The 70,210-nt window shown below is 36.3% G+C and overlaps 7 protein-coding genes across 9 annotated transcripts; 5 read left to right on the top strand and 2 right to left on the bottom strand.

Moving 5' to 3' along the window:
- The first annotated feature begins 890 nt into the window (after positions 1-890).
- Positions 891-2,728, top strand: LOC127174680 (glycine N-acyltransferase-like protein 3). Its single transcript, XM_051125177.1, has 5 exons — positions 891-1,231; positions 1,328-1,435; positions 1,525-1,645; positions 1,734-1,863; positions 2,038-2,728. Exons 1-5 carry the CDS (start codon positions 1,157-1,159, stop codon positions 2,432-2,434), a joined length of 831 nt encoding a protein of 276 aa, XP_050981134.1. The 5' UTR covers positions 891-1,156; the 3' UTR covers positions 2,435-2,728.
- A 2,072-nt stretch (positions 2,729-4,800) lies between these two features.
- LOC127174679 (glycine N-acyltransferase-like protein 3) lies at positions 4,801-6,839 on the top strand. Its single transcript, XM_051125176.1, has 5 exons — positions 4,801-5,002; positions 5,099-5,206; positions 5,295-5,415; positions 5,504-5,633; positions 5,740-6,839. The coding sequence occupies exons 1-5, from the start codon at positions 4,928-4,930 to the stop codon at positions 6,137-6,139; spliced, it is 834 nt and encodes a 277-aa protein (XP_050981133.1). The 5' UTR covers positions 4,801-4,927; the 3' UTR covers positions 6,140-6,839.
- Positions 6,840-7,428: 589 nt separating this feature from the next.
- Positions 7,429-9,758, top strand: si:dkey-76k16.6 (uncharacterized protein LOC566817 homolog). Its single transcript, XM_051126812.1, has 5 exons — positions 7,429-7,693; positions 7,897-8,013; positions 8,104-8,212; positions 8,307-8,433; positions 9,204-9,758. The coding sequence occupies exons 1-5, from the start codon at positions 7,619-7,621 to the stop codon at positions 9,598-9,600; spliced, it is 825 nt and encodes a 274-aa protein (XP_050982769.1). The 5' UTR covers positions 7,429-7,618; the 3' UTR covers positions 9,601-9,758.
- On the bottom strand, positions 9,749-12,738 carry mgme1 (mitochondrial genome maintenance exonuclease 1). The gene is made up of 4 exons (XM_051126811.1): positions 12,047-12,738; positions 11,752-11,974; positions 10,715-10,847; positions 9,749-9,971 (listed from the first exon to the last, which is right to left on the bottom strand). The coding sequence occupies exons 1-4, from the start codon at positions 12,558-12,560 to the stop codon at positions 9,840-9,842; spliced, it is 1,002 nt and encodes a 333-aa protein (XP_050982768.1). The 5' UTR covers positions 12,561-12,738; the 3' UTR covers positions 9,749-9,839.
- A 401-nt stretch (positions 12,739-13,139) lies between these two features.
- On the top strand, positions 13,140-23,044 carry snx5 (sorting nexin 5). The gene is made up of 13 exons (XM_051126644.1): positions 13,140-13,297; positions 13,905-14,009; positions 14,907-15,017; positions 15,191-15,312; positions 15,408-15,531; positions 15,992-16,087; positions 16,188-16,293; positions 16,385-16,460; positions 18,155-18,194; positions 18,276-18,362; positions 18,676-18,835; positions 19,134-19,219; positions 21,668-23,044. The coding sequence occupies exons 1-13, from the start codon at positions 13,262-13,264 to the stop codon at positions 21,716-21,718; spliced, it is 1,200 nt and encodes a 399-aa protein (XP_050982601.1). The 5' UTR covers positions 13,140-13,261; the 3' UTR covers positions 21,719-23,044.
- Positions 23,045-31,493: 8,449 nt separating this feature from the next.
- On the top strand, positions 31,494-54,804 carry rrbp1a (ribosome binding protein 1a). 3 transcript variants are annotated; one of them, XM_051125454.1, is made up of 29 exons: positions 31,494-31,711; positions 33,267-34,796; positions 39,200-39,354; positions 39,486-39,608; positions 40,319-40,471; positions 40,834-40,952; positions 42,614-42,767; positions 44,823-44,961; positions 45,219-45,346; positions 46,008-46,042; positions 46,179-46,233; positions 46,338-46,375; positions 46,474-46,555; positions 46,646-46,683; positions 46,766-46,841; positions 46,958-46,998; positions 47,125-47,212; positions 48,325-48,417; positions 48,847-48,939; positions 49,058-49,147; positions 49,240-49,332; positions 50,545-50,616; positions 51,135-51,230; positions 51,430-51,513; positions 51,663-51,743; positions 52,332-52,415; positions 52,495-52,578; positions 54,076-54,219; positions 54,304-54,804. In XM_051125454.1, the coding sequence occupies exons 2-29, from the start codon at positions 33,284-33,286 to the stop codon at positions 54,340-54,342; spliced, it is 3,990 nt and encodes a 1,329-aa protein (XP_050981411.1). In that variant the 5' UTR covers positions 31,494-31,711; positions 33,267-33,283; the 3' UTR covers positions 54,343-54,804. The 3 variants fall into 3 exon arrangements, with proteins under 3 accessions (XP_050981411.1, XP_050981410.1, XP_050981412.1); XM_051125453.1 differs by having other exon boundaries at positions 33,263-34,796; XM_051125455.1 differs by lacking the exon at positions 51,663-51,743 and having other exon boundaries at positions 33,263-34,796.
- Positions 54,805-61,467: 6,663 nt separating this feature from the next.
- cfl1l (cofilin 1 (non-muscle), like) lies at positions 61,468-64,397 on the bottom strand. Its single transcript, XM_051125487.1, has 4 exons — positions 64,200-64,397; positions 62,800-63,095; positions 62,034-62,110; positions 61,468-61,897 (listed from the first exon to the last, which is right to left on the bottom strand). The coding sequence occupies exons 1-4, from the start codon at positions 64,200-64,202 to the stop codon at positions 61,791-61,793; spliced, it is 483 nt and encodes a 160-aa protein (XP_050981444.1). The 5' UTR covers positions 64,203-64,397; the 3' UTR covers positions 61,468-61,790.
- Positions 64,398-70,210: the final 5,813 nt, after the last annotated feature.

Here is a 70,210-nt window from a genome sequence, read left to right as displayed (position 1 = left end):
CTTGAAATGTATACATTCTTGAAAAATGCTTCTTGTAACAAAAGTTTGAGTTTTATTTAAACTGTCATTGCTGTTCACTGTTATCATAGTATGTTGTGCTTAGGATAAATGTTAAGAATTTTTCTAGCTATAATAGTTAAAATGGTATGTGCTGTAATATAATAGTTTGTAATAGTGTTTTGTTTGAGTCTTAAATGAATCTGTGAAAATTGTCATGTTATTGCAAGGGTTATTGCAACATTTGAACAATTAAAAACATTAAAAGTTACACAGTTATTTTTTTTCTTGTATTGCAATATATAACTGGAGAAGACCATAAAATTACTGTATATTTTACAAGTAAAATACAGTAAAAATACAGCAAAACTGTACAAGTGCAGTATGATACTGTAAATACATTTACAGCAAGTTAAATGGCACTGTAAATATAAATACAGTATTGTTACTGTAAGTAAATTTACAGTAAGTTACTGTAATTTCTACAGGACTTTTTTTTTACAGTGAAAGAACACTTTCATGCTTGTGTGAGGTCTTAGATTCCTGTTCATTTTGTAAATATAAGCCAAATAGTTTAAGAACAGTCACACCAGGATAATTGAGAAATGATCCATCCAGACGTGTATTTTAATTGTTACACTCAGATGATAACTTATAAGCCAAAGCACAACGAACTGGTTTGCTGTGCTTTATCCAAACATTACACTAAGAATATCTGCAATTATTCTGTCACGACGGCTGCACAAAACGTGCAAACTAATAAAAAACATTATGAGCTGTTACAAAATGATGAACAAATGCAGTTTAGGTATATTAAACACAAGTGGGGGGGGTTCATGTCTGCTCCGCCCACTGAAACCGAAAACCTTAGAAACCGAAAGTTTCGTAACAGCTGTCTTTAGCAACATTTAGCGACATTTGATAATGTGGCAGCCGAGATATCCCGCCTATGGGATGCGGTTTTCCGTTTGAAAAGCACCCTATATTTCCAAGAACGCAGAGTCAAATGACTTTCAGCTCCTCCTCTCTGGACTTCTAACGGAGAGTTGTGGGTGTTGTTGGATATTCTAGCTGGTCTGGTCTGGTCAAAGACATAATCACCTCTTTCTGGAAAAAACCTTCATTTTACAGATTTTACAGACTGATTTTACTTTGAATCATGAAAATTTTAAATTCAGATGAGTTAAAAATAGCGGAGACTACTTTATATGCACATCTGCCTAAATCTATAAAGGTAAGTAGCCTGGCGTTTGTTTAACGTCGAAGCAAATCGTGTAGCGCTTGTTATGGTTTTGCAGTCGCACTTAATCGAACAAATGTTGGTTTTTAGGTGTATGGATTTGTTTTCGCTATGAACAGAGGGAAACCACAAGCTTTGGAAGTATTGGTGGATACGTGGCCAGCTTTTACCACTATTATTTTTCGACCAGATCCAAATGTGAGATTTCGTTCTTTATTATTAACTATTTAAAAACTTTATCCAAGTAAACCACTGTTATATCACCAATGTTCGTCTGAAATCTTTAGAATATTCGAACAAAGGACTATTTGAAGAAAGTGACTCTATACAGCACTGATGAAGAAGTCCTGAGAAAAATGCTGACTACGGAAAACGCAATTGACTGGAGCACAAACTTTCTAATAGGAGGTGTGGCTTTCTTGCCCAAAAATCTTATAGCCTATTATTAAAATTATTTCTGGTTATTTGAATAACTTCTGGTTATTTTAATTCCTAGGATGTGATGTACGTCATATCCCAATGCTGAAGGAAATTGCTGCTTCTCGGGGTGTCAGTATGAAAGAGTTTTCCTTGGTGCACCTTATGACATTAACAGACCCCAGTCATTTACCTGAGCTTGTTACCAGGTACGATGGTCACTTTTATTAAGTGTTCTAAATAAAGGCTTAATTCCTTAATGTTCCACCTGTGGAACGTTTTGCATTGAGTTAAGTTTGACAGCAACCCTAAGGAGTTAAACTATAATCTTTTCTAAATAAACATGGTTAAACTTTCCTATATGTATTTGCTTCTTTCCTCAGTGATCTCGAGTCCAGAGTGTCTGTCCTCAATGAGTCACATGTCGATGTAATTAACAAGACTTGGAAATTTGGTGGGGATGAAAAAAGTTACAGGAACATCCTGCATCTCATCAGACATTTCCCCTCATGCTGCATTACAGATGAGAACAACCAGCCTGTGTCTTGGGTGCTGTCGTATGATTACTATGCCATGGGGATGTTGTACACTCAGCCAGAGCATCGTGGGAAAGGCTATGCCAAAACCCTGATCACCACAATGGCAAAGAGGCTCCATTCTCAGGGCTATCCAGTGTACTGCTTCATTGAAGAATGCAATGAGCTTTCCTACAAACTTTTTAAAAACATGGGTTTTACAGAGGACCCCTCTTATAGAGCCACCTGGTATGAATTCAATTGATAGTGTGAATACTCATCAGTACTCCTGATTGAAAGGGGGAAAAAACTCTTAGGAAGTCATCATGAAATCAAAATGGACAATTCTGATTTGTATTAGAATACTTCCCAGCCACATCTCTTCTGATTAATAAGCCCTCAATCAATTCCAACAAAAATCTGTTTCATGCAGGTATCACAATGGAAAATAAAGATGATCACAATTTGTTTCTTACTGACTGTAACTGCATGATTTAATTTTTGTACATTCATATAAAAAGTTGTATTTTATACACAACATTTTAAATAAATCATAATGAAGACATTGTCTTGTACAACTTTCACTTATTATTGTATGAATGAAGGTCAAACCGCCAGTCTGTAAGTAATGAAGAACATCTTTACACAATTTTAATAATCCAGTATCCCATTGAGAGTTGTATTTCAGATGGATATATATCTGGATATAAATATTCATTTACAAAATGTTGCCAAATGTTGTGTAGCTACAGTATCATCTTAATACATAATTTTGTAGGGAAAATCCATAATAATTTTCTTTGTAAGGTGGGATTCTCTTCGCTAGGGATAAGTTACCATTTCCAGCTACCAATTTTAGGAGCAAACCATATATTTGTATCATTTGTATGTAGGATAGCCCTACTTTTTACACATTTATCCATGCAATCTGGTTTAATCCCTAATTTTACTTATGTATAGAGTGTTTTCATGATGCGTCATCAATTGGCCGTATTGGCGGCACTGAACCGAACGAAACTTGCATATTTTGCTGATTATTGCTGCAGAAAATGGTCAATTATTGTCATGTTTTGGGCTGTACTAATCGGTCAGACCAGGAAAATAATTTGGAGTACTATAGACAGACAAGACAGACAAAAGTTATAACAAATCAAGGAGAAGAGTGCCAAAAACGATCTGAGAAACAGAAGGCGTTTATGTTTGGCCAAACTGAACCAGGATTTCCAGTGCAAGAATCTTGACAACATTCATGTTTGTGCTTATTTCCAGTCAGGTAGGTGAAATATTAAGCTAATAATCTTAATCAATACTGCTCATATGTGTCTTTACGAACTATTAACTTTTGTTTGTCAAAATATTGCATCCCTTCCTGCTTACTAAGTCCTCCTCTATATGATTCAGCAGCTTCCAAATGTTTTTTTTTTTTTTTTTTTTTTTTGTAGGTTAGACAGCATAAATTAGCAGAACAACGTATTTAGTAGTACATTACCCGTGTAATCCATGCTGTTGTTTACATCCGTGTATCGCCAATATGGCCGCGCATCTGGGTAACTGACCAAATCGTGACATAAGTGCAAGCCAAAAAAACGGAACACTTTCATGCTTGTGTGCAGTCTTAGATTCCTGTTCATTTTGTAAATATAAGCCAAATAGCTTCAGAACAATCACACCAGGATAAATGAAAAATGATTAGTCCACAAGTTTATTTCAGTTGTTGCACTCAAATGATAAGCGACAAATTAAGTTTGCTGTGGTTTTACATTACACACAGAATGTCTGCAATCATTATGTCAGTGACTGCTGCATAAAACTTGAAAAAATAATAAAAACATTGACGTCACTTTCCCGCCAGAACATGCCCCCTCAGCTGGACTGAGTGGCAAAAGAAGTAGCTGCATAAATGGATTTAATAGCGAAGTTGGGAAGAAAACAAAACAATAATCTTTTTGCTGGACACAGTATAATGTTCCTTACACCTTACCAAATATCCAGCAGTCCAAGGATATTGATATGCAGCCAGGAATCGTTTTTAATGACATTTATATGTGCCTGATTTCAACGCTGGGGAAGTAAACAAACCAGATACCTGTGAACACATTTTGTAAATACAAAATAGGCTGGTCCAAACCCATGTGGTCATTGTTATATCAATGTTATATATATGGTCATACTGTCCAGCCCAAAATCGTATATAGTTTGTCAGTGTTTATTTTAAAACATCCAGTTTTGCAGAACTTAAGATGGTTAATGTTTAATTGACGACTTGGCAATATGATATATGACAGTACAATAGGTAGGGTGTGATTTTAGCGCAATATTAACATGAAATGATAACTGCATTTCCGTATTTCGCCACCTGGAGTCCATTTGTTTCTTTTTGCAGCTTTTCTTTTCTGTAGCTTTTGACAGCCTGTAAAAGCATACCTCAGGTTTCTTGTCAAATATCTTTGTACAGTCAATCGCAAAGCTCGTTCTGGTTTTAGAGGTGTTTTGTGTGTTCTTTCGCAGCATTCACGCTAAACCAATGCTGCCACTCAGTGGGCGGAGCCGCGCACCTGCTCCAGCTGATGGTGACGTCACATCAGAATTTGTCACATTTATGCAATACCTTCTGTATTTCCAAGTGGTACTCACCGCAGAGTCAAATGACTTCCAGTTTCTCGTCCATGGACGTCTAATGGGTGGATATTTTAGCTAAGTCTGGTCTGGCAAAATACATTCATTTCACCGATTTTACAGACTGATTTCACTTTGAAACATGAAAATTTTAAATTCAGATGAGTTGAAAATAGCGGAGACTACTTTATATGCACATCTACCTAAATCCACAAAGGTGAGTAGCCTGGCGTTTGTTTAATGTCGAAGCAAGTCGTGTAGCGCTTGTTATGCTTTTGCAGTTGCACTGAATTAAATAATTGTTGGTTTTTAGGTGTATGGATGTGTTTTCGCTATGAACAGAGGGAAACCACATGCTTTGGAAGTATTGGTGGATACGTGGCCAGCTTTTACCACTATCATTTTTAGACCAGATCTAAATGTGAGATTTCTTTCTTTATTATTAACTATTAAAAACTTTATCCAAGTAAACCACTGTTTTATCACCAATGTTTGTCTGAAATCTTTAGAATAGTCGAGCAAAGGACTATTTGAATAAGGTGACTCTATACAGCACTGATGAAGAGGTCCTGAGAAGAATGTTGACTGTGGAAAACCTAATTGACTGGAGCACAAACTTTCTAATAGGCGGTGTGGCTTTCTTCCCCAAAAATCTTATGGCCTATTATTAAAATGTTTTCTGGTTATTTGAATAACGTCTGGTTATTTTAATTCCTAGGAATTGATGTACGTCATTTACCAATGCTGAATGAAATTGCTGCTTCTCGGGGTGTCAATATTAAAGAGTTTCCCTTGGTGCACCTTATGACATTTACAGACCCCAGTCATTTACCTGAGCTCGTTATCAGGTAAGATAGTCACTTTTATTAAGCTTTCTAAATAAAGGCTCAAACTATAATCTTTTCTAAATAAATATGGTTAAGCTTTCCTATATGTATTTGCTTCTTTCCTCAGTGATCTCGAGTCCAGAGTGTCTGTCCTCAATGAGTCACATGTCGATGTAATTAACAAGACTTGGAAATATGGTGGGGATGAAAAAAGTTACAGGAACATCCTACATTACATCAGACATTTCCCCTCATGCTGCATTACAGATGAGAACAACCAGCCTGTGTCCTGGGTGTTGACGTATGATTACTGTGCCATGGGGATGTTGTACACTCAGCCAGAGCATCGTGGGAAAGGCTATGCCAAAGCCCTGGTCACCGCTATGGCAAAGAGGCTCCATTCTGAGGGCTATCCTGTGTACTGCTTCATTGAAGAATGGAATGAGCTTTCCTACAAACTTTTTCAAAGCCTGGGTTTTACAGAGGACCCCTCTTATAGATCCACCTGGTATGAATTCAATTGTTAGTGTGAATACTCATCAGTACTCCTGATTAAAAGGGGGGAAAAAGCTCTTAGGAAGTCATCATGAAATCAAAATTGACAATTTTGATTTGTATTAGAATACTTCCCAGCCACATCTCTTCTGATCAATAAACCCTCAATCAGTTCCAACAAAAATCTGTTTCACTCAGGTATCACAATGGATAATAAAGATGGTCACGTTTTGGTTTCATACTGACAACAACTACATGATTTAATTTTTGTAAATTTAATAAAAAGTTTTATTTTATACACAACATTTTAAATAAATTTAAATGAAGACAGAAGAACTTTCACTTATTGTTGTATGAATAAATGTCAAACCGCCAGTCTGTAAGTGATGAAGAACATCTTTACACAATTTTAATAATCAAGTATCGCATCGAGAGTTGCATTTAAGCTATATATATATGTGTGTGTGTGTGTGTGTGTGTGTGTTCCGGCATTTGTGGTTTATGAGGACACAAATGTGTATAATGACATGGGTACTACAACGTAAACATGGTTTATGAGGACACTTCCTGTGTCCCCGTAAAACAAAAGGCTTAAAAAACATACTAAACAGTGTTTTACGAAATTCAAAAAGTGTGCACAGTCTCCTGTGAGGGCTAGGTTTAGGTGTAGGGTAGGTGTATGGCGATAGAAAATAGGGTTTGTACAGTATAAAAACCATTACGCCTATGGAGAGTCCCCGTAAACCACAAATGCAAGAATGTGTGTGTGTGTGTATGTATGTATGCATGTATGTATAAATATTCATATTTTTAGAGGTATTAATATACCAGCCATAAGAAGGTAATATTTCAATGTTGTGAAATAAATCTCAAGACACTATAATCATGCTTACAGGGAAATACAAAACGTTGGCTGCAGTGTCATCATTATAAATAATTTTATAAAAAAAAAAAAATATATAATAATTTTCTTTCTAAGGTGGGATTCTCTTTACTAGTGATGTGTCAACCTTTTTAAAATTAGTTAACCCTCTTGCAAGGTATAATAAATAGATATAGCATATCTCTTCCAAGATATGCTATATCTATTTATCATTCATATTTATCATTATCTATTTATCTATAAGCTGTATCTATTTATCATTCATATTATATAAAAATAGTATATATATATATATATATATATACTTTGACGTACAAAATGATCTTCTGATGTGATTTCTCAAACATGTGTTTTAATCATGTGTTCTATAACTATTTTAAATAAATGTTGTAAATAAGTGAACAAAAATAAGGTTCCGGAAACGATTACGTGAGGGCGCTACATTCCAGACTGCACGCACGAGGACTTTTAAACTGTCTACTTAAACTTCTACACACCATAACCCGCAACCCCTGCCTATTTCCTCACGTGAAAAACATGCCTTTTAAAAAGCGCTGCTAGCAAAACAGTAGACCCGCTGACGCCGAGCGAAGCAAGTGAAAAAAGGCTGCTGGCGGAAGACCTCACAATGCATCAGCTGACTACAGAGGATCTGAAGACCCTGGAAGTAGATCTTCAAAACTACTTTCCACAATCGCTGCAGGTTAGAAAGCGTTTATGAAGCTGTTAAAGTAGCTCACTTTGCAGTGGTCGTGTTTGGTACTGTAAACATGCGTAGAATGCTTTACATGCTACTTAACTGTGACAGCAGTAAAATCATTATTTGTGCAGCTTTAATGTTCTGTAGGCTTTTGCAAACATCTAATTTGGTCTTATTTGTTTGTGTTTTACCCTGCATATATACAGGCATATGGATGTATTTTCCAAATCAATAGGAATGGACAGAGAGCTGACCCTGTTAGTGTGCTTGTTGATCAGTGGCCAGAGTTCAGTGTTTTACTTATTAAACCAGAATTCCAAGAGGTATCAAGAATACTGCGAAATATAAAGGCTTTAAGTAATGTATCACCATTATTTATGAGAGGTTCAACAATCTATTATGTTTTATTACAGAAGGCAGACTTTTTCAAAGACGTGACTGTGTTTTCAAAAAACGATGTCTGCCTCAAAGACCTGCTGGCACATACAGATGTCATTGATTGGAAGATGTTTATTTGTTTGGGTACTTGCATGTCTCTTTTGTAAAGTTTTTTACATTAGTATGAATCCCTGAAAATCTTTAAGGCCTCAAACACATGTTCCTTTGTAAACTCAAGCTGCTGAGCTTCATCATGAGAAGATGCTGGAAGTTGTGGCAGTACACAGAGGCGTACCTATGAAGAAAGAAGCTGTGTGCTACATGTTGGCTCTTCGGGATACATCAAAACTTTCACAAGTTGATAGGTGAATTATTTTAACTGTAATCAGTAACAGCACACTTTATGACAGGTCATAGTTTAAGCCAAGCTTCATTGCAATATGTCACTGACTACAGGCACTGTAACTTGTAACCTAGTAATGAGTGCTCAGTCATCATCATTGTATTTACCTAAGTTTGCTGTATGAACAAATAATAGTGGACATGATCAGAAAATGATAAACAATCTTATAAATAACCACATTTAGGATCTTTGCAGGAAAAAAAAAAAAAAAAGAATGGCATAGGAAATAAATGGGAAATACTAAAAAAAGCATTTTTTGAGCTACAGTCTACAAAAAAAGCCATCATTAAAAACTGAATTAAATATAAAACACTCTTTAAAGCAACCAGAGATTGTATTATTTTATGTAAAAAAAAAAAAAAAAAATGTGCATAATTTAGAGCTGAATATTCTCTAATCCCTGCTGAAAAAAAAACAGCTAAAACCAGGCTAGGCTGGAAGTAGCTGGTTCCAGCTGGTCTCCCAGCCTGACCAGCTAAGACCAGCCTGGAAGTGGCCAAAACTCCTCTTAAACCAGCCTGCTGACCAGAAAAGACCAGCCTGGATGACCAGCTAAAATCAGCCTAGCTAGTTTAGCTAGTTTTTCGGCAGGGATACCATGAAATCTTTTCAAAATACTAAATATTTAAGAATAAATATTTCTGACACAAAATATAGTGCATTCATTTCATTAAAACAAAAGTTTGGTTATTGTATTTGTTCTGTTTTGGCTTTCTTCTTTTCCCCCCACAGTTCATCGCTGAAACTGTCTTCTCTCAACGAGTCTCATCTTGCGGTAGTCAACCGTAGCTGGAAGTTTGGCTGTGAAGACAGCAAACGAATGATTAAGAATATGATTTTAAACTTCCCATCTTGTTGTGTCCTGGACTCAGATGATCAACCAGTAGCATGGATATTAACATATCCCTCCTGTGCACTGGGAATGCTGTACACACTTCCAGAACACAGAGGAAAAGGCTATGCAAAAGCACTGATCACTGTTATGTCAAAGAGACTCCACGCTCAGGGTTATCCAGTGTACTGTTTTATAGAGAAAGAGAACAAGATATCCTACAGCCTCTTCACAAGCCTCGGTTTCACAGAAGAACCAGATTACAGGGCAGCCTGGTTTGTCTTTAATGATTTGTAATTGGGTCCCATCAGACCAGCCAGTCAATTGTTTAGCTTCTGTCCAAGATGCTATGTAGAAATGTTATGTAAAAGCTGGAGGTTTTTTTTACTTTTAACAAAGACAACATTTTAACCATTTATAAATAACTAATTCCATGAATAAAATGTGTAAATCACTTAACTGTTTATTCTTTGTATCAAATATAAAACATTTACAGTCTAATTACACATTGTGTAAAATCAGATTTGTTATGTTAGTTATTTTTCTGCGTATTCTTCTAGTCGAAGCAGCCATTTCTCCCAGAATGCCATAATCTGCTCTGAGGTCAGGAAGTGAGTATGTGCAGGTGATCCATCTTTGTAGGCCACCACAATTAGGCCATTTTCTACCTGTACATAAATGACATAAGATGGAAGACTTCAATGGAATACACATGTATGCATTTATCCAAAGCAACTTAGAAAAAGAGGAACAAAGCAATGTCAGGAACCCAATAATATAGAGGGTTTGCACTTGCGTCACGATTTGGTCAGTTTCCTGGATGCGCGAACATACTGGTGATACTCGGATGTAAACAACAGCGTGGATTGCACGGTTAATGTACTACTTAATATGTTGTTCTGCCAATTTATGCTATCTAACCATGGAAAAAATGTGTGGAAGCTGCTTAATCAAATAGAGCAGGACTTAGTAAGCAGGAAAGGGCGCTGAAGTTAAACAAACTAAAGTTAATAGATGGTAAAAATACGTACAAGCAGTATTAAGATATTAGCCTAACATTTCACCTAACTGACCAGAAATTATTAGAACAAACGCGAATGTGATCAAGATTCTTGTTCTGGCTCAGTTTGGGCAACCCCAAAATGTCTTTTTGTTCCTCAGACAGTTTTTTGCACTCTTCTCCTTGATTTGTTATAACTTTTGGCAGCCTATAGTACTCCAAATGATTCTCCCGGTTCGGCCTATTAGTACAGCCCAAAACATGACAATAATTGGCCATTTTCAGCAGCAATAATCAGCAAAGTATGCAAGTTTTGTTCGGTTCAGTGGCATTGTTTACATTCAGTGCAACTGATGACGTGTCGTGAAAACACTCTATATCAGGTGTAAAAGGTGTCATAGTGATGTTTACCTGGTAGTTGTAGTTGTGGTCACTATTCAAAGCCCCAATGTATGCAGCTACTTGTAATGGATTGTCATAAGTGTGTCGAAGGAAGGGTTTAGGCTTCTCTGATGTCTTCCAATCAATGACACACAATGAACCTCTGTGTGAAAGCAGAGAAGACTTAAAATTCAACACAACATACAGTACTGTGCAAAAGTCTTAGGCCACTAGTATTTTCATCAGCTAAAAAATGGTTTTTAAGTTAAAAGTCAGTATTTTGCTGTAGTGTATCAGTAGGAAATATCAGTTTACATTTCTAAACATTCATTTTGCCATTAATTGTAATAATCCAATGAGATTTTTGTGTGGAGCACAGGCTGTTGTCAGACTCCTTGTGCACACAGAGATCTGATCTCTCCATCATTCAATCCAGTCTGTCTTAAGAAACAGAAAAAACGGGGACAGACTAAATCCAGAAGAACTGTGGCAACATCTCCAAGATGCTTTAAGAGACCTATACCTACAAAGCTACAGTACTGTTAAAGTTTTTAGGCAGTTAGGCACATAAAATGAGGATGCTGTCAAAAACAATGTCATAAATAGATGCCCTATGTGCACTTGTGCGTAGTTTTTCAGGTAGCTTTGCAGGTAGGTTACTTGAAACATCTTAGAGATGTTGCCACAGTTCTCCTGGATTTAGTCTGTCTCAGTTTTTCTATTTCTTCATGTCATTCCAGAGACAGACTGGATGATGGTGAGATCAGATCTCAGTGTGGAGCACTGGCTGTTGTCAGACTCCTTGTGCAAACAAAAATCTCACTAGATTATTACAATTAATGGCAAACAGAATGTTTGGAAATGTTAACCGATATTTTTTACTGACACACAACAGCAAAAGATAGAAATAACTTACTTTAAACCATTTTTTTAGCTGGTGAAAATACTGGTGGCCTAAGACTTTTGCACAGTACTGTACATATGCATTCATATACAAAAAAAAGTTCAAGATGCATGATTATAAATTCTTACACATGTGACTCTTGATTTAACTAAATGAATCTCACCTGTACTGGGCAACGCAATCTACAATGCCGAGGTACTGTAATGAAGAATGATGCACAGCACTCTCAATAGCTCTCACTCCTGTTATATCACTCAATACATTAGACACACTCTCTATATATCCGGACACCTCTGCTGGACACTCATGGTCCTCCTTCGAAGGTGTTTCCTGGATGAATGTGTCCTCAATGGCAGCATGGAACAGCTTTCCTTGTCTGAAAAGGTCTAAAAGAACACAGAGGAATTAGAAGGTGCAGATCTTTTAAAAAGCAGTACTGAAAGATTAATTATTCTTACTCGAGCTGTATTCTCGAAACCCTTCCTCTCCCAGTTCAGCTATCATCCTTCTCTTCCACCTTTCCAGGTAAAAGGCTTGGTCAGGTGGCATGGTCTTCTGAAGGATCCGGGTCACGCTGGGTATAGATGTGTTATTAGAGTCCCTCTTTAATGTTATACGAGCCAAAGGTCCCGGGACATACTCCGACTGACCTTTGGCCTCGTTTAACAGTGGATGCAGGTTTTTTGGTACTTTGGGTTGTTGTGAAGGCGGTCTGGTTCTTATTATAGGTCCGTACAGCTGACAGTCCTCATCCTCGATGCTGTCAGGAGTCTGGGAGCTGGTTTTTGAGGACAACACCTCTCGTACCAGAGATGAGTACCGCTCTGTGTCAACGGTGCTGTACTGACTGACCTTTTTGCGAGCTCGCCATTGACAACTGGATGAAAAGTTGTCCACACGCGAGAAGTGACCAGAGGGAAAGCCCATTGATCTCACACCCTTGCATTGTATCACCAGCTTCAATACTTGCATTGTAATCGCCACAGGTGATGTTCTTATCCTGTTTCTGTTGTGATTGTCGCGGCTATTTGCGCATGCTTTGAAAAACGGACAGATGCATTAAAAGAAATAAAAAAGTTTTAGAGTGGATTAGCGAACATGAGGTCATTACATTCCGGTTTCAAATGCAGCGCAATTTGAACTGGATCTACTGGGGAATTATGGGAATTGTAGTTCGAACTGTATGGAAAGCGTTTAACACGTTCCCATTAAACACCAATTCCCACAATGCAACTTTATGGCTTTGAAAATAGTATTTTTTACTAGTTTTTTTTATTGATAGCCAACACATACGGTATATACATAGGCTCACATTTTCAAAAAAAAAAAAAAAAAATCAATTTTATTGAAATCAACCGAAGCCATCTGTTTTTCAAACCTCTGAGCAACTGCTTTTCTAACGTCACAACATATTGTTAATATAGTCGTTCAATACATTTACATGTCTGTAAATTGGGTTTTTAATACGTTTTCTCCTGGTTTTGTCAAAATTGAAACAATTAAAGTGTTAAAGACTTTTATTTTGACGTGCTGCCAGAGGAATATTCGAGCCGGATGTCCACAGTGACAGGCGAAAGTGAAGAGTAAAGAGCAGCGAGCTGCAGCTGAGAAGTTAAAAGTACAGTTTAATGTACAACCCAGAGCCGATAAAATAAGCGAAAGAATTCCTGAACATGACATCGATCTCAGGGGACAGTGATAAGGACAAGGTAAATGTTGTCACATCTCACTATTGTAAAGATAAAGCTTATTAATTGCTGTTTTAAGCAGTCGTCTTGCTCGGTTGCTTACTAACCGCCCAGCTCTACTTTGCACTTTATAGTGAGTAATCGTATGTTTGTCACCCTTACTGATAGCGTTAACTCTTTACTAGCTGTTCCTTACTGTCTTCGTGTCATATCTATCTATCTATCTAATAAATTTTTTTTTTTTTCAGTTGTCAGTGTAATTATACTGTAGTGATATTGACCAAGAAGTTAGTTGTGTTTGTTTTGTAGTTGTGTTGTATTTGCTGTAGTTTCTTTTCTGTAGAAATGATGTGAGGATTTTTTTCTTTTTCTGAACTCTTGTCCAAACCACAGTTACAGTTTGTGGGATAGGTGACTGAATAAGTTTTCTTTAATAACATGGTTTTTGAACTGAGCTCATGAAAGTTCATAAGCATAGACAGTAAAATAAAATATTTATGCATTTCTCCCCCCAAAACTATTGAAAAGACAGACATGGTATAACTTTAGTTCTCAGTCCTTGTTTAAGTCTCTTCTCTTGATTGTTCACAAGATGATTATTTTTTCTACAAATCATGTTTTTATATAGGTGCGCTCTGTGTCAGTTGACTTGAACAATGATGCATCTCTCGTCATCGATATCCCTGATGCCCTCTGTGAACGTGACAAAGTCAAGTTTACTGTTCACACCAAGGTGAGCCAACAGATTAAATCTATAGTCGGTAGTTTGCACACATTCATGTACACTCACAGTTTTTAATTTGTTTTTTAAAGAATTCTCTTCTGCTCACCAAGCCTGCGTTTATTTGATTATTTGTTTTTATGATTATTTCTACTTCCTTTTATGTAAAGCGCTTTGAATTACCTCTTTGTATGAAATGTGCTATATAAATAAACTTGCCTTGCTTTGCCTTGATCCAAAAAAGCAGCAAAAGCAGTAAAATTTTAAAATGTTTTTACAATTTATTACAGTTGAGTACATCTTTTTCAGGTTCCTTTGATGTATTGAAAGATCCAAAGATCAGAATTTATTTGAAATAAAAAAAACTTTTGTTACATTATAGAGAAACTGTAGAAATTAATATTTTTATTTAGCAAGAATGCTTTAAATTGATCAAAAGTGATGAAGACATTTATAATGTTACAAAAAAATTCTATTTCAGATAAATGCTGTTCTTCTAAACTTTTTTATCCATCAAAGAAACCTGAAAAAAAAATCAACTCAGTCGTTTTCAACATAATAATAATAATAAATGTCTTTTGAGCAGCAAATCAGAATATTAGAATGATTTCTGAAGAGTTGTGTGACTGGATTAATGATGCTAAAAATACATCTTTGAAATCACAGGAATAAATTACATTTGAAAATATATTCAAATCATTTCATCAATCATTTATTTTAAATAACAAAAATATTTCAAAATTTTACTGTTTTTGCTGCAAGCTTGGTGAGACTTCTTTAAAAAATATTAAAGATCTTACTGTTCAAAAACTTTTGACTGGTAGTGTATTGTAACTTACCATGATCTGTAGTAGTGAGGACAAAACGTCTTTGACTCATAGTATCGATTTGCTCTTCACTTCCTCTCAGACCACACTGAGTTCCTTTCAGAAGCCGGATTTTTCTGTGCCACGACAGCATGAAGATTTCATCTGGCTTCATGACACAATCGTGGAGACTGAGGAATATGCTGGCCTCATTGTAAGATAAAACCTATATTCATATTGTCTAGATTTATGAAAGCAACAGGCATTCTGTCAGCCAACATGCAAACCACAAAGTTTCTCTACTGACCATCAGTCTGCATTGTAGACTGTTGGAATAGCCAAAAGTCATATTGAATGGAATTGTCTTGCATTTACCATATTCCTTAGATTCCTCCTGCCCCACCAAAACCTGACTTTGAGGGTCCGCGGGAGAAGATGCATAAACTGGGAGAAGGGGAATCGAGCATGACAAAGGAGGAATATGCTAAAATGAAGCAGGAACTTGAGGCGTGAGTTTAATTCTAAATGATATTTTTAGATTTTTCCTCTTTTTTTGCACATCAGTTGTGGCATTAGTGACATTTAAAACATTGCATCCTTTCAGGGAATATCTTGCTGTTTTTAAGAAGACCGTGCAGGTTCATGAAGTTTTTCTTCAGCGACTTTGCTCCCACCCCATCTTCAGAAAGGACAGAAACTTCCAGATATTCCTGGAATACGACCAGGATGTGAGTCTTCCGTTTTGTCTTGGCCAGTCCTATTCTTCCCAGACCAGGAAACGGAGAGACAGTGAGAGGGGCTGTTGGCATTGCTCATTTCCTGCGAAGCTGCAATGTTGGCAGTTTATACACAAATGGAGAGAGAGTGGAGAATGAGTGCAGAAGATAAAGGGGGAGGGGATGAGAGGATATTACTCTGAGGGGCACTTCCTGCTTAGTTCAGCGCAAAAACTGTCTCTGACTGGACAACTGTGTTTTGCTGATTCACATATGTATAGAAAAGGTGTTTTAAAACTTTTAAAGCCATAACCTGTAAGTCTTGTATTGCACTGATAAGTGTCAGTTCTACTGATAACAAAGACAAGTGACTTCTTTGGATCTCAGCCAAAGATACATTATGGTTCTGCCTTCTGATTGGTTTATATTGTGTTTGACTGTGTAATTCTTTTCTGATTTTGTTGTTGTTTAGCTTACCGTGAGAAGGAAAAATGCCAAGGAAATGTTTGGTGGGTTTTTTAAGAATATGGTAAAGACTGCTGATGAGGTCCTTATCTCAGGGGTCAAGGTCAGTGTGTCAGTCAACTCTCTGTGGGTGTGGTTTTATTAATATCAACACAAGGCAGCAGTGTTCTGTCTTATGTCATGATATGTCTTTCTTTTTGCAGGAGGTTGATGAGTTTTTTGAACAGGAGAAGATTTTTCTGTTGGATTATTCCGGTAAAATCAAAGATGCCACTGCTAAGGCTGAGAAAATGACACGTTCGCACAAAAGTGAGACCATTTTATCTAAATGAATCAACTGGTTAATTGTTCATGCTAAGAGAAATTCATCTTCACAAAAAGATTGTCTTTCTTTTCTAAGATGTTGCTGATGATTATAACCACATTTCTGGGGCGGTGAACAACATTGCTGCAGACAACAACACTGCCTTTAAAAAGTGAGAAATACATTATTTTTTTATATTGTTTGCACCATTAACCATTAACACCATTTAGTAAAGAACATCAACATTGTTTTTGACTCAATAAGGAGATATGCAAATGATGTGGAAGTGAAACTAGCTCCTTAGTAGAGTTAGAACTTACTTATAACAGTCAGTACTGTTATGCACACAACCTGACCAAAAAAATCACCATATGGATTTAAGTAAACCAATAGTGAAGAGACTAGGATTGGATTATTATTGCAGTGATTAAAGGGATAGTTCTCCTAAAATGCTAATTTCTGTCATTAATTACTCTCCCTCTTTTCATTCCAAACCTGTAAGTAAATTGTAAATTAAGATATTTTTGATGAAATCCGAGAGCTGTCTGACCCTGCATAGACAGCAGTGTAATTATCACATTCAAGGCCCAGAAAGGTAGTAAGGACATCGTTAAAATAGTCCATGTGACATCAGTGGTCTAACTGTAATTTCATGATGCTATCAGAATACTTTCTCTGTACCAAAAAAAAGATTTTATTATATATTATTATAATGATTTTATTCAACAATTTCTTCCATGTCAGTCAACGACTTGAATGAGGAATGCACATGCTGCATCATGGTCTTTTGGCCAGGAAGTGGATGTGCATTTTTTAAATACCTTTTATGACTCAATAATCAGGGTTTTTTTTCACTTACCCTGTCAACATTTTCAATAGCCCCACCATGCAAAAAAATAATAAAATAAATGTGTTTATATAGCGTCACATTTTATTTTATTTTTTATTTTATTTTATTTTTTTAACTTTATTTGTATCCACCTTTTTCCAGAAGACTTGTCTGCCTCATAACTAAAAAATGCTTTACATTTTTTATCTCTGGTGTTTCTAGTCAAATTAACTTAATTAAGAGACTAGAACACAAGACCACCCAAACGGAAGTTAGAATCCATCATGGGTTCCATCCATATTGGTTACTCAGGAAACAGGTGGATAGGACAGAGTAGAAGAGAAAGGAAGCAAAGTGGGAGGGAGAGAGAGAGAGGCGGGATCGGGAAAGGTCCTCGAGCCAGGAATCAAACTCGGGACACATAGGGTCACATTTAAATGTATGTCAGCAAAAGTTAAACAACAACAGTTATTTAACAAAAAGTGTTCAAGGCTGTGTTTATACTAGTGTGTTTTTGTTTTAAAAGCATAACTTTTGCTACGGTTATGCCTGTCGTTTACAGTTCTATGTAGTGTTTCGAGGGTCGAAAATGGAGACTTTTGAAAGCACTGCAGGCCTTGTTTTAGGCTGCATTTATACGACAACGATGTAGTCAAAAACAACGACAGCGTTTTGAAAATGATTTGCATTTACACATATCCACGAAAACTGCCAAAAATGTTGTATTACGTATGCCAGGCCAGTAGTTGGTGCATTGTTTGTTCATGCTTGCCTTTAAAATCGACACGTATTGCGCATGTCTACATACCTAGCCCATACTACTCACACCCATGACTTTCCCGTTTTCAAAGATTCGGTGCTGTTTTCAAAGTTTGCACTTTGAAACCCATTTTCAAAATTATGCGCTTTTAGTCTCCAAAACTTTGGTGTCGTGTAAACGGCACAGACAAAACACATAAAAAGTTTCCAATTTTTGGCTGAAAACGTTGTTGTCCTATAGGATTTTTAATTTTTCTAAATCTTTGTTCTCTTTTCAGGCACTTAGAAAAATGTGCTGACGTTTTTGAGAAGCTTAGAGTGAGTATCTGTGTAGGAGCAATCTTACCAACTTAAATTTTACTTTCTTTTCATGTGATGATAAGTGTGTTTGTTTTGCAGAAACTGGAGGACAGGGTGGCATCAGATCAGGAGCTCAAGCTGACAGAACTGTTGAGATACTACACAAGAGACATCCAGGCTGCTAAGGTGACACCTTTGTGTTATTTCAGCTACATAATGCTACATTGGTTACTTATATTGAATAGTATAATTTCTATTTTTGCCCACCAGACTTGTGTCCTGCCTAGGTTTTTTTTTTTTTTTTACCAGTCAATCAGATGTGTGCACTGTTCTTCAAGTGCACACAGCAACAGAATTTCTTTTTAATCTAAAACATTTTATACTGTAGCTTACCTGCCACTGTGTAAAAAGTTCCCACATTTGGCTGATCACTCTGGGTCATTGTTCATTAGCAACACTTAAATAATTTGACTTATCCTGATTCCATTGCATCCTTCAGGACCTGTTGTATAGACGTGCAAGGGCACTTGCCGATTACGAGAACTCTAATAAAGCTCTTGACAAGGCTCGTCTGAAGGGTAAGGACATCCCACAGGCTGAGGAAAACCAGAAGCAGTGTCTGCAGAAGTTCGACAAGCTCTCTGAGTCTGGCAAGAAAGGTGTTGTATCAAAATTTAATTTTATTTAACTGTCTAATAACCTTGAAGAGTTACACTGATGGTCTGAGTTTATAGTATATGAAGAGTTTATATGGTGTTTGTAGATCTGGGCTGGTAGCCAAAAGATTGTAAGTTTAAATCCTGCAAGGAGCTATCGGTCAACTATTACCCTTATGTCTGGTAATTACAAAGAAATGTTGAAGAATGTTTGTAAAAAAATGTATCTTTGAAGTGGTTTAATTGTCAGTTTTTGGTGACCTGTTTCTTATGTTCTAACATGGATCTCCTGTGTTTGTAGAGCTCACCAGTTTCAAGGCGAGGCGTGTAGTAGCCTTCCGTAAGAACTTGATCGAGATGACCGAGCTAGAAATAAAACATGCCAAGGTGAGGAGCCTGAAGTGTTTTGTGTCGTTAAATGTTTATTCAACAATGTTCAGGTAGTTCTTATGGATAACTTGGTAACATCAGAGAATTTTAAACTGCCAAAAATAACTTTTTTTAGTATTTTTATTTTGTTTTCTAGTACAAATATCTAAACATTTTTGAATTAAGATAAATTTACTTTCAGAAGCAAAATGATGGGAGGGGAAAATTCTGCAGGTGATTTACTAACAAGGCGCAAATGAAAGAACACAGATGCAACACATCATTTAAATGTTGACCAACGCAACATACCAAGCCCAGCGCAACTTAGCCTAGTTTCGCATAGCCAGACCTTCAGACTGACGGTAGAAGGTCTGGGAACTTTGGCCGCTTTAGATAGCCGAGGCCCATCCAAGAGTCCATATGACCGAAAGGTACAGCAACCAATCACATTTCGTTTTGTGCCATGTCATGTTTACTTCCTGAAGCAAAAAAAAAAAAAAATTACATGGCTTGGCAAACGATATGTGTGGATAATGTTTTCTTACACATTGAAAAAAATCCTCTCCCTTCTACCACGCGCTCGCTTTTCTCTGCATGCCTCCTCCTAGCAACAATAATTGCAGCTATTTCAAGCGCAAAGTAGTTTAGGACATGCTTTTCTGCGTGTTGCGTTATTCATTTGAATACTCTCCTCCCATAAATTTTGCGTCTGAAAGGGAAATGTCTACAAATGCATATTCAAAAAGGTCAGGGGCAAAATAGCTGTGTCCACACCTTTTTAGTGCTAATTCATCACTGTGCATTTTTAGTAAAATCTGACAGTACAATTTTAACGGCAAAAGACAGTATGCGCTGGCACAAGCTGTTAGCCCCAAAGATTATTTTTATTACCCCATTGGCAGTTATTTTTCTTGTATTTTATTTTGATTAAAAAATGTTTAGATATTCGGGGCCAGATCTATTAACAGCTCACACCAGCGCAAACTCTCTTTTGGCATTATAATTATACTGTCAAAGTTTACTAAAGACATGCAGTGATGAATTGGCGCTGGAAAGGCGTGGACACAGTTATTTTTGCACCTGACCTTATTGAATATGCATTTGAAGGAATTACTCTTTCAGACGCAAAATTTATGGGAGGATTAAAATGAATCAAGCAACAGATTTACTAATGTTTGAGCATGTCAAATTACTGGTATTTGCACCCTTATTTAATGCCTAAAAAGCATGTCTTAAAGCAGGTGCTAATTTGCGCTGATCTTGGTAGATTGCACTGGTCATTATGGAAATGATCTGGCTGCGTCTGTGTTCTTTAATGTCTGGATTGTTAATAAATCATCCAGAGAATTTTCCCCTCCCATCTGCGCTTTTATGGAATTGCTCCAACATTAATTTGCTTGTTAGAAATCTTGTTGGGCAATTCCAGTGTTATGGATGTGATATATAAATGCTTACAGAATATATGTGTTACCAATATACAGAACCATCTGTTTATATTTTAATAAACCCTTGTTGATAGAGTCTAAACATCAGAAGAATATCAGTCTATGCACAAGTTAAAAAAGGGAAATAATCATGCGTTATGGATGTGACAAAAAAGGACACAGTTTTTTGAGACTACATACTTTGTTGGATTTCTGTGAATTAAAATGCACAAACCAGACACAATAATACCAAACAAATACTTTATTTTAATAATTGTTACTTCATTTTAATTTTGATGTGTCTATTTATGAGGAATGTGTACTGTTATGGATCTGACAAGCCTGAAAATAGCACTTACCAGGCTATAGAAATCATGCACTAAAAATAAAAAATGCGTTAAAAACGTAAAAAAGACCTCACATGGATATTTGAACCACCAAATGCTGACATCTGTGCTATCAGTATAGTAAAAACCTTTGGTAAAAACTATTTTTCATGGTAAGGTTGACATTTGCATGGAATTACCCTGATTAGTTTTTGCTTAAACAAACAAAAAAATTGAATATTTCCATAATTTATCTGGATTTAAGAATTATTAGATATTTATATTGGAAAACAAGACAAAAATACTAAGTAAGAAAATCATTTTTGCAGTGTAAAGATGTGATTTCCAGGCCTGGAGATGTCTATATTTAAATTTGTTGAGTATAATAATAAATAATAAATACAGCCTTGGTGAACATAGACTAATTTAAAAAAAACATTACAGTTTTTACTGACCCAAAACGTTTGGCCAGTAGTGTATGTTCATCTAGAAATGCTCAGTTATAGAATATTTCAGCAATTAGAAATTGCTCTTTTTGAGTGCAGTGGGCTTTAAAAAACTTTTAGTAATCATGGTAGACTTGGAAAGCCATGGAGATTTATTTGGTTAATAGACATGAAGATGTTGATTTTTAATGTGGTTTGGTCCAACATGGTGACTCTGTGTTCTCTCTCTCTTTTCTCTGTTGTGTTCTCTCTTCTTTACACTCACTACAGAACAGCATGTCCCTTCTGCAAGGCAGCATTGAGATCCTCAAGAGCAACTGACCCACACGATGAGGTCACTGGATCATCTTGAGCTTCTTGAATTGTTACCAACCCATTAGAGGGGAACCTGAATGCACCTACATCAAAAGTCCTAAATGTGGTTTAGTAACCTTTCTAAAACGTGAAAAAAAGCCACCACCAGCAATGTCTCTACCATGTTTACACTTTATCTAGTTTTTTTATTCTCTCTGATGCCCGTTTTTACTGCTGGTATCTTGCCACCAAACTGAGGGCAGTAAACATCACCCAAAATCTCTCTCATTTATTTGAATTATCAACAACACGTCTGTGTTAGCATCCCTTTCTTTTTTAAGTATTCCAATTTTTTAAGATTATGCAGACAGATATAAACCACCACAATGACAAAAGAAGATAAAGTGCATAATTTCAGCGATTTTTCTATTGGTTTGATTATGACTGCAATTTTGTACCTTTAAATGTGATTAATCTGCTTTTGCTGTCACACTGGAAAGCTGATGCATACTAATCATGAACTATTATGTAAACCTGACGTGTGATGACAAACAGAGCAGTATAAACCTGAGAAGTGTTATGTGACATGAAATACTTCAGATCTTTCTTTATAACATTTTTCTACTCAGTCGAGCTTCATTCAAAGACACAACACAAAATGTCACAGTAATTTACAATCAAGTTCTATGTCAAGTTAGCCTTTGCCAGGATCAAAACCAGCACTTTTTGTATTGAATCTGGTTGTTTTTGTTTTAAATTGTAGATTGACTCTTATGTCCTCATTTGGTGTGTGTGGGTGAATCGCACAACTCTCAATTTTCAGTTACTATTAGTAGTTTGTGGAAGCCAGAATTTTTTATGGTAAAGGTTACACAGCCATAAATAAGTTGGTGCTTCCATATATGTGTGAGCAAAAAACTATTTGCTTCTAGTGAGCTGCATGTTTTCCCTTTTCTAAAGACTGAAGTCGGATTCTACAATGCCACCGATTTACATTTAAGTTCATTTAGTTTGATAGTTGATCCTTTCACTATTAAATAAAATCAGCATTCCGTATTCAAATGTATTTTTTTACTTAAATGTTTTCTCTTGATGTTGTTACTAACAGGTTAGTCTCGCTACATTGAAATTGGACCAAAATGTGTGTAAGGTTTGGTTTTATGTAAAACCACAAAAAGATGTAGCTTGACTGATTATGGAGATTATGTTTCGTAAAAGCACTATTACAATCATGTCTCAAAAAAGACCAATTTTATAAATGATTGTATAGATGAAAAAAAGTTTTTTCATATGGAGTATCATCATTTTTATGAAAGCTTGCTATAATGAAAATAAATATGCCCTGCTTTCCCATTTTGTGGCTTTTTATGTCTTTTTTAACTTGCTTTTTATATGAGATGTGACAGATGTTGAATATTTGGTCCAAAATGCAACAGAAAAGTACACGTAACCTACCTCAGTCATGGATATTGAGGGTGGATGATAGCACGGTTTATTAACTCACCCCACCTACATTTTACCTTTTAAGAGCCTACATACTATCACATTTTAGTCTCATTGTTCATTAAATAACACTGGCCACAATTACACATCAACGAATAATGCTTTAAATATGTTTTTTTTTCCCACCAGAGGGTGGCAGTGCTTATTAATTTTAATGGCACAGCACTTATTGGTTGCTCGCTGTGAGAAATGCTAAATATCAGACATCATATTAAGATGCACTCTTGCTACTAAAAAGCAGCAATAGCTCTTTACCAGTAGCTTAGCGGGAAGTTTTATAATATTTAATAGATTCTCTCACGGCTTGAGATCAATAAATGGGATGAACAGAGTCAGGCACATCTACTGCATTGACCTTTTTGCCAAAAACACATTGATTGATGTTTTTCCCTCAGTGTCTCCCTTCCTTTCATTTGGAGCTGGAGCTGCTGTCTACTTTTTGGCTGTAGGGCTCATTGCATTATTCACTGATTCATATTTTCTGTCGATGAGAAGAGGAACTGGTTACTTCTCCATTCTGATTATATTTCCCTGTTATTGGCCATCTCAGACCTTATGACCTAACGTTACTCCTTTTGAATGTCGTTCAGCGAATGTTCCCAGAGACTTACTGTAACTATCCGCCTGCCAGGGTTGCCAGGTTTTCGCAACAAAACCCGCCCAATTGCCATTCAAAACTAGCCCCATTGCATTTCGAGGGGGTAACAAAATCTTGTTCTGGGAGGTAAAATACACGTTTTTGACGGGTTCCCCTGATACAGTTCACATTCCCGGGGCTAAATATCACGTTATTTAGGGTCGCTTCACCCCACAGACAAGAAAAACAACGCGTGACAAGTGTTCCGCGGTAAAACTGCGGACTTGGCAACACTGCGGCCTGCTAATGAGGATTTTTTAGCAACATGCTAGCTGTGATGTCAGTAAATAGTGACGCTTACCTCATGAATATTAATTACATTACGATTACAGGTGAGGGACTTTCTACAAGACTTTCCACATTTTGACTTCAGTTTATAATAGCGAGCACTCTTTTACGGTTAAGCTGATCATGGTGGTATAGTGATGTAATCTAATATGACTCGTCATGACTGGCCAAAAGTCTATGTGCTGTTTGCAAGAATGCAAGAATTTGATGGCAGACCACTGCACCATGCACTGCCAAAAAAAAAACTTAATTTGTTAGATAAGTGATGAGGGAAGCTGGATTCTCAAACAATTTGGAAAATGTCACTGTAGTCAGAATGTGGGTCAGCTCTTCCAAACCACACAACAGATGTGGTAGATGTCAGCAGCTGAGGTGGAAATATTGTGGTTTTGGATTTGAATTGTTGTACAGGGCTGCCAACTCTCACGCATTCAGCGTGAGACTCACGCAATTGACGCAATTCTCACGCTCTCACGCCACACCCCCCTTTTCTCACGCAGACTCGTGCAGCAGTGAGAAAAAAAAATCGCGCCGCATGATCTCGCAAAGCAACGCGCAGAGAGACCAGACAGACAGTGTAGTGAGTTTTTTTGTGACAATTGTGAGGGAAATACACAATTTATTCCCATAAACTGTGTAGTCAGCCGTTCTCCCTCCCATCTGCACCGTGTGAATTGTGAACGCAGGCAGGTCAGTGAGTTACAGGGCGCCCCGTGTCTCCGTCCAGTTTAGGCTAGTAGCTAATATGCTGTTATAGTTTATATAGAATTAAGTTAGCATTAGCAGAGTTGTTTGTTTTGCAGCACTGAGCAGTTATTTTACATAACTTTAATAAAGTTATGTAAAATAACTTAAAAGCCATCCAAATCAATGATTAAGGCTGCAAAATCAGCCACCAGCATTTACAATAGAGCACATGTTAATCTGTGAACATGTTAATCACATGTTAATCCTATTTCTGTAAAATGTTTGTGAAAATTAAATGTAATGTAAATCTCCCAAGAAATTCTGTACAGATACCAAATACTTTGACAATCAATATATACCTAATACACTTCTGCTAATGCAATGATTTTGTGTTTGTATTTTTTCCACACCAAGCCACGCCCCTCCATAAGCCCCTCCCCCATAACAAGCCCCGCCCCCAAAATCTCACTCTAGGCTGAACTCAAAAGTTGGCAGCCCTGTTGTTGTACATGAGTTCATCATCTACTGTATATGGGCCATTCTACATAATTGGTGCAAACTGCTGTCCCACAAACAAAAAACACATTTACAAAGCATTTAAGTATTCAAATCATAGATGTTTACTTATTATCTATTGAAACCCACAATAATATTTAAAATATCAGTAACCTTGTTATATATAAAATCATCATTTATTGGGTACTTTCAACTGGGATGTGGCTGTCCCGAACCCTAACCCCTAAATTTGAACTTATGAAAATGATATTGAAATAATTTTTTGCATTTTGCAGTTTATTCCATTCTTTTTGATTTTTTAAAAAGGTGAAGTTCACTGTGTTTTAGCCATTGGCTAAAACTGATTTTAACTACAACTCTACATTCACATATCACTACCGAAAATGTGCAGTCACTATGAAAACATAGGATGTTTTGTCAAAAATAAAGTATACTAAATTATCAACTAAGATATTATGATAGTGTTTGGTTCAATGTACACTCAGACTAATGAATCCTTAAGTGTGAAATCAGTATTGGATTCAAAATACAACAAATCTCTTAAATCACACTTGAAATGTTAATAAAATAGCAAAAAATATATTTACAAGGAAGATGTAAACAAAATCTTAATAGGTTAATATAGCCCTTCTTATTAAATTATATATTAGGCTACTGTGTTTCGGTAGTGACTAATTTGGGGAGAGGACAAATATTCCAAAACTTTCTAAAAAATACAATATAAGAATTAACTGCACAATACACTACACTGGATATTATACAATTTTCATACATACAAAATTTGTGGAAAAAGATTTTTCTAACTCTGACTATACCAGTTCTGTAGAATGGCCTTTGGCTCTAAAGTAACATACTATACATAGCTAAAAGCCTGTCTGTGGTGCTTGATTCCGATCAGTAATGGCATTCAGTGCTCAAATATTTTTTTGTATAATACCTCTAAACTGCTAAATAGTACTACACTGTAAAAACACTACAAAACTAAAATAAAAACACACCAAAAACATTTTAATCTCGTGAAATATCAAGGCCATGCTGCTACTAAAATCTGAGTTGTACCTTTAACATATGCTGACAAAATGTAATAACACAGGCGGTAAAGAAAAAGCCACATGAAGAATCAAAGTTCATTGCATGTAACCTTTCCATAAGCTGACATGAATAAAAATATATAAGCTAGATGGTGCACACAGTGTCATACACACAATCACAAAGCTATCATAGTAACACATAACACTAAAATAATGCAGTAAACACTTGTTAAACAACATGAGTTGTAACATATAACCCTCATATATATGTAGCCGATAACAAAAAGTATTACAAAACACAATTTACACAAAATACCATTAAATATGAAGCCCAGAGAATTCTGGGAATGTCAGTTTAAGGGTTTTCACTGTAAATTATAAGATGACTATACGTATTTTTACTTTTGCTTCCAAAAACCATACATTTATCAGTATTTTGCTGTAAAATTACATGAAATGTACGGTTAAATCTATTGCACTTTTGCACAGAAGCGTTTTTACAGTGTAGTTTCACGTCTTTTATGTCACTTAGCAGTTAGCACATAATAAAATAATTTCAGAAATTTAAGGTCCATTTATTTATTAGATTAGTAGCTCAATAAAAATGAGAATAACATTAGCCTGTGTATCATAGTAATAAAGCAAAGCCCCTTACAATGATCAGGACCCTGAAGGGAAGTGCACAGGCTGAATGTACATTCTCCCTTACATATACAATACAAAGTTGAGTAGCCGAAACAGAAATATAAGACGTTAAGTGGGTCATCCAATACAATTCCACCCACTTTCCAGTCATACTAGACTTTCATAAGGCTCTTACAATGCTATTAAATCTTTATATACTTCTGTCCCAGTTTCCTTTTAACCACAATCTAAAAATCATTTTACGGACCTACTTTCCTACAGAGTTTCAATATTGTCTTTGGATTACCCAATCACATGTCAGAATTCTGGGTCAGAGTGTCTTGTCCTGTGTCAAGTGACTGCACCTGCACAAAATAGAAGATGGCAATGGCAAAATGCCTCCCCCCTCCCACCTCAATGCCTTACGGTAGATTTTTTTTTTTTCTTTTAAAGAAAAACAGCTGTGCACAGTCAGGTGATAAAGCAATGCAACACTTAAAAAATAGCCTCAGGTAAAACTGGGAAGGTAATAGATAAGTTCAAGTTATATGGAACGTTTAACTTCTTTGTTGACTCATATGTATAAAGTAATTGTTGACTGCCTGTTTAACATTTGTATTGCTGTTAACAGAACTTAGATAGGACAGTAAAGTTGATAGTGGCATTAAAATTCACGATCAATTTTAATCAATGAGAAGATATTAAGGCATTTATTAAGATATTAAGATATAAGCATTTTCTGAGTGATGTTATGCGGAGCGTGTCTTGTCCAATTAGATTTCACAATGGGCAGAGTTACTACTACAAAAGGGATTCATAATGAGCCAGTGTTGTCAAGTCTGCTGTTTTTATGCGGATTTGGACTAGTTTAACACTGTTGTGGCAGGTTGTTTTTCATGTCCGCGGGTTGAAGCGATCCTAAAAACCTAATATTTAGCCTCTGGAATGCAAATTTTACCAGAGGAACCCTGCCAAAAAACACGTATTTTACCCCTGGAATGCAATTTTTACCGGGGGACCAGGGTTGCCAGGTTTTCACAACAAAAACCCACCCAATTGCTTCTCAAAACTAGCCCAAGACTAGCCCAATCGCATTTGGATGAAGGGTCCCCCATTAAAATTGGGGGACAAAGGCTAATTGGAGTCACTTAAACCCACAGACATGAAAAACAACCCGCGGCAACAGTGTTAAAGTAGCTCAATTCCGTGGGAAAACCGCAGACTTGGCAACACTGCAGGGGTCCCCATCCATTTGTGGTTCTACAAATGGTAGTCAATATGCCAAAAAACATGGTTACTACAAACTATAATAAATTAACTATTAACTATAATAAAACCATGGTTGATTTTCGTAAGGTCCAATAATGAAAACTAGACAACCAGCCTAGGCTGGCTTCAGCTGTTTTTTAGCTGTTTTTATGGAATCAACTGTTTTTTAGCATGCTAGCAACATGGTAGTAACTTGTTAATCATGTTAGCAACAATCTGGTAACATGCTAATCATTCTAGCAACATGCTAATAACATGCTAATTATGCTGAAACACGCTAGCAACATGCTAGCAACAAGCTACTAACTTGCTAACCATGTTAGAAACATGGTAGCAACATGCTAGTGCTATGCTAATCATGCTAACAACATGCTAGTAACTTGTTAATCATGTTAGCAATGTGTTAGTAACTTGCTAATTATGCTAGTAACAAGCTAATAACTTGGTAACCATGCAATATTCTAGTAACTTGCTAATTATGCTAACAACATGCTAGTACTTGCTAATCGTGCCAACAACAGGCTAGTAACATGTTAATCATGCTAGCAACATTCTGGTAACTTTCTAATCATGCTAACAACATGCTAGTAACATGCTAATCATGCTAACAACATTCTGGTAACTTTCTAATCATGCTAACAACATGCTAGTAACATGTTAATCATGCTAGCAACATTCTGGTAACTTTCTAATCATGCTAACAGCATGCTAGTAACATGTTAATTATGCTAGCAACATTCTGGTAACTTTCTAATCATGCTAACAACATGCTAGTAACATGCTAATCATGCTAACAACATGTTAATAACTGGCTAATCATGTTAGTAACTTGCTAATCATGCTAACAACATTCTAGTAACATGCAATGTGCTAAATCATGCCAGCAACATCAACTTTCATACTTTTACAACTGCTTCAAACTTTCAGGCTAGGCTTTCTTAAGCCAACTCAAAGTTTGTTCTCAAACTTTACTCATCTAGTTTTAATGTATTATCTTAATTATGAACAGATTGGTTTGTAGTGCAAACAGTTTTACAGTTCACTGCATGTTGTTCCCTATAGCGGATAATGAACTGGAAGTCTCACCCATAGGCTTCTGCATGTTATAATTAACATTACAAATGGACCTAAGGAAAATGTGATAAAAATGCATTACCTAGTACAAAAATAACAGAAACTGGCTCTGACAGAAATTTGGATGTCCATGATTCTCAGAAACATATAGGGCTAGTACAGAGTACTTTTATACACCTTCAATGCGCAGACCAGTTTGTCCACTTCTTTTGATAAAGTTTGAGAAGCAGTTTTGTTTACTCTACAGACATCAAACATTGCGGAAACAGCTGAGACACTATCCACCATGCCGTCATTTATAGGTTATATAATGTTCTGGGCTCCATCTGTGCTCTAGACTAGAGAACAATGCGAAAGACTTTAAAATTTTGTGCTGTTTGTACTTGTGTAAATGCATTTTTAGCATATCTATTGCATTATATTTTTGTCTCCAGCTTGATTTTTGAAGTGAAAGCATTTAATATGAAACAATGGAAACATATGCACGGTCTAACTGCAACTGTTTAGGTTAGGGGTTAAGCCATATTCAACAAGCAATGAATAAAAAATTGCGAATACTCCTTTGACAATTACTTTTCTAGACCATGTGCTACTGTAGCTTTGACTTTCTCACTGACTAAGCAAACAGACCACGTTGACTTGACCTCGAATGGCTGACCGATAAATTCATGAGTCAGCAGTAACAGTTTCATGCCAGTTTTTCTAACATTTCCATACATATGGGACCTGTTGTAAAACTCAAGACTGTTATGAAGCAATTGTGGGCACTGTTTTTGAGTGTGAATAAACATTTGGAAATAATGAATTAGGATATTTATTCTGGTTTGATTTTTAATGAAAATATATTTAACTTGTATATAAATTTTGCAAACATACTGGTTCAACAGCCTTAGAGGATTATGCAACTACAAAGAGGAAAATGAAGTCCTAATAATGCAGTAATGCACACTATTGTCACCTATCTAAAAAATATAGAAAACAATGACAAGACATTTCACCCAGAAAGTAATTAAATGAAAGAATGTTAGAGGCAAGAAGGTGTGGAGTGACGCACTAAATTCAGGCAAATCTGCATTACTCTACGTGTGATTAACAGAACATATTCTTATTCGAATTGATTCTGTGAGTACTATTACGGCATACACCACACACAATAAACAAATGAATGTGGAATGTGTGCATCCACTCCTTTAAAGTAATCTTTAGCTCACTTGTATGTATCTGTGTCTTTATAGTTCTTAAAATCTACTTTGAAGTGTACAGTTTAACTTCTACAAACCATGTTTAGAAGCCTCATTTTTAAGTTATAATTAGATAATATAATATGTGTTCAACATTAAAATGTTTAAATTTGTAAAAACATTTCTACTGATGTTCTATTGCTTTATGGAAACCACACCCGCTGTTAAACAAATGAATGTTACACCACACATCTAACACAACACAACCACACCAAAGAATAACCTTACAAAAGTAAATTAAGATTTTTTTTTGTTGTAGCCTATGTTAAATAAGCAGCTCCATACCTGAGTGTCACGGTATATGCTTAAGGCAAATAAAGATAAAGAATATAAATATTGACTGGTCTGTAAAGGATATTCGCAATAAATAATTCACACCTTAATTTACACAATACTTTTACAACAGTCTTGCCCACCTTTTATTTTAAATAATAATTAAAATAATTAGTATAGCATTTACCTTTAAAACAGTCTCGTAAGAATGATAGAAATGGTAGTTCATGATTTCTAAAAACTTTGGTTACGTTTAGACGATGTGGAATTATTATTCTATTATTATATTCTAATATTACAGGCTATATTTAAAAAAAAAAAAATTAAACTGAGACACAATGGACTTGAAAACAATATTTCCTGAACATTTATGGGATAGGCCTAAATTATATAAACAAATACAAAATAATGGTTAAAATGCATACCGACAAGCATCCAGACTGCTGATGTAAGAGGTAGTCAAATTAAATCGTTTGGTATTCAAATTAAATCTGTGTCGGTAATTTTTGAAAGAATTGTTTTAAAAAAAAAACGTGTAAAAAAAAAAAACTACAACTCCCATAAGAGTCACAAAGTCCAGCCTTCTTTTACGATAACATAATCCTATTGGTTCGCACCAGTTTGACTGATCCCACTCTAGCAAATCAGCTGTCTTCTGGATGGACGGAATGTGGGCCACCGGCGTAATGCCAGCGCGAGAAAGTGCCACGACTCCACACAGACATCGACTGACTCCTTAAGCTTGGGATAAGATTTTTTTTTGTTTTTTTGTTTTTTTTTTTGGTTGGCGTGGTGAGACAGTTGGATTCGAGATAATCACTTCTGTTTAAACTCTTCCTGAAGTGATTCATCCAACGGAAATCTGCCGCGAGAAAAGGTGAGATTTAAAGCTTTTGTTATGGCGTTATTCATTAAAAGCTGAAAAGGTTTTCAGTAGCAATTAGCAGTAAACTTTGATCTCTCCCATTTATTTGCCCTCCTATTTAACTAGCTCGTAAGCCGAGTGGGCTGAAGACATCTTAGTGTAGTTATGAAGCGAATAGCATGACAATAATAAGTGCTTTCACATTTTGATTTGGGTGATGCTCTATTGTAGGGAGACAGTTAAATACCAGCTTTTCCTTTGTGAGCTAGCAAAGAAATCTGTGCATTAAATAACACATTTCTCTTTTCGTAACAGCTTTAATGTTTTGAAAATTATCCGAAATTTGTTTAAACATAAATTTGATAGTTCATTCACGTTCTCAGTACAGCTGTGGAGTTCAAAAACTCTCAACCTTGGTTTCTTATCAGTTGTTCATTGAACAGCTGAATAGGTGTCAAATGAGAGTATTGAATCTGGAACAAATACAGTTTCATCTAATGTGAATCAGCCTTTTAATTTACTTTCATAGCAGATGTCGACTCTCCACCTTAATTTCCTATTGGCTCTATATATGGCCCCCAGTGAACCATATAATAACTATTAATAAAAACTACTTCTTATAGCATATTAAATATGTGAGTCAGAAGTCAAAAATGTAGCCTGTCACATTTTAGAAGCATGCCCATTAAAAGAGAGAAATGCCCCTCCCCCTCCGCCCATTTTACTTTGAATGAGCAGGTCTATAAGTGGATATCACGGTATGAACATAATGCAAATAATCTTACACTACAGTTTTTTTTTTTTTAAATCTAATACGGATTACACTTTTCCATTCATTTACGTCTCCTGTGTAACCTCTTTAATTGGCACCCAATCCAGTCATTATGTATTACAACACAAGAAAACATTGTTAAGGGCTATGGAAAATAGAGCAGTTTAAATGCACAAATCTGTTTACCAAAAAACGTACAAACTTACAAATGGCCAGTAAACGTCTGTATTGTGCTCCTAAAGGTGTCTAGACTGTTCTTGTTTCTGAGATATGGCGAGTTGACAGCTTTTTTTCCCCAGTGCGTTTGTGCTTAGGTGCACGTTTGAAGTTTGAAATTGGTATGGCATGAATCCCATGGAAGCAGCAGAGTATAGAAATTTGCAGACAGCAGCACATGGTGGAATGGAAAACTCTGTTGCATAGCTGCTGTTTCACCAAATGAAGTGTTTGCATATTGTATGGAAGAAGCCTGTCTTCAGGTCAGCATTCAAAAGCGGATTTAGTATAATGTCCTTGGTATAAAATTTTAACTAGTACTGTGATAAGGATGTGTTAATAAAGATAATCTGAAGGTGAGAGGGCCTCATGTAACTGGCAAGCTTTATTTGCCATTAGTGTGGTAAAAAGCCATTAAACTAAGGTATATATATATATATATATATATATACATATAAACTAAGGGATATATATATATATATGTATATATATATACACACACACACACATATATACACACAAAATATTTGTGATATAAAAATGTACCAAACCTCACCTCTTTTTGTTCTTTTTAGTCAGAAAGGAAGCTAGCAGTCATGGACATCTACGATCCTCAGACACTTGGAATTGTGGTGTTTGGTGGCTTCATGGTGTTCTCAGCCATCGGGATTGCTCTGGTCTCGACATTTTCCATGAAGGAGACCTCGTATGAAGAAGCTATAGCCAAGCAGCGGAAGGAGCAGGGGAAGACCCTAACCAGCCAACGGTCAGACAAGAAGAAAAAGGACAAGGCAGCTGAGAAGAAAAATCGTGCTAAGAAAAAAGAAGATAAGCCCAATGGGAAGCTCCTGGAGTCAGAGGCTACCCCTGAGGTTACAGAAGTGCCAGCTGAGCACAGTACTCTAACTCCTCCAGCCCTGGAACAAGAAGCTGCACTAGCAGCTAAACAAGAAGCCCCAGCTCAGAAGTCTTCCCAACCCACTCCTTCTCAGAAGCCTGCTCAACCTGCCCCGGCTCAGAAATCATCTTTGACTATCCCGGCCCAAAAGTCTGCTCCAGCTCCTTCTGCCCAGAAATCCTCTGCAGCTCCCTCCACCCAGAAATCTGCTTCACCTCCTCCTACCCAGAAATCTGCTTCACCTCCTCCTACCCAGAAATCTGCTTCACCTCCTCCTACCCAAAAAACTGCTTCACCTCCTCCTACCCAGAAATCTGCTTCACCTCCTCCTACCCAGAAATCTGCTTCACCTCCTCCTATCCAGAAATCTTCACCTGCCCCAGGCCCAAAGTCCGCTCCGGCTGCCCCTGCACAGAAATCTACTTCACCTGCCCCCGCTCAGAAGTCTGCTTCAAATGCCCAAAAAGCTACCTCACCTGCACCAGCTCAAAAAGAAAAAGCCACTCCACCTACCCCTGCCCAGAAATCAGCTTCACCTGCCCCAGACCAGAAAGCCGTTCCACCTACCCCTGCCCAGAAATCTGCTCCGCAGGCCACCACACAAAAATCTGCCCAAACTCAAAAGCCTGATCCAACTGCTGCAACGCAGAAATCCTCTCAACCTGCCCCATCCCAAAAGGCTGCTCCACCTGCCCCAGCGCAGAAATCCCCTCAACCTGCTAAATCCCAAAAAGCTTCTCCAACTGCCCCAACACAAAAGTCTTCTCAGCCTGCCCAATCTCAAAAGTCTGCTCAGAACCAGAAAGCTGGTTCTCCTACCCCAGCCCAGAAAGTCGCTCCACCAGCCCCAGCCCAAAAATCCTCTCCACCTGAACGAAAATCCAGTCCACCTGCCCAGGCCCCTTCCCAGAAGGCTGCTACAGGTACTGCAGCTCCTGCGTCCCGTCCTACTCCTGAAGATGCTCCACCTGCCCCCTCTCCTAAAGATAAAAGGAAGAAAAAAGCCAAAGCAGAGTCAGTTTCTGCTGAGGTTCAGGCCAAATCTGTGGCTCCATTGGAGATGGTGACCAAAAAGGTTCCTGTCATGGCAGTGCCTCCAGTGGGTACTCCAAAAGCTCCCACAGCAACTGCTGTGCCGGTCAAAGCAGAAGAGCCCAAACAAGATGCTCCTGCCAAGAAGAAAGGAGGATCCAAGAAGAAGGCAGAGCCAGGTAAGCTGTTATATCCACAAAACCACCAATATTAAAGGGTTAGTTTGCCGAAAAATGAAAATTCTGTCATTCATTACTCACCCTCATGTCATTCCAAATCTGTAAGACCTTCGTTCATCTTCAGAACACAGATTGAGATATTTTTGATGAAATCTGAGAATTTTCTGACCCTCCATAGAAAGCATGAGTCCTACCACGGTCAAGACACAGAAACATAGTAGGGACATTGTTAAAATAGTCCATGTGACATCAGTGGTCTAACTGTAATTTTGTGAAGCTACAAAAATACTTTCTGTGTGCAGAGAAAACAAAAATAATGACTTCTTCTTTCCGATTTCATCGGAAGTATTTTAATTTGTGGTCCGAAGATGAATGAAGGTCTTATGGGTTTGGAACGACATTAAGGTGAGTAGTTAATGACAGAATTTTCATTTTTGGGTGAACTATCAATTTAAGTGCTCAGATAATTGTTAGGTGAGATGCATAGACCTAAAGGAAGTGGAGAAGACTGCCCCCTCCTGTTTTTATTAAATTAAATAAGCTTTCCATTGATGTATGGTTTGTTAGGATAGGGCAATATTTGGCTGAGATATAACTATTTGAAAATCATAATCTGAGGGTGTAAAAAAAATCTAAATATTGAGAAAATCGCATTTAAAGTTGTCCATATGAAGTTCTTAGCAATGCATAGTACTAATCAAAAATTAAGTTTTGATATATTTATGGTAGGAAATATGTAAAATATCTGCATGGAACATGATCTTTACATAATATCCTAATGATTTTTGGCATAAAAGAAAAATAATTTTGACCCATATAATGTATTTTTGGCTATTGCTACAAATATACCCGTGCGACTTACAACTGGTTACAACTGGTCCAGGGTCACATTTTCTGGGTCTGATCCATGACAAATGATTGTTGTACGTGCTCTGCACACGTGGAGCTTGAATTTGAGTGCCAGTGTTTCTCTGTTTGTATGTATTATCTTTAGTAAGAAAGATTAATAATTTTATAACCTTTAGAATTATATATGCTTATTAACAGTAGCACATATTTAATTGTTATGCATTTGTTATATATTGTACTTATATTATTTTAAACTATTAGGAGAATGGAGTGTAATTTTTCTGAAGGGTTGCAGATTTAGACCTGTAAATTGAAAAAAGCCAGTCCAAATGAATAAATTGGGCCCAGGTATGTCTTAAAGGAAGTGTGGCCTCAGTGTGCAATAACAGGATACTTTAGATTGGTTTGCCAGACCCTTAAATACACAGAGATAAAACTGTTTTGGCTAGACCACACAGATGACATCTACATGTTATAAACCTCAGAGCAGAGTATGGAAAACCTAAATATATGGTGTATGTGAAGTGGCTGACTCATGAGTTTATATACGTGTCACTTCCTGATGTCATTCATCTGTAGTTCAGAGTACCGTCTGGATTGTTTCTTCTGACAAATAGCACTGATGTGCTCTATTTCCTTTGTGGGCGGGGTGTTGGATTAGCACTACTCCTTATTTGCTGATGTTGGCTCTGATTGGTTGCAGAGAGCTCAGAGTGGGTTTCTGTCTGAAGTGCTACTCACAGGGGAATGGAGGCAGTGAGCTGCATTCTTCTGCTCTAGTGCTGGTTTTCATGCACATGTGTGCTGGTTCACAGGCTCTTGAGCATGTGATAGTTTGGGTTTCAGTTAATAGTGGTTTCATATTCTGCCTTGTCCTTGATTCTTATGCTCTTATGCATAATCTTATGCATAGTTTTGACTTCATTTTATTCTCTGTGCCTTTTTTTCTTTTTTCCACATTCTGTGAACTAGAGATGTGAGAAACTACACGTTGTCAAAACTGACTAGTCCCAACGCCAACTAGAGCAATACCACTCTTAACTCTTGTTAGAATAGTCAACCATTCAGTGTTGTTATCATTGAGTAAAACTAATAATAAAAGTTTAGCTTAGTCACTTTGTTGTCCACAAGTGGAAATTTGTCTTTGGCTTCACCACAAAAATACATTTAACATCATCACACAAATTACATAAAAGAACCCAAGTAACACAATCCCCCTACACACACTCAGATCCCAGTATTTAAAATTCTAACGGCAGTTGTCATAAATGACAGTTGACACACGTTTTTTCCTTGGTTGCCTAAAAAGTATTTTTGATGGTAAAAGCTGAAATGTAATGAAATTTAAGCATTTATGTTAAATGATATAAAATATCAATAAATTAAAATGCTGCTGACTGCAGCCCAATAACCATAAGACGGCATCTGCGAGAGAAGGGCTTCAAGAACAAAAAAAAAACATCTTCAAAGGTCACATCTCCTCCCACGCCACAAACTTGCCCATTTGGAATTTACAAGGGAGCACCAAACATGGGACATTGGAAGGTGGAAGCAAGTTTTATTCTCTGATGAGAAAAAAATTTAACCTGGACGGTCCTGATGGCTTCCAAGGTTACTGGCATGACATGGAGATCCCACTGGAGATGTTTTCTACATAACGCAGTGGCTCCATGATCTGGGGTGCTTTTTCCTTCAATGGGAGAATGCAGCTTTGGTCTGTAGTGGCAATGACTGCCACAAAGACCTGCTGCCACATGTCTTTCAACAGGACAACGCTGCAGTTCACGACACCCACCTGATGAAGGAGAATAACGTCACTCTTTTGGACCATCCTGCGTGTTCCCCTGATCTAAATCCCATTGAAAACGTTTGGGGAGGGATGGCAAGGCAAGTTTACAAATACTGACGTCAGTTTCAGACTGTGGATGACCTTCATGAAGCCATCTTCACCACATGGACCCACCAGCTTCCTGAAAACAGTTGAAACAAGCATGCCAAAACAATTTTTTTGAAGTGATCAACAAGAACGGTGGGGCTACTCACTACTGAGTCCTTTTTGACACTTTTAGTTCTGTTGTGGGAGCTTTTTAAGGCTATGGTCTTAAATTTTTGATCAGCTGATGTTTGAATTTTCTTAAGTTTTCTATAAATTGCCTGCTCTCTATTTTTTGGCTCTTTCTCCTGTTTCTTCTTTTGCCATTTTGAAGCAGTACTTACAACCTTGCTACGATTCACCAGCACAAAATGCGAATACTTGTAATGTTCCCCCTGGTCTTAAGATTTTGTTCAAGAGTGTAAATAATGGTATGAAATAACTCCAATCATATCTCATTACTACTGTAGTTTTTTTTCTTCTTGTGGTCAAACATTTCTTTCTTTTCAACTCCTTTCTCGCGTACCCACAGGGTCGGTCCTTATAAATTTTCCACTCACTTGTGATGAGGTATTGCTCTGCCTTGGCCATGGGAAAAAGCAAAGAGTTTGTGGCAGCGCACAGGTGTGTTTCCGTGCGCCCAGAATTCCACTCCTCTTCGCGAAGCGCTGCCCTCTTGGCCCTGTTCAAACAATACTTTTGCCTCAGCTGCTCCATTAGAGGAGCACACAAAGGCCTTTAGTGACTGGACAATAGGAGTTTATTGCCAGTCCAGGGTGCCATCTCACCCTGGTGCCACACTGCACTCATGCCATGCTGGCACTGTCTAAATAACACGGCGAGTCAATAAAGAACATGATAGTACATGCACACACCACTGTACAAGCATTCAGTTAAGTGTATTGTACACGTCATTCTCTGGAAGCTGCACTTGTTTTGGTCCGTCTGTTTAATTTAATGACTGCTGTTGTGAACGTGTTTGATTGGATGCTGAAGATCATGGCGTGGGTGTTTAGGGGATGTTTGGAAGTGTAATAAAATGATTTGGAGAATTTGCTCATAAACACAATTCGTTTAGTTTAGTGGACACCCTGCTGCGACCAGAGACTGTTTTGCCGCAAAGCACTTCTTAGCTTTGTGATTTAGCGTCTTTCAAATACAGAATGACACACTGGCGCTTTAAAAGAATGTAACTGTTTTCTCAGTGGATAGCAGTTAACTCTGTGAGTTCTTATTTGTGACCCTGGACAACAAAACCAGTCATAAGTAGCACGGGTATATTTGTAGCAGTAGCCAACAATACATTGTATGGGTCTTTTATGCCAAAAATCATTAGGATATTAAGTAAAGATCATGTTCCGTGAAGATATTATGTACATTTCCTACCGTAAATATATCAAAATGTAATTTTTGATTAGTAATATGCATTTCTAAGAACTTTGTTTGGACATTTCTTTTTGCACCCTCAGATCTCAGGTTTTCAAATAGTTGTATTTCGGTCCTATCCTAACAAACCATACATCAATGGAAAGCTTATTTATTCAGCTTTCAGATGGTGTTTAAATCTCAGTTTCATAAAATTGACCATTACAACTGGTTTTGTGGTCCTGGGTCACATTTGTGTCTTTTTGCTCAAGCGTAACCTTAATAAATGATCTGTTTTTTGTTTATTTCTCTGTAGCGGTGGCTGCAGACCCCGCAGACAGTCCACTGTACCTGCCCTACAAGGCCCTGCTTTCCACGGTGAGGAGTATGGTGTTCACTGAAGGAGAGGCCCAGCAGCTCATTGAGATTCTGTCTGACAAGGCTGGCATTATTCAGGACACATGGCACAAGGTATGGCCAATTTCCTAAAATTGTTATTTAATGTCTTGTTTTATATTTGTAAATGAGTGATCTTATACCCATCACTGTATTTAAACTCAACCAGGAAGTTTGTCTAAACAGTGTTTCATGCATGTTTATAGGCCACACAGAAGGGTGATCCGGTAGTTGCGCTGAAGAAACAGCTGGAAGAACGAGACAAGCAGCTGGCAGCTGAACAGGAAGACTCAGCAGCTGTTAAAAGCCGACTGAGGGATTTGACTAAAGTGAGTCATGCAAATCTAAAAAATAATCACGTACAAATTAGTAAAAGCTTGATATGTGCACATGGATTAAGCCTTATAAGTGCTCTGTTATTATAGACTTTATTAGGAGAAAATTGGCCACTCTTGTGATTTAAAGGATTAGTTCACTTCCAGAACAAAAATTTACAGATAATTTACTTTCTCACTTGTCATCCATATTGTTCATGTCTTTCTTTCTTCAGTCGAAAAGAAATTGTTTTTGAGGGAAAACATTCCAGGAATTTTCTCAACATAGTGGACTTCTGTGGTGCCCGAGAGATTTAACTTCCAAAATGCAGTTTAAACACAGCTTCAAAGGGCTCTAAACAATCCCAGTCAAGGAAAAAGGGTCTCATCTAGCAAAACGATTGGTTATTTTCTTAAATAAATTAATATTTATACACTTACCCACTTTATCAACTTCAAAATCGTTCTACATCGCTGTTTTACCTTAGACGCATGCACATCACAGAGCTAGACAAGACGAGCATTTGTGGTTAACAAGTGTATAAATATTAATTTATTTAAGAAAATGACAGATCATTTTGCTAGATAAGAACCTTCTTCCTCAGCTGTGATCGTTTAGAGCCCTTTGAAGCTGAATTTAAACTGCATTTTGGAAGTTCAAACTCGTGGGCCTTCAACTAGTATTATCAGGTCATGACCTGTGTATGATTTATGTTTGTGTGTAGGAGCTCTCTGTGGAGAAGTCAAAGGTGGCATCTGTAGAGACCAGGCTGAGCTCTCAGCTGAGTAAGCGAGAGCAGGACATTATCGCCCTGCAAGCACGCATGCAAGCCAGTTATCAAGACCACCTTGCGGAGACGCAGCAGCTTAATGCCAAAGTGAGAACTCAGCACTCAGATTCTCTGCTGTACACCTGCATGATAGCAAGACTTTCTAAGAAGTCACGTGATTACAAAGACATCTAGCAAAATACTTATTTAGTAATACAGAAAATTGTGAAATAAAAAAAAAAATTATGAAGTGGATTTAGTGTGACCATAATGAGTTTTCTACTTCCAAAATATGCATTTATTTGTTATAAATTGTAACGTAGTTAATGGTTTTCTCATTAACGTTAATATCAAAGTAAGTAAATGCATTAAATTTAACAGGATTGGATTCTTTTAATTAATCACATTAGTGAGCTTTGGCAGCCCTAATATTTACATGTTGTGTCTAAGCCCTTTCTGCTTCTCCTTAGGTCTTGGCTCTCCAGGACCAGCTGGAAAAAGGCCCTAATGCTCAGTTGGCCCGTCTGCAGCAGGAGAACTCTATCCTCAGAGATGCACTTAACCAAGCCACCAGTCAGACTGAGAGCAAGTATGAACCTACTGCTCCTGCCCAACCCAATAATGTCTTTCTTGCTTAATTCATCTGTTTTGCAATACACAGAGTTTCATATCAGAGACAACACCTGGATTTTCAAAATGTTTGACTGATAAGATTGCAACAGACTAACTTGCTTGAGATACACTACTAGTCAAAGGTTTTTGAACAGGATGTTTTTTTTTTTTTTTAAGAAGTCTTTTTTTGCTCACCAAGCCTGCATTTATTTGATCCCAAGTACAGCAATAACAGTAAAATTTTGAACTATTTTTACGATTTAAAATAACTGTTGTCTATTTGAATATATTTTAAAATGTAATTTCTTTCTTTGATTTCAAAGCTGAAATTTTTGCATCATTACTCCAGTCTTCAGTGTCACATGGTCTTTCAGAAATTATTGTAATATTCTGATTTGCTGCTCAAAAACATTTATTAATATTAATTATTATTATTATTATGTTGAAAACCTGATAAAATTCCACTCAGTTGTTTATTTGAACATAAAGTTCAGAAGAACAACATTTGTCTGAAGTAGAAATATTTTGTGAGATTATAAATGTCTTTTATCACTTTTTGTCAATTTAAAGCATCCTTGCTAAATAAAAGTATTAATTTCTATAATTTCTTTCGCAAACAAAAACAAAAACAAATGCTGACTCCAAGCTTTTGAATGGTATAGTGTATAATATTACAAAAGCTTTTAATTTCTGATAAATGCTGATCTGTGGATCTTTCCATTCATTAAAGAATCCTGAAAAACAGTTATTTTAAATATTGATGAAAATAGTAATAATAAATGTTTCTTGAACAGCAAATCAGCATATTAGAATGATTTCTGGAGGACCATGTGGTACTGAAGACTGGAGTAATGATGCTGAAAAATAAGCTTTGATCACAGGAATAAATTACGTTTTAAAATATATATATATAGCACGGCTGCTTGGTAACTATTTTTGATACACTACCAGTCAAAAGTTTTTTTTAATGCATTTAAAAGAACTTTACTCATATTTGTACCATCCATGCACAATTGATTTTCATTTTATATTTGCATATTCCTGATCTTTTTGTGCACAATTTATCAATACTCATTATTTTAAATATTGTCTTCATAATTTATCAAACATAAAGACCTAGAATTACCTTTATTTTTACTTTATTTATCTTTCTTGTTTTATTTGTGTATTCCTTTCTTTTTTTAATCATTTCATATATATTACTATCATATATTTATGTATTATTTTATATATTTATTTTAATATATATTTATTATTTTTTTTTATATATATATATATATATATATATATATATATATATATATATATATATATATATATATATATATATAATTTATTTATTTTAATTTTATATATATATATATATATATATATATATATATATATATATATATATATATATATATATATATATATATATAATATTATTATTATTATTATTATTATTATTATTATTACTATTATTATTTTATTTTTATTTATTTATTTATTTTTTTTTCAGTACTTCACATCCCTTTAAACATTACATCCACTTTTCACAATCTAATCAATACCAGATAGATTTTCACTTGGAGATCTTTATAGCAAAATGTGTTGCAAATTATGTTTCATGTTAACTTTAATTCTACTATTCTTTAGACAAAATGCTGAATTGGCCAAACTGCGTCAGGACTGCATTCGACTGAATAAGGAACTGACAGAGAAAAATGAGGCTTTGCAGGCTGATGAACAGCTAAGGAAAAATCTGGAATCTAAAGCTACCACGGCTGAGAAACAACTGACCCAGCTGCAGGTCAGATCCCCACCCTTCTAAAATCATTCCTTGCACCACAGACACCAATCGTTCCTGTTGTTTAGTTTGCCGAGTTGTAGTTGGTTTTGTGATGCCGCTTACGAAACAGTTCAAAATGCCAGTCTAATTCTTATAAAACATCTCCCAGCATGAGCACCAGCCTCATTAGAGCTTTCTGCTACCTCTCGCTGGGCTATTTAGCCTTGCACATCCGCGGGTAGACAAGCTTAGTTTCTTGCGATCTGTGTGTGTATTTAAGAAGCTTGATTAGGCTCGCTGGTAAAGCTGAGGCTTTGACCCCCCATCGCTGGTGCTTTTGCTAATGAGATTGTTCACATGCTGGCAGAACATTTGATTGCCATTTTGATCCTTCAGCAGCGCTCTGTGTGTTGGAACATGGCCCACGCTACAGGAAAGCGCTTCTTCGTACAATCTGGAATGTGAGCCTGCCTGAGCAGTACAGTTTCAGACAGAAGCATCTGATTATTCATACTGGAAACAGATAAAAACGCGTTAGCGTCTCTTCACTACACAAACTAAAGACCACCGAACAAAAAGCAGCCTTGTGTTTAAGTATGTCCTGAACCCATTTTAACCATCTAGATGATGTACTAGCGTAGGAGAGACGTGGGTAATGTCTGGAGAGTGTGAGTCAGTGATTTAAATGAAATTTTTGTGTAGAGTAACCTTTTGAGAAACCTTATTTTTTTAAAGGTTTTGATATTATCTTTGTGTAAGTGACATATGTTACGTTAGTTCCCAGTTTGAAATTAGTTTAAATAACCAGTAGGACATACGGTGGTGGCCTAAATTATTAAAACACCTAGTATTTTCACCAGCTAAAAATGGTTTTAAGTCTATTATTTCTATGTTTTGCTGTCATTTTACAGCATTTTTACAAAAGTGCCTAAAACTTTTAACAGTACTGTAGCTGTGCAGGTAGGTTTCTTGAAGCATCTTGGAGAGTTCTTCCTCAGTTCTTCTGGATTTAGTCTGTCTCAGTTTGTTGTTTCTTCATGTGATTCCAGAGACAGACTGGATGATAATGATGAGATCAGATTTCTGTGTGGAGCACTGGCTGTTGTCAGACTCCTTGTGCAAACAAAAATCTCACTGGATTATTACAATTAATGGCAAATTGAATCTTTGGAAATGTAAAAAGATATTTTCTACTGACTCACCACAACAAAAAATAGAAATAACTGACTTAAACCATTTTTGAGCTGGTGAAAATACTAGTGTTCTAATAATTTTGGCCACCACTGTAAAATAAATTTAATTCACATTGCCTCCCTTCAAAAAAGTAACTGTTTGAAGGTTGGTTATCCTATCAGAACATAAAATTGTGGTTACTGTTTTTAGGTTTTTACAATTTTAGGTGGTTCTGCTCTATGTTGTGTTTATCCAGTGTGACTTAGATTGCATTCAAGGTGCACATTTTACATTTCATCAGTTCTTGCTTTCCCTAGGCATCGAACCCATGACCTTGGTGTTGCTAGCAATGTACTCTACTGTTCAAGGAGAAGTTCACTTCTAGAACAAAAATTTACAGATAATTTACTCACCCTCTTGTCATCTCTTACTCACCTTCATGTCAAGAAATAGGAAAACATTTCAGGATTTCTCTCCATATAATGGATATCTATGGTGCCCTGAAGTTTGAACTTCCAAAATGCAGTTTAAATGCAGCTTCAAATGGCTCTAAATGATCCCAGCCAAGGAAGAAGGGTCTTATCTAGTGAAACGATGGGTTATTTTCTTAAAAAAAGGCGACAATTTATATACTTTTTAACTTCCCATTTGAAGCTGTATTTAAGCTGCATTTTGGAAGTTCAAACTCGGGGGGCACCATACATATCCATTATATGGAGAGAAATCCTGAAATGTTTTCTTCAAAACACATAATTTCTTTACGACTGAAGAAAGAAAGACATGAACATCTTGGATGACAAGTGTTCTGGAAGTGAACTACTCCTTTAAGATATCACCTGTTTTGTTCCTAAAGGCATTGTATGACCAAATCTGTTTTCTGTTATCATGCTTTGTCCCCTGCAGGCAAACTGGGTGAGCAGTGAACAGGCCTTGCAGAAGCGTCTGGAGGAAGTGAGTGAGGAGCTCAGGCAGACCCAGAGCACCAGAAAGAGCCTTCAGACACAGCTTGAACAAGCTCAGAAAGACGCCACTGCTCTAGCAGGTCAGCCCCCACTTGGTTCCTAAGCAAGGAAGGATTCCACAAGACCACAAGATTCAGTTTGCTTTAAAAACATTTCTTTATAACTGAAAAGTTGGTTTGATCTGAGATACAAATCCTGCAAGGCATTATGCTTGCAGTATGTTCAATGTGTCATTTAACAAAACACTTAACACTTGGGTTTCTTGTACTAATAAGTCGCTTTTGACAAAAGCTTCAGTGAAAATCTAAATTAGTAATCTTCCTAACTGCACTTTCAGAGGCTCAAGCTCGTGTGGCCAGTATGGAGGCAGAAATGAAAGAGCGGACCGGACAGTTGGAGAGTCTGCAGAGCCAGCTGAAACTTATGGAGGCATGCCAGAACAAAGAACAAAACCACAATTCAGAGGTGACATTCTACTTTCTATGTATGCTATAATCAATATTTAAATTAAAATGTATTTTCATACACTACCGATCAAAAGTTTTTGAACAGTAAGATTTTTAATGTTTTTTTTTAAAGAAATCTTTTTTGCTCACCAAGCCTGCATTTTAGAAATGATATAAATTAATACTTTTATTTAGCAAGGATGCTTTAAATTGATCAAAAGTGATGATAAAGATATTTATAATGTTACAAAAGATTTCTATTTTAGATAAATGCTGTTCTTCTGAACTTTCTATTCATCAAACAAACCTGAAAAAAATCCTACTTAGCTGTTTTCATCATAATAATAAAAGCTGTTTTGAGCAGCAAATCAGAATATTAGAATGATTTCTGAAGGATCAAGTGACTAGAGTAATGATGCTAAAAATTCAGCTTTGAATTTGCAGGAATAAATTACATTTTTAAATATATTCAAATAGAAAACAGTTACTTTAAAAAAATAATAATATTGCAAAATTTTACTGTTTTGCTGTACCATTTTGATCAAGTAAATGCATGCTTGGTGAGCAGAAGAGACTTCTTTAAAAAAACATTAAAAATCTTACTGTTCAAAAACTTTTGACTGGTAGTGTATATGGTTGTGAGGTAATTTCATAAGCATTTGCATGCTTAATATTTGCAGGCTTTGATGGCTGAACTGGAACAAGCGAAGAGCAGGTAAGATATAAGGCCATATTTGCTTGAGATTTGCAAAAACTGTGTAAGATAATAAGACTTGTTTTTAGATGACAATGAAATGTTTTTACATAAGGCACAATTTTAGTACAGTTTAACTAAAATGTTTAATCTCTAGCCTGAAGGAGAAAGAAGAGGAACTGATCCAACTCAAAAACACAATCGCCAATCAGGTGAAGCCAGACATACTGCTTTTTAGACATTTTCTTTGACTTTTAATGTGTAAAACGTGATTTGTTGTGCTTCCAAATTTGAACCAATCACATGTCCTCTTCAGGTGGATGACACAACAAAGGTGCAGCAGTTGCAGCACAGGTACGATAAGGATGTTTTCTAATGCTTCATTTATACATTTCAGTAGTTGATTTGTATGATTCAAATCTGTTTCTTTGATCTTTTCCTTTGAATTGAAGCATTAAAGACAAGGATGACCAAATAGCAACTCTTCAGGGAGAGCTCCAACAGGTTAAAGAAAAAAGTTCAGACCTCACAAGAGTAAGATTATCATAAGCAAACCTTCACTTTTCAAACAATAATTCAATATACACTGGACCATTAATCACATCTTCTTTATATTATTCCTAGCTTGAAAACACAGAAATGCTGGAACAGCTTCAAAAAAGGTATTGCGTCAATTGTGATCAAAACATTCATGTGTTTTTCACATTCTCTCATTAAGATTTAATGCCATACGTTCTCTTGTAGTTTGAAAGAGAAGGAGTCTCAGGTGGCTCTGTTTGAAGAAGAGATGAAGCAGTGTAAAGAACAGTATGACACTAAAGTAAGAGACTTCACTGTTATTCCTATATTAATATGTTTGACTTTTAAAGCTAAAGTGTATCATTTGTTAGTTTAAAACTATCCACCAATTTCTAATAATGCACTGTTCATTTACAGCTGGCAGACAGCACAGCCAAGCTGGAGTCACTACATAAAAGGTACATATTCAGCCTTACTGAAGGCCACTGCATGTTTATGTTCTTGTTAGCCACCCACATTAACACCATTCTGTGACGAGTGTCTTCCTCCACAAAAACCGAGTGGTTTTTCATAATGTGTTTCAGCGTTACTGAGAAAGAGAGCCTAGTGACATCACTACAACAGGAAGTGCAGCAGCTCAAGGAACTAAATCAGTCACAAGGCAAGACTTACGTAAGTAGCTGAGACAATTTTGGATGTGCTTGTCATTATCTTGCATGCACACAGTGATTCATAAAAACATGCGTAGGCACACATCTTATCTCAACATGTCAGTTGGGTATATGGTCTTCCTGTACAAAGCAGATTGTTGTAGTGCTCTTCCATTTCTATTTCAGGACTTTTAAAGAACCATATATAGGTTTTTCTGTGCGTGTAAAATGTGACCGGTACTACTGGTATTAAAAATGGTGACAGATAAAAGAAGTGTTGAAGATCATCATTTCACTCAACAGTTTTTTTGTTTCATTTTATTCCACCACAGTTGAAGACAAAAAATTACATACACCTTTCAGAATTTGCTAAATGTTAATTATTTGACCAAAATAAGATGGATCATACAAAATGCATGTTATTTTTTTATTTAGTACTGACCTGAATAAGATATTTTACGCAAGACATTTACATATAGTCCACAAGAGAAAATAATAGTTACATTTATAGAAATGACCCTGTTCAAATGTTTTCATAAACTTGATTCTTAATACTGTGTTGTCACCTGAATGTTTTTTTTTTTTTTTTTTTTTTGTGATGGTTGTTCATGAGTCCCTTGTTTGTCCTGAACAGTTAAACTGCCTCCCACAAATTGTTTTCAGCATTAAGTATTTAAACCCTTTCCAACAATGACTGTATGATTTTGAGATCCATCTTTTCACTCTGAGGACAACTGAGGGACTCATATGCAGCTATTACAGAAGGTTCAAACACACTCTGATGCTTCAGAAGAAGAAAAAATGATGCATTAAGAGCCAGGGGTGAAAACTTTTGAACGGGATGCAGATGTGTACATTTTTCTTATTTTGCCTTTAGTACTGCCCTTCAGAAGCTACAGAAGACACTTACATGTTTTTCCAGAAGACAAAATAAGTTAAATTTACCCTGATCTTTAAATTCAAAATGTTTTCACCCCCTGCTCTTAATGCATTGTTTTCTTTCTCAGCTTTTAACTAAGACAGAAGATGATACATTTTTGTTGTTGAATTTCTATGCTTAGATTTTTGTTGGTTTTAGAGGTTTTCATGTAAATTTTGCATTCAGTTGTCAGTGAGCATATAATGTTGTTACAGGAAAGTTTGGAGGACACGTTGAAATCTGTCCAGGCTGAGACCAAAGAAGTTCTTCATTCTCTTTTCCCACACATCAACATAGAGACCGCACAGGTGTCTAGGATTTCAGTTTTCTCATGGTTTCATTTCTCAGTTTTGTTTTTGGATCCACTTGTAATATTGGCTTGTTTTGGAAAAGCAAATACACGTAACATCAGTCCCTCTATACATACACCATTCAACAGTTTGTTCACCAAGGATGTATTTATTTGATTGTAAAAACAGCAATAATGTGAAATAGATTACCATTTCCATGTTAATATTTTTACAATTTTAATGGATTCCTGTGATGGCAAAGCTGAATTTTCAGTATGCATTACTCCAGTCTTCAGTGTCAAATAAACCTTCAGATATTATTCTAAGATAATGATTTTATAATATTATATTATCAATTTTGTATATAAAATTGAATGGTAGTTGATACTTTCCCTATTCACATCCTTGAATGTTACTAATCCTGAGTCTCTCATTCTCTTCCTTCAGACCAATTGGCTGCAGGAATTTGCTGTGAAAGCACAAGAGTTGCTAAATCAAAAGCAACAGAGCCAAGAATCCCAGCAAAGCACAGAGATGGTGGTAAGTGTGATGCGGTTTGTGGCCTTGTGCTATTATCTTCTTAAAGTCAGTTTTTGTTGCCCCCTAGTGGGGATGTAAGGCATATTTGTAATTGCTTCAATGCTGTTTTTATTATTAGGAGATAATGGGGAAACTACAGGCAGCCCAGGAGAGTCAGTGCACATTACAGTCTGAGTGTGAACAGTACAGGAGCGTACTGGCTGAGACGGTGAGATTATACACCAAGAATCTGTTTCAGCAAAGCCTTAATGGGAATGTGATCTGGGGTGTGAGCTGGATTTGTTTCCTGATGTTCTTTAGGAGGGGATGCTGAAAACACTTCAGAAGAGTGTAGAGGAGGAAGAGAGGGTGTGGAGGACCCAGATAGTGGAGTCAGAGGAGAAACTGAGGATGGTAGGTTTATTCACTGTATTAAACACACACGCATACAGTTGAGGTCAAAAGTTTACATACACCTTGCAGAATCTACAAGATGTTAATTATTTTACCAAAATAAGAGGGATCATACAAAATGCATGTTATTTTTTTTAATTTAGTACTGACCTAAATAAGATATTTCACATAAAAGATGTTTACATATAGGCGACAAGAAAAAATAATAGTTGAATTTGTGAAAATGATCCCATTCAAGTTTACATACAATTGATTCTTAATACTGTGTTGTCACCTAAATGATCCACAGCTGTGTTTGTTTGTCCTAAACAGTTATACTTCCCACTGTTCTTCAGAACAATCCTTTTTTCAGCATTTTTGCGTATTTGCACCCTTTCCAACAATGACTGTCAATTTTGAGTTCAATCTTTTCACACTGAGGACAACTGAGAGACTCATATGCAACTATTACAGAAGGTTCAAAAGCTCACTGATGCTCCACAAAGAAAACTTTTGGGGGGTGAAAACTTTTTGAATTTGAAGATTAGGGTAAATTTTACTTATTTGTCTTCTGGAAAACATGTAAGTATCTTTTGTAGCTTCTGAAGGGCAGTAATAAATGGGGGGGGAGATATGAGAGAGAGAAAAAATTCTGTTCAAAAGTTTTCACCCCCTGGCTCTTACTGCATTGTTTTCCATTCTGGAGCATCAGTGAGCGCTTGAATCTTTTGTAATAGTTACATATGAGTCCCTCAGTGTGAAAAGATGGATCTCAAAACATTCATTCATTGTTGGAAAGGGTTCAGATACACATGCTGAAAATGCTGAAAAACCAAATAATTTGTGGGACCTGAAGGATTTTTCTGAAGAACAGCAGGCAGTTTAACTGTTCAGGACAAACAAGGGACTCATGAACATCTATCACCAAACGAAAAAAAAAAACAACAACATGCATTTTGCATGACCCCTCCTATTTTGGTAAAATAATTAACATTTTGCAGATTCTGCAAGGTGTATGTAAACTTTTGACCTCAGCTGTAAATCTGGAGACACAGTGCAAGTACAGTAATAAAGAAGAGTTTATTCATTTTTCTTGTATCATAGTAAATATTTTTTTGGTTATGATTTTGTTGTCCAAGTGTAATGGAAAATGTTCATAATATTTTGTTTGGTGGGTTATTCCACCTCCAAGTAATAGCAAGTGTGAACGTTTCAATCTTTCATTTTATGTAGGCACTCAAAAAAGTGCAGGAATTAGAAGAGACAACAGGGAGCTTGAAAGCGGAGAATGAGAAGACCCAACAGGTACGGATTTCCCCTGTGGAAATGAGTTTTTGATGAGTATTACAGAGTGCAAAAATGTGTCAGGCTCTATAAATAAACCATTACTTGTAGAGCCTTGTGGATCCTTAAAAACTCATAAGCCATATCTTCAGTGGTTCTCAATCATCATTTTAAACTGAGAAAATTTAAATTTGATAACTGAAATAAAGGAATTGTGATACAGCCTTTTAAATGTTATGTCAAGTTATAATTTAATTAAATGTGAGTGGCAGATGTACTGGCATTTAATTTAGTGTAAGCTCTTGTAGCTTCCCTCTATGCCAAAACATCACAGAAAGGAAAGGCTAATGAGTTTTTATAGATTTTCCTGGTATTGCTGCAATAATTTATTTTTTGTCTCATTTATGCTACCATAGTAGTTTGAACCCAAGTTTATGTGAAGATGTATGTTTTAAAAGCACAAAATGTTTCTCATTCTCTAACCAGAATTATTCAATCGGTATTATTTATCTATCTATTTTTTTCCCCCCTCTGTGCAGCTGGAGGAGAAAGTGATGTTGCTCGAGGCCCAGCTGGAGAAACAGCTCCAGTCAGTGTCCTCTGACAGCCAGGGTCAATCTGAAGAGATAACACACGTGAGCGCACACTCCTGTCTAAAGGCATATTTACTAAAACATAATGAGATACAGAAGCAAAACAAAGCCACCTTAGTCAGTCATTCAACACATTTTATTTGATATATATATTTTTTTATAACGGTTTTGCCTTTGTGAACATGAAACATGGTTGTGAAAAGATGATTGTGCCACTTAAGTTCATTTTGTTTGTTTTCAGTTGAAGAATGTTTTATCCGAATCAGAAAGACAGCTAAGTGCGGCCCAGAAGGAGGTACAGACGCAGAGGGAGGAGCTTTCACAGGTTGGTTTCCCTTAAAGTCCAAAGCATTTGCTACAGGTTTACACTTTTTTTTGTTGTTGTTGTCTACGCACAATCATGTGCCAAACAGGAGATTTGACCAAAGAAAATAAACAAAGATGGTTTTGTTGAGTGACAGCTTTTATTTCCAGGTCAGGCAGCAACTGAGTGACGTCACAAAGCGAGCTCAGGGAGTGGCAGAGAACGGGCAGCCTGAGGCGGAGGAGTGTCAGGTTAGGGTGCAACACGGAAAGGCACCCTGCATCTCAATTGGCAGTATTAGATGGATTTTTTCAGTGCCTATAGAATAAACCTTCCAAAAATGGTTGACTGGAATACTGCTTACTTTGCTGATTAAGTTATGAGACATATAGTCAAGTCACTTTTTACATAGTGCATTTCAGTCTACACATTGGGATGATTTTACCTTATAAAAGAGGCTATATTTATGTGCCATATGTTATTCTCCCTATCCAGTGCTGCCAATGAGGGGATGTTTTACTTTTACTCTTACTACAGCATTTTGTTTCCGCAGCTTCTGTTTAACCCAGGCGCCTGTTTTTATCTCTGAATATCTGCACTCTTGTTTTTTTTCTGTCACCTTTTTTAACCACTAACATTTGTCTTTTGTATTTGAAACTCATACTTCTTTGAAGATGCTACTATTTTTTGAGGATTTTATGCTTGTTTTCACTATCATTTTCTGAATGCATTGTGTACTAATGCAGCTCTAGTGTTGGCTGGCATGGAAAGGTTTTGCAGTAGTTCATGGATTAGCTACAGTGACTGATCTACTTATGTGCTATTGTTGGTTTGGTCAGGTCCAGGCTCAGCTGGAGCAGACATTGGAAAAACTGCAGGGTGAACAGGCTCTGAACCAGCAGCTCTCTGCAGAAGTGGAGCAGGTACATTGGTGTCGAAGACCTTTCGTCTTGATTTCTAAAAACATGTTATTCTTTAAACTCTCCATTTGTTCCTTTATAGGCTCAAAAACAGCTTCAGAGCCATCTAGAACAGTTGAAGTCAGCTGAAGATGCTGGAGCCATGGAGGATGTTGTTCAGCTGAAGGTACTTCGAATAGCTGATAACCAGTATAATTTTTTTTCCTGCCAGTTTAAAGTGTATTGGGCTTTATGGAACTGGATGCTAAAGAACAGATAGATAAGGCTGCTAAGTAATCACTTCAGCTGGGAATGACAGAATGTCAAATACCAAGATGTGATGTTGGTACTAGATTTACAGTTGAGATCAAAAGTTTACACACACCTTGCAGAATCTGCAAAAATGTTAATCATTTTACCTAAATAAGAAGGATCATACAAAACGCATGTTATTTTTTATTTAGTACTGACCTTTTGTTTAGTGATAGTTGTTCTTGAGTCCCTTGTTTGTCCTGAACAGCCTGCTGTTCTTTAGAAAAGTCCTTCAGGTCTCTTAGCGTTTTTGCGAACCCTTTCCAACAATGAATGTATGATTTTAAGATCCATCTTTTTTTTTTTTTTTTTTTTTTTTTTTACACTGAGGACAACTGAGGGACTCATATGCAACTAATACAAATGCTCAATGATGCTCCAGAAGGAAGCACAATGCATTAAGATCGGGGGGTGAAAACTTTTGAAATTTGAACATCAGGCTAAATTTAACTCATTTTATGTTCTGGGAAACATGTTAAGTATCTTCTGTAGCTTCTGAAGGGCAGTACTAAATGGAAAATATATATATATGATATTTAGGCAAAATAAGAAAAATGTTCACATCTTCATTCTGTTCAAAAGTTTACACCCCCAGCTCTTAATGCATTGTGGTTGCTTCTGAAGCATCAGTGAGTGTTTGAGCCTTCTGTAATATTTCCATATCCCTGAGTCCCTGAGTTGTCCTCAGTGTGAAAAGTTGGATCTCAAAGTCATAGTCATTGTTGGAAAGGGTTCAAATACACAAAAATGCTGAAAAACCAAAGTGGGACTTAAAGGATTTTTCTGGGACTCATGAACAAATATCACTAAACAAAAAACACAGCTGGGGATCATTCACGTAACAACACAATCAAGTGTATGTAAACTTTTGAACTTTTATAAATTCAACTATTATTTTCTATTATTAGGTCAGTACTAAATAAAAACAATAACATGCATTTTGGATGATCCCTCTTATTTTGGCAAAATTACAATTTTGCAGATTCTGCAAGGTGTATGAAAACTTTTGACCTCAACTATATATAATTTTATGTATTTATTTATTTTTGTATTTAATAAGTCTTGTTAAATTGTGTACAATTCACTATAATATTTTTCCTGGTTTGCCATGAATATAGCTTTTGATGCAAAGAAAGAAAAATAATTTGTGAAATCACTCAAAATCAAAAAGATTATTTGTTTGTTTATCATAAAGTTTATTTGTATGTATTTTATTTATGAATTTATTTGGCCATAAATATATCGTTTAGATGTTCACATGGCAATAAAAATAAGCACTCTTAATTATGACTTTGTCAATGCATTATCTGTTTCTTGTTTAACTGTTAGAAGTGAATTTCTGTATAAATCCTTAATGCTCCTGACTTTGTAGGAGTGTCTAGAGAAGGAGCGAAAGATGACCAAAGACTTGGGCCAGGCAGCTACCAAACTCCAGCAGCTGTTAAGAAACAGTCAGGAACAACTTGCCAAAGAGAAAGAGAAAGTCAGAACCCTGCAGGATCAACTGCAAGACAAGGTACAAACATCACACATATTAAAAGTTCATAAGACGAATAGCTGTATGGCTATGTTAATATTGTTTACGTTCTTTGTTTTCCAGGAGGGTGATGGAGAGCTGAAGCAAGGCACTTCTGTTTGAGGTGTAAAACAAACAAACAAACAAAAAAAGCCAAAAATTGCCTTAAGATGACCAAAATGAAGCATTCCAAAATTTTTCTTCTTCCCTTTTTTTTGTCGAACTATAGTCTTGGGAGAAATTGCTTGAAGACTTTTGGAGAAATCTAAGTCATGTAAACGTTTTATTTCGGAGATGTGTTCACATTACATTCCATCTGAAACCTTCTGGCTATGTCAGAAAATATTCCTCAACTGCCTTATATATATTCTTAGTGTTCCTGCACCTCTCCTGATGTCAGTGTTAAAAGGGAAACCGCATGTACGTACACGTACATCAACTAGTGCAATTCATTTCATGTAAGTGAATAAGGATGCATAATTGTATTGGTACATGGGTACAGCATTTGGAATGCCCACTCTGTAGCTGGCTTCAACACCATTGTATTAAGTTCGATAATAAATGATAAATGGCAACATAGCTTTATTTTACTGTCATGTTGCTCGCTTTTTTGGCTTGGCTTTTTTTAATTTAAAGAAATAGTTCACTACAAAATGAAAATTTTCTGAAATTTTACTTACCCCCAGGCCATCTAAGCTGTAGATGAGTTTGTTTTCTCACCAGAACAGATTTGGAGAAATTTATTATTAACTTGCTCACGAGTCCATCCCCTGTCCATCCTCTGCAAAAGATCCATTGGTAAGCAAGTGATGTAATGCTAAATTTCTCCTAATCCGTTCTGACAGACAAACTCATCTACTTCTTGGATGGCCTGACGGTAAGTAAATTTCATTTTTGGGTAAAAAAATAATTACCATATTTTATCTGAGTCATCTGTTTTAAAACGCCAGGTTGTCTTTTTTATAGCATTTAGTTTTTAGGCATAGGTGCCTCTAGATTTAGATTCGGAAAATGCAGAAACATTTCATGATGCCTAACATGGCTTTACGTATTAAATTGTTTTGAAAATCACATAAAATGTGTAACAACATAAATGTTGTTCTCGCTTGGTCAAAGGACACAGGTAACATTTTTCATTTTAACCAAGATATTGATAAAGGGTTACACATGTTTCCCCTACAAAGACACTATGTTCTTTCCCCCAGGTTCGTTCACAAGACTTGCTTCTGCATCCATTCTGTCACAAAGTTTCCACACAAACTTCCCTACAGGGAAAAAGCACAGACTATCTTCTTTACTTTCCTTTTTCTATAAAACTGCTTTGGAATCATGTGTACTGTAATAAGTGCTTTACAAATAAAATATTCATTAAAGCATTAAAGGGACCATAACCAACCTGGCATTTTCTGAATATATATATATATAATTTTTTAAAACCTTTTATATTATATTCATATTTATATTATATTTATATACTGATATTTTTAAAAGAGTTTAATATATCATGCAGCCTTGGAAAACAGTCTAAAAATGCATTTTTGTCCGTAAAATGCGCCACTTCCGGTATTTTGCTGGTTGCTCAATGCGGGCAAAATGAAATCAAGGATTTTTTTTTTTTTTTTTTACAGTCAAATGCTTTCCCTGCTAGACTTCAGACATTTTTGACAATCAACAAAAGATATGTTCACTTATTCTAAAATTAGCTCATTGAAAATGGTATGAGTCTCTCTTGAGATATTCTTAGCACAACCAAACAGTCACATGGAATACAAGCATCACATTATGACTGCAAAACTAGATTGATTAGTGATCACAAAGGCCTCGTAGGAAAGCGGCACAACGCTTACTGAGAATCTTATTGAAGACATCCTAGTTCCCCACATCTTTGACTCTAAGGCAATTTTCATCATCCACTATGAGGTAATTTTCATCTTCGCTTATACGCATGACCACAAGTTTCCTTCCCCCGCCACAGTTCCCGTTTGGCCCACCTTCATAAAATTATAGTGATATATCACCTCATCGCTTACGACTGCACCTCAGTCCTGGGTGACATAAGAAAGAATAATGATAAAACATGCAGAAGTGATAACTACTGTATACAATTGGACAGAAAAGTAAGAAGGCATTTTTTCCCATCCAGATGACTTTGTGAAAATACAAAGCAGATCATTGTATAAACCTCAACATTATTTTTATTAGATTAGGCATACACAGGACTACCACTAAAGTATTTTTTTATTCTTTTCAACATCCCATGTGTGTTTCCCATCTTTAAATAAGCTTTAGTTTAAGGTGTGAGGTGAAAATCCGAACCGGTTTGTAGCCTTCACATTCCATTGCTTTACAAACAAATCAAAACAAGAAGCTTAATGTACACATGAAAACAACTCAGGAATGTCTCTGAATAACTTTTTGGTAACACTTTCTATTAGAGTATTCTTGTTTACATTTTACATGCTACAATAATAGGGATTTTCCACGTTAACAGAACCTTAATTTTTTGTTGTTTAGTGATAGTTTATGAGTCCCTTGTCCCATTCACTGATGCTTCAGAAGGAAACACAATGCATTAAGAGCTGGGGGGTGAAACATTTTAACAGATTGAAGATGTGTACATTTTTCTTATTTTGCCTAAAAATCATATATATTTTTTCATTTAGTGCTGCCCTTTAAAACAACAGAAGATACCTAGATGTTTTCCCAAAAACAAATTCTGACAAAAAGTTCAACAAAATAAGTTTAATTTTCCCTGATCTTAAAATTCAAAAGGTTTTCACCCCTGGCTCTTAATGTATTGTGTTTGCTTTTGGAGCATCATTAGGCATTTGAACCTTCTGTAATAGTTGCATATGGGTCCCTCAGTTATCCTCAGTGTGAAAAAAAAGATCTCGAAATCATGCAGGCATTGTTGGAAAGGGTTCAAATACACAAAATGCTGAAAAAAAGGATTTTTCTGAAGAACAGTGGGAAGTATAACTGTTTAGGACAAACAAGGGACTCATGAACAACTATCACTAAGCAAAAAAAAAAAAAAAAACGAAAAACAGCTGTGATCATTCAGGTAACAGCACAATATTAAGAATTGAGTGTATGTAAACTTTTGAACGGGGTCATTTTTATAAATTCAGCTATTATTGTCTGTTGTGGACTATATGTAAACGTCTTTTATGTGAAATAGTTTATTCAGGTCAGTACTAAGTAAAAAATAACATGCATTTTGTATGATCCCTCTTATTTTGGTAAAATAATTAACGTTTTGCAGATTTTGCAGGGTGTATGTAAACTTTTGACTTGCTTAAAAGTACCTAAAGTACGTAAAGCTCAATTATACAGTAACCGTAACAAAAAAAACAAAAGTCAACCTGCCATACTAAACAAGACCACAAAGATGTGCTAAAGGAATGCATATAAACTATTATATGGATCCATTCAGAAGCACTAAACACACCAAAATACAAATGAAAAATGAAAACATTCTGAATGTTTGGAAAATCAGTGATCTAAAGGCAGTGAGCAGTACTTGTGTCAATAAGCTTACAGAAGTCTATTATTTTTGACAAAAAAAAAAAAAAATGAATACACCATCACCTCTTTCCTTCACTAGTTCATGATTAGTTTGCTTTTGTTTGTTTTTTTAAATAAATAAATAAATATTCAATAGTTTCTTAATCAATAAGATGCCATAGCAATCACATGCAGGAATCAGTGTAATGCTGTTTAAAATACATTTTAGCACGACACACTGCAGCACCTACATAATGCAACTGCACTGCGTGAAAATGAGCTAGTTTTTTACACAATTAAAAAAGTACACTAAAAGAAACCTCAAACCCAAGACTAAGGACTTACCATGCCTGTTGTTTGCTCTGAGACGGAAGAGAGAAGTATGTTGTTGCTCTGCACAGTAAACAATTTAAAGAAGCGTCTCAGCAGTGCCAGGATCTGAACACACCCTCTTCAGAACAAATCGGTTTTCAAATGACCTGACTTTCTACCTGCTGTGCGCAACTGCAAACACTTCTAGTTACAAAGTGATGGAAGTCATGAAAACGCTCAGGTGGAGCTGGAGGCAAAACATTCTTGTAAGGAAGATAGAATCTGACAGAATCGGGCCTGGGCAGATTGGGGGCCTGCTAAGGGGACCTTTCCTTTAAAACGAGGGAACGAATATCATAAATACAGTGGTGCTCATAAATTTAAATTTGCAGAATATGCTAAATGTTAATACTTTTAACAAAATAAGAGGGATTATGAAAACTGTTTTTTTCATGTAATACTGTCCTGAATAAACTATTTAACATAACAGATGTTTATACACTGCAAGACGAAATAATAACTGAATTTATATGAATGACCCCATTCAAAAGTTTACATACCCTTTAATCTTAATACTGTGTCGTTTCCTGGATGATTCCTGGATTTCATCAAAAGTTGACAGAATTCATAGGCTGAGACTTTGTGTTCTAATAAAAGTAACAAAGCACAAAGCTTATTCTGATTATTGGGTGGCTTGCATGCTACAAATAATGAATGGACTTTAAACGTTAAATATGAAATATATAAAAATGTTACAAATATGAAACGTTAAATATGGCCACGTTCACACTGTCAGTTTTTGGGATTGACAACTGCATTTACTTACAGGTGTGAGTCTCGAAATTTCCCGTTCACACAACAGCTTACAGTCGCTTTTCGAATGCTGTCTGTATGAATGTGCAACAGGAGTCAAGCCCGTATTCCTTATGAGTAACCATAGCAACAGTGACCAAAGTAATATCAAAGATGGCGACGTCTATAAAAAGAAAGTCTTATCACTTTCTTTTTACAACAAGAGTTAAATCGAGCCGCGAGTTCATCCATTAAATCATTCACAAGTTCGCCTGCCCATCCAGTCCTGATGGGCAATGGTAAACAAACTTGGCTTGCTGTCCTTAATGGAGGCTCGAACCCGAGGCTTGACTTGAGCGCTGAGTTCAACCCCCCATTGTGATATTACCTAGAGGGAGGGTAACAGAAACAGAGGAGGAGAAGGGGAGGTGGAGGGATGCCAGAAGAACTGACGCTGGGACGGTGCAATGAGAGCTGCTTATATAGGCACGTAATGATGATTGACAGGACTGAATGATTACGCTCCTTCCGAACTTACGTTTGGAACTTCATTTAACTGACAGCAGCTTTTAAATTTGAGTAGAAAGCAGAGCACAAAACTGACGGTAGCGGCTGTGGTGGAGACTGGGTATAAAATTCAACAAAACAGAATTCGGCAAAACACCAGTAATACTTTAAGTTTTACGGACGTCGCCATCTTTGATATTGCTGTGGTCTGTGTTACTATGGTTACTTGTAAGGAATATGAGCTTGACTCCCGTTGGACATTCATACAGACAGTATTCGAAAAGCGACTGTAAACTGCTGTGTGAACGGGATATTTTAAAACTCACACCTGTTAGTAAATACGTTTGTCAGTCCCAAAACCTCACCGTGTGAATGTGGCCTATGTTGTCACCGAGAAGCTCCAGCCGTGGCACTATGTGTTTCTTTTCCCCTCATTTTTTCTAACTGACAGAAGTCCGCCCTGGTGAAAAAAACAGGTCTATAGGTAGGTATGTTTTGATGTTGGGATGTTGGGATGCTGGTTAGGTATGTTTTGGTGCTGGTTTAAGCTGGTCCTTTGCTGGTTTAAGCTGGTTTTCATATGCTGTTTTTTTTCACCTGGGCATCGTAGCGATGGAGAACTTTAAGCCCTGTACGCTACTAATCTCAACACGGTTGTGAAAAGATCTTGCGATCTAGTCCTGCTCTGCCACTTAACATTTCTTTTTGTTTGTTTTCAGATGAAGCGTTTTTATCAGAATCAGAAAGACAGCTGAGTGTGGCCCAGAGGGAGATACAGATGTAGAGGGACGAGCTTTCACAGGTTGGTTTTCCTTGATCAAAAGCATTTGCTACGATTTACACTTTTTGTTGTTTGTTTATCCACAGTCATATCCCAAACAGGAGATTTTGCTAAGGAAATATTTTTTTTTTGAGTGACAGCTTTTGTTTCCAGGTCAGGCAGCAATTGAGTGACGTGACAAAGCGAGCTCAGGGAGTGGCAGAGAACGGGCAGCCTGAGGCGGAGGAGTGTCAGGTTAGGGTGCAACACGGAACGGCATCCTGTGCCTCACTTGGCAGTATTAGGTAGATTTTTCAGTACTAACCATGGTTGTGTCTCAAAACCTATCAATGACTATAGAATAAGTCTTCCAAAAGTGGTTGACTGGAATACCGCTTACTTTGCTGATTATGTTATGAGATGCAGTAAGTATCTAATATCCATAGAAAAGTCAAGTCAAATTTAATTACAGTGTTCTTGCTAGAAATTTAGTTTCTTCATCAGAACAGAGAAATTGGAGAAATTTAGCATTATATCACTTGCTCACTTTGATCCTCTGCACTGAATGTGTATCGTAAGAATGAGAGAGCAAATCGCTGGTATAAATTAATTCATTGTTTTAATTAAACCATTGCCTCTGGCCACAACACCAGTCAATCCATAATAACACTTCCACCAGTAAAAAAGTCCATCCCCTGATGTCTCTGCAGAGGATCCATTGGTGAGCAAGTGATGTAATGCTAAATTTCTTCAAATCTGTTCTGATAAAGAAACAAATTCATTTACATCCGGGATGGCCTGAGGATAAATATAACTTTTAGGTGAACTATTCCTTTAAGATTCACTCTGTTTTATTATCTGAGTTATCTGTTTGAAAAGACCAAGTTGTCTTTTTAATAGCATTTAGTTATGAACTTAACATAAATGAACTATGACCTGGAAACATTTTAGTTCCATTGCTGTCTATATCAAATGGCTCTTGGATTTAATTAAAAATATCTTCATTTGTGCTCCGAAGACGAATGAAGGTCTTACGGGTTTGGAACGACATTAGGGTGAGTAATTAATGACAGAATTTTCATTTTTGGGTGAACTATCCCTTTAAGAAGGAATGTTCGATTATGCTAGAAACTTTGTCAAAAAATCTGGATTTGGGTAGGGACCCCCCCTCCCTCCCTCCCTCCCTCCCTCCCTCCCTCCCTCATATCAATATTAAATATAGTCATTATGTTTAAAAAAAAAAAATGTTTGTTTTTTGATGTAGGTGCCTCTAGATTTAGAATTAGAAAATACAGAAACATTTTATAATGCCTAACATGACCGTCTTTTTTGGTGTCTTTTGTAAAATTCCAAGTTAATTAAGAAACGCATTAAAAGTTTTTGAAAATCACATGATTTTATTTTTCAAGTACGCATAGTTGCTTTAGGTAACACAGTCCAACTGTAATTTCTAATACAGGATTTTTGCTGTCATTATTCTATATTTTTTATGGTTTGTCACAAAAAAGTGCTGGTATTTGCTTAATGATGATCATTAATTGTAAATGGATAAATATGAGTTGTTCTCACTTGGCCAAATGACAAATACTGGTTTATTAACATACCTAAAAAAAAATCTTAGAGGTAAAATTTTTCATTTTGACCAACAGACTGATAAGGAGTTTGTTGGGTCATTGGTCTGACTGGTCTAATTTTACACAGGTTTCCCCTCCAAAGACTTCAGGTTTCCACCAAGTTTCTCCACAAGACATGATGCTTCTCTGTCTGCAGGTTCATTAATTTGCCACTCAAATTTCAAACCTATAAAGGAAAAGCACAGGTTATCTTTTTTAGTTTTCATTTTCTATAAAACTGCTTTGGAAAAATGTATACTGTAAAAGCGCTTTACAAAAAAAATTAAAATATTAATTGTAACATTAAAAGATCCATAACCAACCTGGCATTTTGGCCTTAAGAGCAGCCTTTGAGCTTGCATAGACCATTTTACTCTTTAACATGGCGGATTCAGGGGCACTGTGGAATAAAGAGACACACAAGCAAGATGGTGAAAATTAAAGTAGGAAAAAGGTAGGGGCTGCTTCTTACACAATGCATTTTGTGTTCCATTGTGCTGCTTTCTAATTGCTTTTTTATGAAAACCTGTATGAAAAAATGTGGCTCATTTTTTTTTATTATGAACTGATCTTACATATCCATGTTTATTTATGCTGAATGTGACCCTGGACCACAAAGGGTCATTAGAGTCAGTTTTTTTTTAAATTGAGATTTATACATCATCTGAAAGCTGAAAAAGTTTTTTTATTGATGCATGGTTAATTGTTAGGACAATATTTGGCTGAGATACAACTATTTGAAAATCTGGAATCTGAGGGTGCAACTGTCCAAATAAAGTTCTTAGCAATGCATATTACTAATCAAAAATTAAGTTTTGATATATTCAAGGTAGGAAATTTACAAAATATCTTAATGGAACATAATATTTACTTAATATCCTAATGATTTTTGGCATAAAAGAAAAATGTATAATTTTCACCCATACAATGTATTTTTGGCTATAGCTAGAAATATACCCTAAATATGTCCACCTATTCTAAAAGGAACTCATTGAAAATGGCATGATTTACTCTTGAGATATTCTTAGCACAACCAAACATTCACGTGCAACACTGTAAACTGATCAGTGATATACAAAAGCCTCATACGATAAGATGAAGACTAGGTCCTCCTTCACGCTCTCCTTGTTCTCATATCTGCAGTCGTACAGGCCGTAGCGGCAGTCATCGACAGGAAGCTTACTGAGGACCTTCTTTAAGACATCCGTGTTCTCCACATCTTTGACTTTTAGGCAGTTTTCAGAGTCCACTATGATGCTCTTTTTGTCGTCGCTCAAGCGCATAACCACAAGTTTAAACCTTTGGCCCGCATCAGCTCCCACTTGGCGCACCCGGATTGAATTATAGTGTTCTATCACCTCATCACTGATGGCTACACCTGAGGCCTGGGTGACATGGGAAAGAATAATGATAAAACATGCAGAAGTGATAACTGTACAATTGGCCTATTAAGTTGGCTTTTTCTTTGAGGAAAGCATACAGAAGATCACTGTATGAACATCATACAATTATCTTCATTAGATTAGGCGGACACATGACTACCACTAAACAATTTAGTATTCTTTTTTAAATTTACGTTCAATAGGTATTTTCAATTTTTATATATGCTTTAGTTTAAGATATGACGTGAAAATCTGAACCAGTTTGCCACCTTTACATTCCATTCCTTTACAAGCAAGTTGAAACAAGAAGCCGAGTTACACCTCCAACAACTCAGGAATGTCTCTGAATAACTTTTTGGTAATCCTTGATTTCAATTTTACATACTACAATAGTATGAGTTTTCCAACTTAACAGACGTAGTCAGACTTTCAGCTCACCCGAAACCCCTGTTACTACATTATTTCATGCTTAAAAGATTGTTACAAAGACAAGTAGTTATGAATATTGAGTTCTATATGCTGTATCTTCTCTGGAGTAACTTGATGGACCTCAAAGGGACCATGGACCCCTTGTTAAAAACACTGATAATAGTAATGACAATGATGTGTGATTGTATTCTCCTCAAGCATGAAATATTAACACATTTAGTATATCACACAAATTATTCATAAGCATTACTCAGACTTTATGACACATGAACAATGTGATGTAAGGTGTGGCCCAATACTTTATGTCCTATCCAAATAATTCTCTACAAAAGCACTGCAATAATTAAAAAAGAAAATGCAGGAATAAAGGAAATAACAACCGATAATGACTTTTTTTAGCCTATGCCAACAAGCTTGTAGTGTTATTTTGGACGGAAGATTTAATGGATACACCATGACGTTTATCCTCCACTAGTTCATTCAGTGTTTTAAATAAGTAAATTTTACATATATTTTCTTAATCATTAAGAGGAACTGTTTCACATAGAGTTTTGCATGACACACTGTAGCACATAATGCAACTGCGTTGCGTGAACACAAGCCAGTTTTTACGAAATGGTTAAACAGCATGCAAAATGTACACTGCAAGAAAACTCAAACCCAAGTCTGAGGACTTACCATGTCTGACGTTTGTTCTGAGACGGAGGAGAGAAGTACGTTGCTGACCTGCACAGTAAAGAATTTAAAGAAACGTCTCCGCAAACGTCTCTGGGATCTAAACACACCCTCTTCAGAACAGATCAGTCCTGAATGACCTGACTTTCTACCTGCTGTGCGCAACTGCAAACACTATTAGATACAGGAAGGTTGTGTTGTGTTATATCCTGTTGTCGCCTGATTGCGATTATTTATATTTTGTGCCTGTGATAAGGAAGTCATAAAGGCTACAGTTTATGGCACGTGCAAACACTCAGGTGAGTCAGACGCAGTTAGGAGTTGGAGACAAAACACCCTTATAAGGAAGACAGAATCTGTCAAAGACCCTTATTTGGTGTGAGGGCCACAAATATTACATTAGCACGAACGTAAGGATCCAGGTGCATAAATGATGTACACATGACGCTCAGTTACTCATAACGCGATTCTTCAGACCTATTTAAGAATTATACTTTGTTTTATCAAAGGGTTTTTTATCTTAATAGAATTTTAAACCCGTAAGATTTAAAATATTCTGAAAAGAAAAATCGAACTGAAAAACCGGTTAACCTAAAATACACAATAGTTAACAAATGTCATTTTCTCTTAAACGTAGTTTAATGAGTGAGATTTTTAAATTGAAATTTTTAAAGCAAAAACTTAAGAGATAACATTGGTAACAGAGTTCTCCACTTTTATTTTTCTTTAGCCTTACGTCCTTTAAAAAAAAAAAAAGAGATTCAAGCTGCATTGAAGTCAACCTTTCATAAATTATCAAACAATTAAAAATAGAAAGATAAACAGAAAACAAAATTGTACACATAATATATTCATTCATTTATTCTTACTTTAATTCTTTTTTTCTTTTTGTCATTTCGTATATATTTCCTGAGTGATTGATTGTTTTTCTTCAAAATCATTCTAGAGGACAGGAATGCTTCCTCTAGAGAATAATATTGCACTTTTTCTAATATTGCTGTTTTCTAAATGCTTTGTTTTCTTTCAATTATGATGCTTGCAAGTCTAGTCATTCATTAATCATTTTCTATATAGCCTATATATCGACAGTTTTTCTTTATACAGTTGCCTAGATTTCTGTTGCTCTGTAAGTTTAGAGGGAGTGACAGCGCACCTATAATTCTCCTATTGTTTTAAAGTCTGCTCTGTCAGTCCAGTTGAGCATGATGGGACAGGTTCTCTGCTCACGTAGGAATGTGTGCATGTGCAGTCCTGATAAAGAAACATTCACACATTCACTTAAAGGTGAACATTTACTAATATTGCGTTTTACACTACAGTTAGCTCAGTTTATTTAGCTTGCTGGCGAAACAGCATTGTTGGTATAGAATGTTTTAATAGCTCAAACGTTCTCCACAGGTGACTTCTGTAAGTCATATTACATATTAACATACATAGCATATTACTGAGTTTTGATTTAAACACTTCTTAGAACATTAAGCCAATTTTGGGATACAGAGAGCAATGAATGAAAATCAATAGCAATCAATAATAAAAGTGTATTCACTAGATGGCGCTACCACACCGCTACTACCCAAACATCCCCAATTTAGTCTGTCCAGTTCGCTGCATGCCTTTGGAATGTGGGGCACTGAGATATTTTTTTATTTTATTTTATTTTATTTATTTATTTTTATCTTACTTTGCAGAGGTGAGGTTAGAGGCCAAAATAGAGATTTAAATATGTAAAAATTACGAAAATGAAATTAAATAGGGATGTAAAAAATTAATGTTCTTTAAAAGTATAATGATTTTCTTTTTTCTTTAAAGCATTTTATTTTTAAAGCATTTTTTCCCCTACAAACTCATATAGGGGACAAAAAAGTTTCCTTGTAAGGAAATTGCAGTTTTCTACATTTTTTTTTTATTTATTTTATTTTATTCAATAAAATAAAAATGTGTTATATTTACATATATATATATATATATATACTTGCAAAGATGAGTGTATGATAATTGTACTCTACACCTGTGTCTTTCAACTCAGAAGACACCGGGAGTAGTGGGTCCCTAGAACCACTGCTCTATATTAAAATAAAGGAAAATTATCACAAATGGCCAAAAGAGGGCAGTGTAGCCCACCCCATAATTTCTGAATAGGTCATTAATTACTCACCCTCATGTCATTCCAAACCCTTACCTTTGTTCCTCTTTGGAACACAAATTAAGATATTTTTGATGAAATCCTAGAGCTTTCTGACCCTCATAGACAGCAAGGGTCCTACAACTCTTAATAATGGCAATAGACTGCAACTCAGGACAAGAATTGATGAATAAAGTTGTTGTATGTATGCATGAATGTATTAATTTAGCCCACAAAAAGTATTTCTGTAGCTTCATAAAATTACGGTTGAACCACTGATGTCACATGGACTATTTTGTTGATGTTCTTGGTGCTTTTGTGGGCCTTGAACATGATAGGACTCTTGCTGTCTATGGAGGGTCAGAAAGCTCTCGGACTTCATCAGAAATACCTTAATTTGTGTTCCGTAGATGAACGAAGGTGTGTGTTTGGAACGACGTAAGGGTGAGTAATTATGGACAGAATTTTCATTTTTAAATCCTTACATTTTAAGATATGTCCCGCCCTGACTTCCTGTTTCATTGAAAGTTATGTTAAAACCATATTTTATCAAGGGATTTTCTTGAGGTTACCCAAGAGTAGGGGCACCGCAACAGGGGGCAAGGTTAGGACGATTCCAAGGGCCCGGCGAGGGAGAGGGATCCCGGAACAAGATTTTTACAGAGCCAAAACACCACCACCCACCCACCCCCCGAACGCGATCGCAGGGGGGACAGAGTCAGTATGATGTTCAGGGGGCCCAGGAACCATAGCGGCGCCCCTGCCCAAGAGACCAATAATACTGGTATCAGGTCAGCCAGACTTATGGAAAAGATAAATACAAAATAAAAAAGACATGGAGAAGTGTTATAAATCAAATCAACAGTGCTAGTTGGGCATCAGTGTTGCACAGAGGAATTCCATTTCACTCTGAACACACTTTCAAAACACACACATGCTATTATATAAGCAAGTTATAAACTCTCACTCACAGATCATTTGTGACCCTGGACCACAAAACCAGTCATAAGTAGCATAGGCGTATTTGTAGCAATAGCCAAAAATACATTGTATGGGTTAAAATGATCGATTTTTCTTTTAGGATATTAAGTAATGATCATATTCCGTGAAAATATTTTGTAAATTTCCTACCGTAAATATATCAAAACTTAATTTTTGATTAGTGATACGCATTGCTAAGAACTTAATTTGAACACTTTCAAAGGTGATTTCCTCAGTATTTAGATTTTTTGCACCCTCAGATTGCAGATTTTCAAATAGTTGTATCTCGGCTAAATATTGTCATATTCTAACAAACCACACATCAGTGAAAAGCTTATTTATTTCAGATGATGCATAGATGTACAACCCCTTATGACTGCTTTTGTGGTCCTGGGTCACATTTCAGAGGTGACTTTCATCCAGTAATGGCATCTATTATAACTAATTTACTCCAAAGTTTGGTGGTATTTATCTGTATTAATCAGAAGTTTGGGTATTTGGAACATCCACTGTAACAGAATAATCATTTATGTGTTCATGTGTATACATAAGCAAAGCAGTTGTGAAAACTCAAGTTATAAAAGAAACTTTTTTTTCTCGAGAAAGGAGGAGGGTAGTTTTTCTCCAAATGTTAGAAGGAAAAAAAAGATGGGTGTAAGCACCTCATACCCTACTTTTTGCATATCTTACATTTTTGTGTGCTGTTCTCAAAGACAGAAATGAGTTGCTGTGCAAAATTACTGAAAATTAAAGGAATAGTTCACCCAAAAATGAAAATTCTGTCATCCTTTACTCACCCCAAAGTTGCTCCTAACCTGTATGAGTTTCTTTCGTCTGTTGAGCACAAAAGAAGATATTTTGAACAATGACGGTAGTCATTGACTTCCATAGTATGAAAAAAAAAATACTATGAAAATCAAATGGCTACCATCAACTGTTTGGTTACCCCTCATTACAAGCACTTCTGCAACAGAACAGCAAGACAAGAACATGTTTGTCTGTTTCATTGGAATATGCTGAGTGTTTGTCATTTATGTGAGCTTAATCAGCAAACAATATGCATGTTAGCATGGTCTGAGAAATAGTTTTTTTTTTAGAAAAACCTGTTGTAAAATGTTCTAGCGTTTACTCTCGTGCAACACTTTGCTGCACATCAAGCCAAAGTTTCAGCAATGTAATTGTTCTCTAGTCATGCACTTGTGTAAGTGTGTGGTTATGCAGTTTTGCAATGCTAATTTAAAATGTATTTATGTTACGGAACCGTTGCTCTCTAGGTCTGTGCCGAAGTGACTGTTAAAATGGAATTACACACAGTGTGCAGATGAAGCAAGTGTGGTGATTGCTCAAAAGACTCGGGGTAGAAGCGTTTGGTTTGTTGGTACAAAAGAGATCATCGAAATCTGATTGGCTGCTGGGAAGGGGGCGGCTACCCATCTGGTGCAGAAAGAGATGATCTCTTTGAACCCTGCTAGTTCAGGGGTCTCCAGGGCTGCTGTGAACTTACACAATAGGCTTGATGTCCACTGGGTCCTACTGGACATGGCCAAAACATTTTCCCAATCAAGAGGGTCCTGTGTGTACTACTTTGTTCATATGTGAGTAAATCTGCCAGCCAAATCGATCTCAGCACTGTGCATTCATTTATGTTTGAGTGTGTTTTGGGCAGATCTGCTACTGTGAACCCCATAACCCAAGCTAATGCAAGGGAGATGAGGTCAAAGGTTATTTCAACACAACTGTTTTCATCCCCCCAAGCTCATTTCCAACATATGCAACAATTAAAGATGATGACAAACATCTAGGCCCATGTGAGAACATTTCTGGCTTCTGACGGCTTTGGAAACAGCTCCCCTCCCCAGTGGTATACTCTGTAGCTGTATTATGTTATGGTATTATTCTGAAAATGGCAGTGCATACACATTCTTTGGGGGCTGTGGTTATATGAAGTCAGTCTTGTGGCTGAAAATCCCTAAATGAAATGGCAATGTTGTTTAACAATGTCAGTTTTGAAGATGAAGATTACACTGAATGTGTGTGCGTGAGTGACTTTCAGCCACTAAAACCAAACACATAATATTAATGCTGCATGCATTTGATTTTAGGTTGTAAAAAGGAAAAACAGCCTCACTTTTAAAGCTGTGAATGAATGAATCTCAAGTTACCATGAAGAATACACACACACAGTGTGTTTAAGTTGCAGTTTATTGTCCAGCTGCTATGGTTACAAAGCAAAGAGGCGGTGAAATTATTTCACTGCAGTCAGATAATGATTTATGACTTCATAAAAGGAGAGTAGAGAGCTGATTAAAAGAGTGTCATGGAAAACAACATGAAGGGGTGCTGGTGGCACCACTGAACCCCCAGTAATTCCACTTCTCTCTTGTTCCTTTCTTCTTCCTCGTCTAGTTACTTTCTTGTGGATGCTCTAGAAAAGCAGCTTTTGAGACGAGCAAAGAAACTATGTGAGAATAAAATCAGTGGTCTATTTAAAAGTTGTTATTAAGGGTCTGTAATAAGGTTGGAGTTCACCCGCCAGCTCTTTTCATCTGAGAGTTCAGGCCATTTAAGAAACTGTTTGAAATAAAAACATTTTGGAAAGGATTGTAGGGGCAATTAAAAGAAGCTGCAAAGTACAGACTTTAATTCATTCCCAGTGATTGGATTTCATTTCATTTTTATTTTAACCCCAATATCATAGTCCACCTAGAGATCAACAATAAATAAGTAGATTTGCAGTTAAAATGTTAAAAATAAATAAACAAATACATGTTTGTCATGTGTATTCCTGGTGTTTGGTCAAATTATGTCATACAAATGACATAAAAATCTATACAAAAAAGTCTTGAGATGAACAATACACAAGGTTTCACTCCTAAATAAATTAATGTGAATGAATGAATCAGTTGAGAGA

This window comes from Labeo rohita, chromosome 13 (genome assembly GCF_022985175.1).
Source record: "Labeo rohita strain BAU-BD-2019 chromosome 13, IGBB_LRoh.1.0, whole genome shotgun sequence".
NCBI classification, from domain to species: Eukaryota; Metazoa; Chordata; class Actinopteri; order Cypriniformes; family Cyprinidae; genus Labeo; species Labeo rohita.
The sequence above is the reverse complement of the archived record's forward strand: the minus strand, read 5'-3'. Positions and strand labels throughout refer to the sequence as shown.

Excerpts from the sequence above, each read along its gene's own strand:
- mgme1 (XM_051126811.1), bottom strand. The coding sequence starts at position 12,560 with ATGCAAGTATTGAAGCTGGTGATACAATGCAAGGGTGTGAGATCAATG. Across the intron at positions 10,848-11,751 it reads GATTGCGTTGCCCAGTACAG|AGGTTCATTGTGTGTCATTG; the intron begins GTGAGATTCATT and ends GCTTTCACACAG. Across the intron at positions 9,972-10,714 it reads ACCACAACTACAACTACCAG|GTAGAAAATGGCCTAATTGT; the intron begins GTAAACATCACT and ends ATTTATGTACAG.
- cfl1l (XM_051125487.1), bottom strand. Across the intron at positions 62,111-62,799 it reads GACCTAGTCTTCATCTTATC|TGCCCCTGAATCCGCCATGT; the intron begins GTATGAGGCTTT and ends TTTATTCCACAG. Across the intron at positions 61,898-62,033 it reads TCTTAAGGCCAAAATGCCAG|GTTTGAAATTTGAGTGGCAA; the intron begins GTTGGTTATGGA and ends TTTCCTTTATAG.
- rrbp1a (XM_051125454.1), top strand. The coding sequence starts at position 33,284 with ATGGACATCTACGATCCTCAGACACTTGGAATTGTGGTGTTTGGTGGC. Across the intron at positions 40,953-42,613 it reads ACCAGTCAGACTGAGAGCAA|ACAAAATGCTGAATTGGCCA; the intron begins GTATGAACCTAC and ends ACTATTCTTTAG. Across the intron at positions 44,962-45,218 it reads AGACGCCACTGCTCTAGCAG|AGGCTCAAGCTCGTGTGGCC; the intron begins GTCAGCCCCCAC and ends CTGCACTTTCAG.
- si:dkey-76k16.6 (XM_051126812.1), top strand. The coding sequence starts at position 7,619 with ATGCATCAGCTGACTACAGAGGATCTGAAGACCCTGGAAGTAGATCTT. Across the intron at positions 7,694-7,896 it reads ACTTTCCACAATCGCTGCAG|GCATATGGATGTATTTTCCA; the intron begins GTTAGAAAGCGT and ends GCATATATACAG. Across the intron at positions 8,434-9,203 it reads AAACTTTCACAAGTTGATAG|TTCATCGCTGAAACTGTCTT; the intron begins GTGAATTATTTT and ends TTCCCCCCACAG.
- LOC127174680 (XM_051125177.1), top strand. The coding sequence starts at position 1,157 with ATGAAAATTTTAAATTCAGATGAGTTAAAAATAGCGGAGACTACTTTA. Across the intron at positions 1,436-1,524 it reads TTTTTCGACCAGATCCAAAT|AATATTCGAACAAAGGACTA; the intron begins GTGAGATTTCGT and ends TGAAATCTTTAG. Across the intron at positions 1,646-1,733 it reads CACAAACTTTCTAATAGGAG|GATGTGATGTACGTCATATC; the intron begins GTGTGGCTTTCT and ends TTTAATTCCTAG.
- snx5 (XM_051126644.1), top strand. The coding sequence starts at position 13,262 with ATGACATCGATCTCAGGGGACAGTGATAAGGACAAG. Across the intron at positions 16,294-16,384 it reads AATGACACGTTCGCACAAAA|ATGTTGCTGATGATTATAAC; the intron begins GTGAGACCATTT and ends TTCTTTTCTAAG. Across the intron at positions 18,836-19,133 it reads CTCTGAGTCTGGCAAGAAAG|AGCTCACCAGTTTCAAGGCG; the intron begins GTGTTGTATCAA and ends CTGTGTTTGTAG.
- LOC127174679 (XM_051125176.1), top strand. The coding sequence starts at position 4,928 with ATGAAAATTTTAAATTCAGATGAGTTGAAAATAGCGGAGACTACTTTA. Across the intron at positions 5,207-5,294 it reads TTTTTAGACCAGATCTAAAT|AATAGTCGAGCAAAGGACTA; the intron begins GTGAGATTTCTT and ends TGAAATCTTTAG. Across the intron at positions 5,634-5,739 it reads TTACCTGAGCTCGTTATCAG|TGATCTCGAGTCCAGAGTGT; the intron begins GTAAGATAGTCA and ends TTCTTTCCTCAG.